The sequence below is a fragment of the Ammodytes marinus genome (assembly GCF_949987685.1).
Source record: "Ammodytes marinus genome assembly, chromosome: 10".
Classification (NCBI taxonomy): domain Eukaryota; kingdom Metazoa; phylum Chordata; class Actinopteri; order Uranoscopiformes; family Ammodytidae; genus Ammodytes; species Ammodytes marinus.
The window spans coordinates 8913966-8986054 of NC_137214.1; the positions used below are offsets into that span (position 1 = coordinate 8913966).

The 72089-nt window shown below is 40.6% G+C and overlaps 2 protein-coding genes across 4 annotated transcripts; both read left to right on the forward strand.

The window, feature by feature from the left end:
- The first annotated feature begins 26915 nt into the window (after positions 1 to 26915).
- On the forward strand, positions 26916 to 29667 carry LOC307257074 (hepatitis A virus cellular receptor 1 homolog). Of its 3 annotated transcripts, XM_080036198.1 has the most exons (7): positions 26916 to 26944; positions 27094 to 27237; positions 27392 to 27730; positions 28031 to 28087; positions 28213 to 28310; positions 28783 to 28876; positions 29034 to 29667. In XM_080036198.1, the coding sequence occupies exons 2-7, from the start codon at positions 27195 to 27197 to the stop codon at positions 29126 to 29128; spliced, it is 726 nt and encodes a 241-aa protein (XP_079892324.1). In that variant the 5' UTR covers positions 26916 to 26944; positions 27094 to 27194; the 3' UTR covers positions 29129 to 29667. The 3 variants fall into 3 exon arrangements, with proteins under 3 accessions (XP_079892324.1, XP_079892323.1, XP_079892325.1); XM_080036197.1 differs by lacking the exon at positions 26916 to 26944 and having other exon boundaries at positions 27016 to 27237; XM_080036199.1 differs by lacking the exon at positions 26916 to 26944 and having other exon boundaries at positions 27016 to 27237; positions 28231 to 28310.
- A 4340-nt stretch (positions 29668 to 34007) lies between these two features.
- Positions 34008 to 39224, forward strand: LOC307256895 (cell adhesion molecule DSCAM-like; the record flags this gene model as incomplete). Its single annotated transcript, XM_080036011.1, has 12 exons — positions 34008 to 34029; positions 34395 to 34733; positions 35021 to 35149; positions 35250 to 35417; positions 35524 to 35594; positions 36046 to 36292; positions 37272 to 37400; positions 37510 to 37674; positions 38065 to 38120; positions 38836 to 38938; positions 39021 to 39051; positions 39167 to 39224. 12 exons carry the CDS (start codon positions 34008 to 34010, stop codon positions 39222 to 39224), a joined length of 1518 nt encoding a protein of 505 aa, XP_079892137.1.
- Between the last annotated feature and the right edge of the window lie 32865 nt (positions 39225 to 72089).

Consider the following 72089-nt stretch of genomic DNA (forward strand, 5'->3'; position numbering starts at 1 on the left):
TAAATGCAACATTAATATGGATAACTGTTTGTCCACATACTCCCAAAGTTTGAGAAAAAAAAACGCCCTCTTTGTTTTTCTCCACCTACACCTTTCCGAAAACATGTGACATCTTAAGGGGGAAAGCCACGCCCCCTCATTGCCAAAACAACTTAGCCCTACCCCCATGGATAACCATCCCCAGACACCCCTGAATCTAACTGGCAGTGAGAATTAAACCGGAAGTAATATTCAGGGCCAGTCAGAGCAGACTGGGCTTTTTGGAAGGCGGGGCTTAACAAACTGAGTGTTTCAGACAGAGGGTGAAAAGAGGAGATTCAGTAATAGCACTGTGCGAAACCATACACCATGAAAACTGTTTCTAGTAGAAACTAGAATAATAATTTTGAACCTGAAAATTAGCATAATATTTTACCTTTAACCTAAGCCAATGGTCACTTCCAAGGTCAAGAGCTTATCATAACTAGATTACGGTTACGTTAGGAAATGACTGGCACATCCACTACGTTGTATTTAGAGCCTACCAGGATGCTATCTGAATTTAGGCTTACGGTAGCAGCTGTAGCAGTCATAAACTGGTTAGGACTTCTTCCATTCTCCTTTTACAAGATCCTTGTATGAGAAAAAGGACCAGCATTTTCAGCGATGTCATGGAGCCAACTTTAACTCAAAGCTAGCTACGGATGATCAAATCTACCAGTGATGTTTGTCATTTCAACTGGCAAATTTCTCTAATTTTTTTTACTGAAATGAAAATTTTATTTTTAAAAAAATGTCTAAGAATTTAATAGAAAGTCTGCCACTGTTCTCTTTGCAAACTGCATATGTGGCAAGCAAGAGGTAAGTAACTTATTTGTTAAGCCTTTTCATAATATGTAAGTGGTTAATTGGAGAGTCCTTATGGTGAATTTATGAGGAAATAAAAAGACATAGCATAATTTAAAGCAAACACCAGTCAGAAAGTGATCTATAACACTTTACAAATACAATTATTAAATATTATGAAGCAATTAGTTTTCAAACCAACTTTTTAAAGCCTTTAAAGACAAATGGCTAACTAAAAAGTGGTAACAAAGGGCTAAACGTGATTTCATCTTACTGTTAGTCACAATAAAGGTGACAGAACAACAGGAATTTTAATCTCTTCTCAATCCCCCTCGGTGCAATTGTGTGGTCTGAAGTGAACTTGAGCATTCCGAGTTGACCATCACTGAGTCCCATCTGGAATTACCCTTTGAGCACAGGCACCAGCTGTGTGAAACGGGGACAAAGTACAGCAGGGGGCTTTCATGTTTTCTTGCCTGCACTCTACTCATTTACCCGAACAATGAAAGTTCACAGAAGGCCATGGACATACATAAGGAGTGATTAATGTGGACCATTAAACCACAATAACCAGCCGGCCTGTGTAAACAGCCCGCCTATGGAGAAGACAGCGCTGACCCTTCACATCCATGTTGCGGCCATCAGGAAGCAAAACTTAATTGTTTTGGAAGACCAGAAAATACAACACGCCGATTATCCCTCATCTATTCCTCTGTCTGGACGCAAGATTAGTGTTTTAATGTTTAACTAATGGAGAGGAGACTCAAGTGCCTTTTGCTGCGCTGCAGAGCCTCAGAGAAATTGCATGTCATTGGTTCGGAAAAAGACCACAGGAAATGTAAAACATGATTTAATGATCATTATTTTGGGTCACAACACAAATCTGGTTAGTCTGGCTGGGTTTGCCTTTTTAATGTGAGTGACTTTAAAATAACGCCTAAGTAACTCCTTTAAATAATTAATTAACTATATAAATATTTCTTTTTCTCACAGTTTATTGCCCAGAGGAGACAGGGTCCTCCATAAAGTTGATTTGGTATTTATATTGGACTGTTTCTCTCCCATAAAACAAGCAATCTCAAATAGTAACCATGTGCTGACAGCATTGTGTGAAACCACTTGAATTCGAACTCTGACTTCTTGAGAGTCTTAGAGGAAGTGTTTCACATCAGTCGTATGAATCTCGCGTAGAGAGGCCACCAGCTCACGGTGGTTTAGAGAAAATATCACAAATATTGTAATGACGTCATGGCGACCAGCCTGTGAGTTTTAAAACACATGCCTGCTGAAACGTGATCTGCAGTTGGTTCTTTCGTCGGGTACAGAAAGTTTTTGAAACAAACTATTTGAAGTACAACAGCAGCCCACTGTGTCTCTGAGTGAGTGTTGTGAACAAATTGAACAAAACTATCCCTATATAAGATGTATCTGGCTACTCTAGCGAGTAATAAATCACTTGCTTCCTTGGGTGTGCCACACTGAATATATAAATATGAATATATCTAGCCATGGTTATAGTTATAGGTCTTACAATTTTTCATAATTTTTCCTTTACAAGAGAGGTGAGTGAAATTTCATTTGTGGTGCATAAAGCCCTGGATTATCAGCAGTCTCACAGTAACTCTAGTCTAGATAGGCAACCCTTTTTATCGGGGCAAGTCTTTGACAGTAAGTAGTTGCAGTTAATCTGCTCACAGTGACGTCTGTGTATAAACAAGGACACTGATGCTAGACAGATAGCTTAAATGTAGTGTTTCAATGCTGTCAACTGACCTTTCTAATTACAGGTATTTTGTCATTTTATCCAGCGAGAGCTTTTCGAATGTCCTACAGACACCGTTGAGTCAGCGGACATCGCCCTCAGCCAAAACCTTGGCCCTGTAATCTGGTTCTTAATTACATTGGGTTGCAGATAATCAATTCCCTGCTGTGTGTAAAATGTTTCTGGCCAATGAAGGGATTCTATTTCAGTTTGTTTTGGCAGCAGCGAAGTTGCTCCACAGGATGCCAGCCCGCCTGTTCGTATGAAAACTGGCCAACAACACATACAGGAATACACATCAGCAGACAAACACTGATGCAAATTAGCATTTTAGCTGGGAGCCATATCTGAGAAATCTGTGATCATAAAGCTCCATGTTTGAGTATGATTTATGCAAAATAATGTCCCTAAAAAGTAATTACATTACTCATGTATCCTTGTTGATACTGTATGCCTTTGTAAATGACCATTTATCAGCTCTCTGCATTTATGGTAAAGTTTATTGAAACATTTCGGTGCGGCGTGATTTATTTAATTCACTCAAATTCTGTTCTTAAAATTGTAATCTATAGGATCACCATCTAGTGTATAATACATAACTCAAATGCTGTTACGGCTGGGCAGGGAGGACACAGGCGCGGAGACAGTACCAGTTTAAGAAGTTTATTTTGAAGGAATCAGCTGGGGGTTAGGGCCGTGATCCGGGGGAAGCTTGCTGACATGGGGCTCCAGGGGGAGAGCAGCGAGGAAAGTCCTGAGCGAGAGCAGGCCAGAGCAGGCAGGCAGAGGGGTACGGGAGGAAGTGCTGGCTGGCGAGGGCTGGAGCTGGTGGCTGGAGTCAGGCTGGGAGAAGTGTGGCAGAGAAAACAAGAGCTAGCATGTGACAAAATGCAGACGGAGCTGCAAACAGGTAAGAAGACTAAGGAGCGATTGACTGTGTGAAACAGAGACTACAATCTGGCAGTGTCTGGAAGGTTGGGCCAGGTTTATGAAGAGCAGTAGATTGGTGATTGATGGCAGCTGTGAATGCTGGTGCCTGACCCCAACACACCTGACTTCAACCCTGCAATTACACCAGACACAGACAAGGGTAAAGGGGAAAAAACAACACAAGCACTGTATCCCAATCCAGAGACCGGGTCCTTGGAAGGACGCGGTCTATGAAGGCTATAGCCTGTGAAGGCCGATTCGAAGGCCGAACGAGCGTTGTTAAACGAGACGGTCTCGGCAGGTCTCCGTTTACGAGAATTTCTGGTTTGCGTAACAAGCCGTTACCTTGCGTGACGACTCGCCGCTCCTGTGCTGCCTAGCAACCCTGATTGCTGCCAACGGAAACAGCTTTGTCAACGGAGAAAAAAAGAAAAAGAAGTTGCCTACCAGACGAAAAGAAAAAAAAGTACAAGAAAAAAAGAAAGGAAGATACAAGTTAAAAAGATGGAGCGACACGTTGCTGTTTTGTTATTTTTTATCTTATTTTATGCCATCTCTGAAAAAAACGCAATGAATCTTGGCATATGTTTGGCCGCGAAGGATCCATCTGTTGCAGTCTTCAAAACCGTGAAACGAAGGCTGCATTTCTCGGCCGCATATGAAGGAGCCTTGAAAATGAAACAAGCCTTTGCGCGCCGCTATGACGCAATCGGTCTTCAAATGCAGCCTTCGTAGACCGCAACCCCTGAATTGAGATTCACCGAAGGGCTTGAGGCCCAGGCAGGATCATGACAAATGCAACTTTAAGTGCATTTTGGAGGTACATTTAGTTATGTATTTCCATTTTATGCTACTTTATACTTATACTTCTATAGATAGATAGGTATATATATACAGTATATATATATATATATATATATATATATATATATATATACACACACAGTATAGATAGATAGATAGATAGATAGATAGATAGATAGATAGATAGATAGATAGATAGATAGATAGATAGATAGATAGATAGATAGATAGATAGATAGATAGATAGATAGAAATATATAAGTAGAGCACCTGTTGCAGAAGACAAAACACATTGAGAAAGAGAAAAAACCCTCATGACTACTTTATAGCTACTTGGGCAAATATTGGACTCTTTACTTTACTGCATGTTTTTGACTACCTTGGTGTCATTTGTGAGTGTAATGTTGACACTTCCATTAGTATTAAGGCTCAGTCGGGCTTGTTTGCTAACCGTGCAGAAGAGATTGCTGTGCATTAAAAAAAAATTGTTTTTGTAACGATTTCTCTGATCAGGAAGTTGGTGTCTCAGCAGTGTACATTCCTCGCAGACAAACCCAGATTTTGGTCTATTTTTTCCCATCCCATGGCTACACTGGAATGCGTTTTTCATGTCTGCAACTTGTAACCCTGGAAACAAATGGCTCCAAGCATACAGTCAAAAACACAAGTTTGCTCATCCTGCATGTTCCCTTGTTGTGGTTGTAATGTCTTACGTCATGATGACTTGATGTGCATATTTACATGTAACGCACCCAGGAGAGCTTCATCTTTGGTGTTTGTCTCCACAGAACTATGAAAGTATGTGCCTCTTGATCTTGGCAATCTGTGCCCAGAATTTTCCAGAGCTGTCTTTTTATCAATCTGTATCTACCTTCTTGTATGGCTGCCATCCGTAGCAAACTTTTATATAAACAGACAACGCCGGCATGGTAGATTAAATTCACGGGTGAAGAATAGATGTTTCGTTTTTTTACAGGAATATTAAAATTCTATTTATGTAGCTTACTGAATCAGAGCATATGGGATACAGGTATAATATATAATTTGATTAGTTTTGAGGAACAATCCCAAAATGGCCCTGTTACTGGACTTGATCAGTTTTCTCTCCGTCGTCATGGAGCTGCATCTGTTGAGAAGTGAGCTCAGTGTTCTTTTATGATTTGCCAAGCCAGTACAGATTTAAGAAAACGCAAACTCAACACGCCGAATCAGAGTGAATGTTGGAAGTGCCTAATAAGCGGACATTGTCATGCTTTTCTTTTCTCTAGGCTGAGGCTTTGATGCTTGGTATAATACATTTTATTTTATCAATTATTAATCTATAATCCAATTTTAGATATGGCATATCTGTAATGTGCCATGTTTATGTTTTATGATACTTCATAACTCCTTCTCCAAATTACACGCAATGTGATTTGAAGCAAACAGGGATTGTTTTACAAATCACGTGGGTGTGTTCATCAGTGAAAAGTTTCTGGGAACACATAACAAAACGTCTGTTGAACTCTTGGCTTTGAGATTGACTTTTCTCAAGAATATTATATGCTCTTGAATCATGATTCCGGGCAGGGCTTTAGCCGTACTCAAAGACAGCTGTGACTATCAGATTCAGCATGCACTGTTGCTAATAAGATGTTGGCGCTTAGGTGGTAACCACCACACAGTATTACTCATGTTGAAGCTATAGGAAGGAGGCACTCAACGCATCTACAACCATGATAAAAAGCTGTATTTCTATTTCTTTAAGATATGTTTAGGTTAGGCAAGGCAATTTTATTTATAGAGCACATTTCAGGCACAGGGCCACTCAAGGTGCTTCACAGGGTTAAAATCAAATAAAGAATACAAATACAAAAAAATGAACAAATTTAAAACATGGATAAAAATACAACATTTAAATAAAAGAATTAAAACATTTTACCAAAAAAAAAATAAAAAAAATTACAGGTTAAAAGGGAAACAAGAACGTTTTGAGACCCGATTTAAAAGAGCTGAGAGTCTCAGCGGACCTCAGACTCTCTGGCAGTCCGTTCCAGACATTGGGCGCATAAACGCTGAATGCCGCCTCTCCCTGTTTAGTCCTAGCTCTGGGGACTTTTAAAAGACCTGTCCCAGACGACCTAAGGGCTCTGGGCGGCTCATAACGTATCAGCAGATCAGTAATGTATTTTGGCCCTAAACCATTTAAGGCTTTGTAGACCATCATCGATATTTTAAAATCAATTCTTTGAGTGACAGGAAGCCAGTGTAAAGACCTAAGAACTGGGGTAATGTGATCTACTTTTTTGGTCCTAGTGAGGACTCGAGCAGCAGCGTTCTGAATTAGCTGAAGCTGTCTGATTGATTTTTTAGGAAGGCCTGCAAAGACACTATTACAGTAGTCAAGTCTACTAAAAATAAATGCATGGACAAGTTTTTCTAAGTCCTGCTGAGATATTAGCCCTTTAATTCTCGATATATTTTTAAGGTGGTAGTAGGCTGACTTAGTAATTGATTTAATGTGTTTTTTGAAATTCAAGTCGGAATCTATCACTACTCCAAGATTTCTAGCTTGGTGTGTGCTTTCTAACATAACAGATTTAAGCTGTGCGCTGACTTTTGATTGTTCATCCCTGGCACCAAAGACAATTACTTCAGTTTTGTCGCTGTTTAATTGAAGAAAGTTTTGGCACATCCAGTCATTGATTTGTTCAATGCATTTACTTAGTGCTTGAATCGGACCATAGTCTCCTGGTGATATGGTTATGTAAATTTGTGTGTCGTCTGCATAATTATGGTAGCATAATTTGTTTTTGTTCATAATCTGAGCTAGCGGTAGCATGTATATGTTAAACAGAAGAGGCCCAAGAATGGAACCTTGGGGGACCCCGCATGTAATATTTGTTCGCTCGGATGTGAAATTGCCTATTGACACATAGTAGTCTCTTTCCTTTAAGTATGATTCAAACCAGTTTAGCACAGTTCCAGAAAGTCCAACCCAGTTTGCAAGTCGATCTAGCAATATGCTGTGGTCAACTGTGTCGAACGCAGCACTGAGATCCAATAAAACTAATACAGAGCTTTTGCCACTGTCTGTGTTTAAGTGGATGTCATTGAAGGTTAGGGGGCAGGGAGGGATCCTAAGCCATTTAATAAATGGAGATTAGATTTGAACCTGCGACCACTGCGTTGAGGCCTGAGCCAATATGATACAAGCTCTACCCACTACACCAAGGAGCATCTTTCTATTTCTGAAAAAATTATTCATTTTTCGATTTTGTACATTATTTACTTTGCAATGTACCTTCATATTAAATATTCTGCATGTACATTGGGATTTGAGAGAAAGATCAGGGTAGGTCAGGGTTACGGAGTGATCACATGAGCAGGTGTATGATGAATTGATGGTGTCATCCTTGACTCTGAAGGCTCAGGGTGCTGATGGATTGAAATTATTATTACAACAGCTATAATATATTGAATGTGTCTAATAATTCACTTTTTCATTAGAATCCCTTTAAATATGTTACATGCCACTTGCCGAGTGATGTACTTTTATTATCAGGGTGAAGTTACACACACAGTCTTTGTTAGTTAGTCAAGTGTTGTAGTTGTGAACCAAATGCCTCTTCAATGTGACGCATTTGTTATTTTTATAGAAAATTGTTAGCAACTCAACATTTTACGGCTATCTAAGGAACAATGCAGGAAGCTGTTTTACATCACCCCATAACAGTTTTCTTACTTGAAAAAACAGGCCGTCACAGACACCCAATCAGTAGTAGAAAAATATTTGAAATTTAAAGAGCAATCGGCTGAAGGTTGCTCTTAAAAATAGAAAGCTTTATAGTTTTTTTGGATGGCTAAGTGCAGTGGGTCATCCAAGACCACCACAGGCTAAGCTTTACTTGGCTTGCAGGCAGTGAAACCTGTCAGAGATCATCCATTATATAGCATTTAATAAACTCTTTGCAGAAAATGAAACTCCAATGTTGAAAAGCAGATCAAGTAAAATTCCTCTGCAAAGACAAAACAACAGCTGTTTTATACTTAAAGAAGAAATATCATGAAAAACTCACTTTTTAAATTTTTGTGAACATGCATTTGGGTATCTGGCACCTACCAGCCCACAAACCCTGACTTAAGACAACACGGTCAGTTGTGGGAATTTTAATGCAGTGACAGAACCAGTGGAGTCATTTGGAGTAGATGCAGGTTATTGTAGTGATATACGTGGTAGAGGAGAAGCTAAATTGGTTCCATGGCTGTGGCGATGCCAGCAGAGCTGATGCGCAAGACCGGAAACATAGTCATCTGTGTTTGGAACAGGCTGACCAATCAAAGTAGACTGAGCTTTCTGTAAGGGGAGGTGCTTAACCCTTTAAATCTAGTGTTGTATCAGATCTTTTAACCAACATTGAAACATTTCATATTTTAAACCTCTGTTATGCTCTGTAGGCCTCAGTGTGCTCATAACACTAGTTTTTGAGTAAAAATAAATAAAACAAAGTTAATGAATTATTTTGACTTTATAAATACTCAGATAAACATGTTTTGCCACTTATGAGAGACTACATTGTATCACTCAGCATGGCTATCATTGAGTGACTCATTTAGGCCATTACAGGTAGACCCACATTATAGCCTGCTGACTGGGTAACGGTGCTCTTTTTAATGAAAAACATGCTAGGGCCAATGTGACCCCTATAGTTTATCCCTGAATACAAGTGCCAGAAAACCCAGCAGTGAGCATTAAACCTAGGAACAACAGGGCCATGATTATGTTCACCACAGGGAAGAGGACTCTCGGTTTAAACCATTTCATATATTACAGTAATTGTAATAACCCCCCATTTATTTCTAATGGGAACACCGTTGGTGTACAACAGTTTAATCAATTACCCAAACGCTGATGAAAAATCAGAAAATAGAGAAAACTCTACAATTGGTAAAATTTGACCTGAGTACATTATGAACATGAAGAGTGCGTTACAGACAGAAGGTGATAACGATGGAAAATAGGTGAATAATTTTTTAATTTTTTATTATAATAAACCATGAAAAACATTTCTAGCAGACCCCACAAAATACAAATTTGTACCTGACAATGAGTATGATATGTCCACTTTAATTTGTCTTTGTTTCCTTGGGTGGCCGCACATAAACATAACAATGACAGTTAATGTTCAAGCTAATGATACCAGGCTGTATACCTAAAACAGACAAATCTCTGGTCAGAAACATTGTCTGAGCTGTGTTATTCTGTCTACAAATACAATTAGCAAACCAAAAAATAAGGAATGTCATCGGAAAACATCAGGATGTGTGTAATGATGACTCTTATTGTCAAAAGTTGTACTACTGCACTTTCCCTCTCCTCATCAAGACTGCTGCTCTCTGATCTTTCTCCACAGGACAAACCTTAGCTGATGTTTTAATGAGTGGCTCCACCCTGATAGTTTCCGGACCATTGGATAGAAGCAGGAACTTGTTCAAGGGCCAGGAAATATAATGCAGTAAAGGAACTAAATAGGCCTATTTAGTTCCTTTACCAAATAAGCTCCTCTTTTCAAAATAAAGTTAAGGGTTGTTCTAAAATGGTTCCTGAATGCTTTGGAAAGTTCCTGTGGTAAAAACTGGCTACTATAGCTGCAAAATGGCACTTCCTCTAGCAGGTTTTTGAAAGGCCTTGTGGGAAAAGATCCATTATCAGCCACAAGTTAAGGGTCTCCATCATTCTCAAATGGATTTAAGGGAATGAATTACCCGTCAAGGATACGCTATACAGCACCACAATTAAAACATGATGTGAAGAGCTAGTCTATCACAATTAAAATGCCAGCCTGGTGCCACACTGATAGGATGTTGTCCTCCACATTGTTTAGATGACGTTTCAGAAGTGATGGAGGGTGCCATTGAGGACACATTATAAAACTGTAGCGTCAGTGGTTGTTTGATAGCTTTGCCATAAAACCTGGACTGGAAAAAAGAAAGATTTTTATTACATTGATGAGCCTGAGGGTCTGTTGTCATTTTTCCTTTAAAATGTTTACAATTACAATAAAGTTCGATGCCAATGAAATGAGATATTTCAGATGGGAGCAACTAGTATTTAATGATCTGTGTTGATTCATAACTGAAGTGCGCACTCACCGCATGCAAAGTGAGCCAGACTTGTAAGCAAGTCAATGGACCCAATTATATCCATTTACTTTTATTGGTTAATCCACGCAGAAGCCAAACAGATTTAAATAATGAAAATATCTCAGTGTCTCAGCTGTGTTGGCTCGACACAGTAGGAAGTGCTTAGTGGAGCAAAATAGAGGAAAACGCATAATAGTCAGATGAAAAACATTAGTGGGAAATTAACTGCTGCATGTTAACTTCTAAAGTCATTCATTGGCACAGTGTGTGAAAGATTGACAAAGAAACTATTTCATATTGGAGATTTTTTTCTGTTGCCATCCATCCGTCTGACAGTCATCACACTGGATGCCTTGCATTAGTTTACTCCTCTCTACCACACACACACACACACACACACACACACACACACACACACACACACACACACACACACACACACACAGACACACACTTTTCCCTTTTTTTTGTGCTTTTCCCTTTTTTAATTACTGTCAGGAAATACTGCAGTCAAGAGTTTTTGTTTGTGTTCTCCCACTTTGCTTCATTTACCCATACTCACACAGCGTTCAGTGGATACCTTCCCAGGCCTTGGTAAATCATCACTCATATTCAGCCATGTTGCGTGCATTGCCTCGACAGCAACAGAGCCACAGATTTGTAACATTACCTTATCAAATTCAGACTATATCTGAAAATGACAGCTTGTCAGCATAAAAAATGTGTCCAACATTTGTCCATAAATAAACATAGGAGCTGCTATTACTGTAATGCACGCGCATGCTCGTCTCATATTACAGCTGGCAAGTGAACTTCATGTGCATTTTTTACAACAACCATCCGTCACTGTGCCAGCTGATCTTAATCAATCAATCAAACTTTTATTTTATTTTATATAGCACAAGTCATAAATCAAAGTGCAATGGCCTAAATGAAAGCCCTGCGTTCCGAATCGCATACTTTCTACTATATAGTCTGTAGAAAAAAGATTTAGGATGTCCCGATTCTTGTGGCCAGATTTAGGATGGTTAGAAGTACCCGGATGTCCTACTTCATCCGGCCAAGATTGTTAGTGTTGAAAACTGCATCCTATTTGGGCGATTCTGACCCACAATCCGGTGTGCACGTGAAGTGACGTCACATCAACGAAGCCTCCATATGAAAACAAACGGGGATGCGACGTATATAAAAGCAAGAGGCAAGATCAAGGTATGCGATTCGGAACGCAGGTCCATCAGGTCAAGTGGTAAGCTTTCCACAGTCTTGGGCCCAAGTGGCTAAACAGGGCCTCAACATAGGTCTTAGATTGGACACCCGGACAGGGTCAGCCCTGTACATCTGGCGGCCTTAAGTAGGATGACATTAGAAAACTTTAATTGATTGAATTAATTTAGTAACTAATTTTGTTTATAAATACGACGGCGTTTAAGGACCGCTGTGAGAGAAAGCAAATAAAATGACATTAGATGCAGGAATGTTTCAATTTACTACAACCTGGAATAGAACAACACATGTCTCCCACATGAAAGTCAGTAGTGCTACCTACCAAGCCATCTAGCCAATAAATCTCTTCTTTGTAAAATACCTAATTTCACAGCTTCTTTTTTCTGAGACAGTTATTAAGTGGTTGAAGTTCCTTAGTATTCCTGATATGGCATGTCCTTAAAATATATTTCCCCTCACATTTTTCTTTTTTTCTTTATTGGATTGTCAATAGTAATGAGAGAGCAGTGTGACCTGCAACGAACAAACCCTCGGCGTTGTCATTATTTATAGGTGCCATAGCCATTCGACCACTTGTGCACCATTGATGTTATTTAAATAAAATGTGGGCTGATAAGAATTGTTTAAGATGAGCACGTAGCATGAAGATTTTGAATGAGGATACCTCAGTTATTTTCTTCTGAAAGACCTGTGACCAAAATTTCTACTGAATGGGAGACTTTGAAGTCGACAAACAAACTTAATCCTTCCTTATGTTGTGCCGTGAAACTGATGAAACACTTATTATATGTGACTGTCACATGCGTTGTGTGATTCATGAGCCTCACTCCACACTGCTGCTGTGCAGTTGGCAGAGTATGAAGCTTTGAAGAACTGAGTGGTACCAAACTTTTCCTTTCAAACGATCAAACACAGAGCATCTATATCATGGACTCTCCCTTTCTATCCCTTCATGGGGAATACGGCTTCCAGCATCGGTAATCTACTAATGAGATCAAACACGGCCTCCTACTCTGTTAATCTCCTACTGAGATCAAATGATGAGTTTATTGTGTATGCAAAGCTTTTTATGCAAAAACAGTTGGGTTTGACTGTGTTTCCATTTGCTTCACACCAGGGGTTTTGTTGTGTACATGGGTTGCCACCACATGAATGGAGACGTCAAAAAATATATTTTATTAATGTTGACGGTGGCTGACAAAGAGGATTTAAAAAGTTTTTCAAAAAGTTTTTCTTTTAAGTCACTAGATCAATCAAACCCAAATGAGTCATATATCCATAATGTAATCATGACCACAGACAAGTGCATATATTAAAATAGAAAGCAGCAAAGGGCCGCTCATCAGAAGACATTTTGGTCAATGGCGGCCATGTTTTTTAAGCTATTTTACTAAACTTGTACGGACATGTGTATCTTAGTCCCCTGAGGCTTCGTGAGAAAGTTTGTGTTAATTAAGTGAAACTTGAGAAAATTGTGCTTAAAAACCTGTTTTTCAATTCATGCTTATTAGCTAAACATATTTCCAGACGGACTTATATGGTCCTAGAGGCTTTTTTGTAGAGTACCCTGAAGTTCACCCGTGTGATAAATTTCAAGTCTTACGGTGTGAGGGGCGTGGCCTCTCAAACTTTTTTCAGCCGGGGCTTAATGACAGCAGCAATTTGTGGAAAATCTAAAAACTGAATACTAGCACACCCCGTGGAGTGGGGACGCACATTCTGTGAATTTTTTGCATTTCGAAGTGTAACGGTGCAGGCTGAATTGAAACTAGAAAAAGGGATATATAATACAATAAAGGTCCAATTTCTACCACGAAGAAAGAGAAAAAAGAGAACAGAGGAGATGAAATGAAATGAATAAGCGTTGCCTCTTTTTCTCCTTTTATCAGGCCTTGTGGTGCCACGTCTGTCAACAACACAAAAGCTTAGGTGAAATAGATATTTTGCACGATCTGATTTTTTTTTTCATCTCAACCTTTCGCTGCAGCCGACCCTGCAGTCCGAAATTTTCTGAGCAGAAACACACCATGTAACCAGAAGACCCGTGTTTATAGTCCCTATTGATGAAACAGTCACAGAACAGACTCAATGCAGCCTCCCAGTACAAACACTGCTCTTTTGAAATCCACAGACCTCAGCCAGAATAAACAGCGATACAATGCAATGGAAGCTCGTACCATATTGTCCCACATTCACAGTCGCCCCCTCGCTGCTCTTATTGGCAGCTGTGTTTATTATGAGAAAGGAGGTGGAAAAAAACATGGCAGCATTCTGACAGATGTAAGGAATTATCATCACAAGATGTGTAAGTCTCCAGGGACTGTGTTCTTGTAAGACATATGAAATTGTTGTGGCGGGAGCAGCCTGCAATTTGTCCAAATCTCTTTTCTTCTAATGACTTGTTACTGTCTAAAGAGTGTATACAGAGAGTGTGGAGTAAACCTGGTCGCAACACATTAGTGGAATAGATCATTGAAATTGGTCTGTGGAGGGACATCTTGTGTAGATCATATGTTGGAAAAAAACACAACACCCATTTATATCATTCAAAGAAACATCTCTCTTTCAAACAGGAAACTCAGTTGTTTGAAATAGTTGCCAGTGTTTGGAGTAGACCTATTTGGTTTGCCTAATTGAAATGCCACAGGCGTCCATGAGAAACTCAGGACACCCCATCAAACCCGTGGCCAAGCGAGCTGCACAGTTGCAGCTACAGCGTTTCCAAGGAGATCTCGGTGTGATTATAAAGAAGTGCCTCCATGGTTTGACCCTGTCTACAGAGTGCAGCACAATGCATCAGGAGAAGAGAGGTCGTTTGCGTAACCTGGGAGTAATTTCACATCCGGCCCCGGGCCTGACAGACTGCACTGCAAAAAACCCATCAAGCAAAAAGGGAGACTGGGGGAAAGAGAGAGGCAGAGAGAGAGAGAGAGAGAGAGGCAGAGAGAGAGAGAGAGAGAGAGAGAGAGAGAAACACTCTCTTCATGCTCAGATGGTTTTGGAGGAAGCCTGACCAGACTAGCCTTTACTCTTGGCCGAAAGTTTTAAATCACTTTGTATTACAACATCTATTTCAGCACTATTTTAAGTCTTGTTCCGAGATACAAAGATGTTTCATCAAATTTTTAAATAGCCATTGCTTGCTATTTTCAATGTAAGCAACAAAAACATAACCATATAAAGTAATTTTTCTAAAAAGTCACATTTATGTATTGAGTTGAGGGGCCACTGCATAAGCAAAGTTTATTATAGCGAATAACACCTGTTGTTGACCACTAGTTGTGGAGCAACGTTTTAATCAGTCGGTCTGCGTTTCATACAGGTGCGTGATAGCATGGAATTTGAGCCATGCTCGTAAATTGTTTGTGATTCCCAGATTCCGTGATCACAAGATAACAAAGCTTGTTTTTACTCATTACTTACAATATTAAGTCAGTTAATGCAGTGAAAAAAGAAGAAGACAGCACATTAGTAAACTTAAATGTAAACTATGTAGGTTTCAAATTTTACAGAACGTTTCGAAAGTAAGAGAAAATACCTTTAACACACGTATTGAGGATAGACTGACACCAGGAGTTTTGCTGCTTTCAAAGGTGAAGGATGAACTTTAAAAATCAAAAAGACAAATGTTGAGATTTCTAGCCGTACTGTCACCACATGTAAATGTTAATTAAATCCTCCTCTGTGGTGGAACCAGTATTTACTGTTGCTGCACACAGTTTTACGATGCAGTTAATCCTTTTAATGGACATTTTGGATTTGTTCATTTAATAGGTTTATACAACTGAACTAACTGAGGGCTGTTTAGACTGCACCTGACCGCTTGTTTTCCTTGCCCTAATACAGTGGTTCCCAAAGTGGGGGACGGGACCTTCAGGAAGGTCGCGAGATGCCTTCCGAAAAACAAATACAAATGTGAAATAATTTAAAATTGCGTATTTAACCCATTATTGTATAAATATACAGAAATATGAAATTCAAATAAAACACAATACACACAGAGTTTTGGATTTCTGATGAGAGGGAATACCCACAGCTATCCAAGGCCACTAACTTGACTGAAAAGACTTTCTCAGCACCGACTTACATCAAAAATAAATACATATTGCTGCTTAACATGAAGGGTCATCTCCAACTGGCCATCTTCAAAATCAAACCCAGAATGGACCTGCTCTGCTCCAATAATGTAGGTGCCTGCAGCACTTTATGCATACAAACACACACACAGACACCTGCTTGTTTATTTAATGTTGTATTCTCAGTGCTGCTTTCTATGCACAGAGATTAATTGCATTCTGGTTAAATTATTTCTTAAATTACTAAAAAATAATGTTATGGCTGTGAGGCTGTTCTACTGTGTTTACATAGGCCTAAACATTTGTGTTGGAGCTTGTATGCAACATGATATGCCACCTCCAGGGTAGGTTAGGACTCACCAGTCTCACAATTATTGTGAGGGTCGCGGGCCGGAAAGTTTGGGAACCCCTGCCCTAATAGACTCCAATTTGAAGACATCTACACCAAATAAAAAGGTTGGTAAAAAATGTTTTGGGAAACTCATAATACTATGAACCTGACATGTATTTCAAACACTTTGCAGAAATCCATACTAAACATGTATTATTTTTGATCTCAGGAATGTCTGCCCTCTCAGGTGAGTTTTTTTTTGGCCTGACGCCCTCTCTCCAGACTCCTATAGTGTCCATCCGTGCAGACAGTATGCTTCCTTCCTGTATTTGTTAAGGTTTCCCATGTGAATCTAATGAACAGGGATCCATGCGTGAAGATGGACGATGCACTCCGTGGACCTGACGGCTTGAGGAAGAAGAATTGTGTGTGAAAAATTCCTGAAATTCCTCCGGTAGGTAAATATGTCCAAGTTTAGATTCCTCCTCTGATCTTGACTCCAACGCAGCAGGAGCATGTGAAACTTCACATACAATTAAACAGTGGCAATGTTTGAATGACATTTTAATTACTGTGTCATGTCAAATACTAATATTTACTTTAAGAAGACTCACTAAAGCATATTTTTTTTTCTTTTTTAGAACGAACCTTGACCTTTTACAACATGTGGTAGTAAATTGTGTCTTGTGGTTTAACAGCCGACAACCATAATGTCGAACGAGTACTTTCACCCTGCTGATTTATCTATCAGGGGCAGGTATTTGCAGTAGCCTTCCATCCATAAGACTTGAATGAGGTTCTAATGAATCCACTCGCCCTTTGTCTATTAACAATGGCTCAATCGGATGCCGATGGCTGGGCGTTACTTCCACCGGACTGCTCTGAAAGATTGAGAACTAGCCCGACAATAAAAGAGAGAATCGCTCTTCTGAGTCATGAATCTATTGATCGGGCTGGTCTATTTTCTGCTTCTGTGTTAGACACTGCTTGATTTAATCCTCACATGTTGAGAAGCAGAGCATTGGATTGGACAAGTCAGACAATGACAAACTTACAGTTTACGCCTTTGACAGACAAATATATATTTTTTTAACCTTTATTTATACAGGTCAATTCCATTAAGACCGGAGACTTTTTTTAAATTGAGACCTGTTACCATTCCCACTTTAACATTCACACACCGATAGCAGGCTAACTATCGGGAGCAATTCAGGGTTCAGTGTCCTGCTCAGGGACACTTCGATATGTGGCAGGGAGACGAGGGATCGAACCACCAACCCAAAACTTTTTTTAAACTTTTGCCGTGTTCGGTCGGCAAAACAGAAGATTATTCTTTCTTACTAATGAAAGATTTGAGTGCCGTCTTTCAAATATTGAGGCCAAAGCCTTCTCAAGCCTTCGCATGCCCAGCACTGTCGTCATTTGGTTACGTCCGCCCCAGACCGCAAAAATTGGATCGAACTATTTGATTGTCCGAATTTTCCGACATAGTTAATGAGCTCCAATGGATCGTGTCCAGACCAACAGGCTGAGCAAATTTTCATTTGTCAGCAGCAGGTCTGGATTTCCAGACTAACACAAGTGTTGTGTACATCAGCAAATGCATCTGACTGAAAGCTAACTGCTATAGCCTGGTTAATTGCATGTGGCCACTATGGACTAAGCAATCTTAAATCTCAAATTTCATTAAAAAAATTCAAATATCCGAATCAGCTTTTTATATGTTAAAGGTCACATATTATGCTAAATGCACTTTTTAAATGTGTTCTAACATATCCATGGGTCCACGGTGTGCCTAGAGACTGCCAACATATTACAAAAAATAACAATCTCTCCTTTTCTCACTCTCCCCCTTTCTGAAACCCCCACCCCTCCCCCCCAATATACTCCAGTCAGAATTCTCCTCGTTTCTGACCTCACAAACTGGAAAGCCAGAAGCTTCCACTGTGCAGCCCACACCCCTATTTCTTATTGGTCCACGGCCCCAACAGACAGAGGGCGAGGCGTATCTGGTTTCGCTTCCGGACAGGTGGCGGGGGCAGCTCAAAGATTGTATATTTACGAGGGGAGCTGCAGCTCTTTTTAAAAAATAGGCCATTGTGAGATTAGCTGAACATCAGCATAGTACAATAAATTATCTGAACGTTTCAGCAAACAATTAAAGAAAAACGTATTAGGGACCATTAAGACCATATAATATGGTGTATAATAGTACCGAAAAGTGTATAATATGGGAGCTTTAACATATGATATTCAAGTGTTATAAATCATACATCTTTGCATAACCTTATTATAAAAATACATTTTAATGGCTGGACTGTGGATATTTAGCTGGACAGAAACCTATAAAACAGAAACTAGAAAGTAACCTTCACTGAAGGGCCTTACATTTGTTAATATTGCATAAGAAGGATATAATGACATATTTTCTCTCTGGATCATTGTACTTGAGTTTTTCATTTTCAAGCACATTTATACTTCCACTCCACTAAACTTCAGAGAGCTGTAATGGCCTCTTTACTCAAGTACAATTATCTGACAGCTATAGTTATTGGCCACTTTAACATATTTAACATATGAATATGTACAAGTACAGCTGTAATGATTAGTCAGTTACTGGATTCACAATAATTCAGAATTTTTACAAAAAATTCCATTAATAAATGGAGACAATTATCAGTGGAGGATTACTCCATACAGATAAGTATCATTAGTTGCAGTCCTGTTCTACTCAAGAATTAAAAATGAACTTCCCCTCAACCAATAACACCTGTAAAATCTGGCATTACTGCATGAGTAATGCTGATATTATGATTTAATATATAGGCTATCTACACAGCCATCTAACTGCACTAAAAACGTGTTTGTTGTGAAATGCACCATGAACATGTACTAGGGATAAAAATGATCTTTCAGCACTGTACATCTGTTTTGGATGTTTATATTTCCATGTCTTGGTGTTTGTTAATAAATACACATTTAAAAATATGCACCACATGCATTACCACAGCGAGGACGCATGTGTGTTTGTGTGAACACTCGCACGCAGATAGAGCCCAAATTTTCTCATGAACCCTGACTCTTGCTGTGTTTAGCGCTGAGGACTCGTGGCCTTGAGTTGATTCACTGTATTGTGGCTCAATCAGGCTCTGTCTGCTCGGACACACCGACAGGAAAAAACACTCTGATAACGCCACAGGGGTTTAACCAACAAGTGGACTTAAACTTCTAACCTGCACTTGCTGAACTTATTTTCCCCCGATGTTGTGAGTTTATTTTTCTCTCCCTATTTTGAGCTTATAGCTGACTTGAATGGGTGGACTTATGCTTTAAAAGAGAAAAAAACAGGGTCTGGAAGTTGTAAGCTCAGCTATCCGAAAACTGTGAAACACTAAACAATCCAAGGTCCCTGCCACTAGGGGACTTTTTTTGCTCAGCATACTCTTTCCCATACTGGTCCCCTGCTCATGTCCTGGCTTGGTCTTTCTCAGAATCTCTCCCCGTCCTGTGTTAGTAGCGCGGGTGGCCAGGCCATGTGAGAAATGAAAAGAGGACTTTATTTCCCAGCGGAGAGAGAGAGAGAGAGAGAGTTGGAGCTGGATCAGCCCTCTCGGGTCAGGAGAACTTCTTCTCTTCTGTACACCCCTAATAATCTTTCCTTTAAGGGCATGTTTATGTTAGCACATTTTTCCCTCTTAGATTGTGCCGAAGGAGACTGAACTCATGAGGATACTGTTGGTTAAGTATCTTCATATCCTGCAGTGCTGTTCTTGCTCACGCTGTGTAGGCATAGCAGAGGCCCCGGTCTGGGCATCCTACCTTTCTCGTGCCCATTTTTAGACCATAATATGCTATGAAGCACACAGCACAGATGGCTGCAAGTGCTAAGTCATTGAATCAGAATGGGACTTATTGTTGGGAAACACTCTTTGTAAATGTATCTTCCATACCGATGCTGCAATGTTGATGAGTAAGAGTATCGGGATGCGTGGCTGCGTCCCAAAGCACTGGGGGCGGGAGGAAAAAAGAGAACAAAACGAACATTGGGAATTTTCCCAGTAATATTATCTTGATTGACTCGACATCCTTCATAAGATGAAAATGTGAAAACTATTCCTTTCATCGTCTAGAGGCAATAGCAGCTGAGTGTCAGGTGTATTTCTATCTGGGACAGATCTCCACATCCTGCCCTGTGCCAACTTCCCCAATCCTGGCTCTCATTCTTACGCCATCTTAACTTCCAGCACATTTCCTCTACTTACTCATGCTTTCTAATCCCTTTTCACAAATGCAGACAGAAATTCTCTCATCACATAATCTTTGTCCCTCTCTCTCCTCTCCTCGCCCTCATCCAGCCATGTGTCTTCCAGGGGTGCTCAGAGGCGTTTCCGCTCCCAACCTCCCCAAGAGCTCTGCTCTCCCTAGTGGGATATTAATAGGAGGGAGGAGGGTGGGGGGACATTGAGACGGCCCTCCCAGGAGGGCAAAGGGTGGGAAGTAAGAAGTGGGGAAAGGGCCGGGGCTCCACAGTTGCCTGGAGCGACAGCCATAAATCAATCATGCATAAAGTCATGCACAAACACACACACAGATGTATTAACATGGATCAGAGGATATTCTTGTAGAGCAATAGGAGAAAAAGATTGACTGAGTACAGATGAATAAACTCTGCTCTATATCCATCTAATCACTATTCGAGAAAAAAAAGTATTTTAATATGTGGACATGATTACTCTTTTCATTCCCTTCACAGATAAAGATAACCCATATGAAACCCAACTTACTTCTGGTATCTTCTTCATGGATTTATAGTGAGATGATTCTGTGGGCTTTAAAGGTGGGTTTATACTTGACACAACAGGTCAGCTGGAGTCAGATCTTAGCTGATTAAATCTTTGAATTATAGTTGAGTTGCATATAACATTGATAGCAGCACTGCAACACTCGGCAGATATGTTGAATGTCTTACACAGCCAGACAATAATATGGTCTGGCAGCACATTCTATCATTCATTTTGATAGAGAGAAGAAACGGGTCTGATTTGACTTGTTTGCATTTCTTCAAACCAATCACAATCCTCTGGGGGTGCTAAGTCCAGGAAGCAGCAACGGTGCCCTTGCAGAATAGTGCCTGAGTGGGAGGGGGGGCGGGGGACTTGTTTTGATGGAACACTTGCATGTGAAGAAATTGAGAAGTGAAATGGCTACTGTAAATAACCCCCAAAACCACACAAAGCTGTTAAAGATGTGTCACCTATGAGATGTTGGGGAAGTGGCGGCGGATTTCTTTTTTTTTTTAGCATATTGCTATCTGGTCCTGCAACACCAGGCTCAGGGAACGCTTCAACTTCCATTCCACTTTATTTTATGTTTTATTTAATATTTATTATATTAATCTTATATGTTTACTTTGTAATATTAGGTCATATGTCTGAGATTCTACTTTATTTCCACTTGAATGATTTTCTTAATACATTTTCTTTAAAGCATTGTTGGCGAGAGCCTTAGAATTAAGAATCTCTTTGCCTTTTGTAATCTTATCTATAAGATAGTGTTGACAAGTGGAAGCAAAAACACTTTGTCATCGGATGAGAGCAGAGGGCAGATAAAACCTGTCAAACCAAAATATTTGTTCAACGTTGGGACCATGGGGTCTTGACCAGGGTATCAAATGTTGAATAAATGAATAAATAAATTGTGACATCTTTCAGCAAAATATTTTTTGTGTGCGACCTGCCATTTTCTATTGTTTTACGTCCAAATATTTTGTTTGGGGAACTTCCTCACATGCATTTCTAAATGTTCTTCACCATAAGCATGCTAATGCTACAATGACCTTCATACATACATATGGGCAAAAGTTCAGAGTATAAAGGAACGCAGCATTCAACTGAAACTGGAGCGCGACTTCGACGTCATCGTTCTCAGCCACTCGCTCTGTTCGCTGATTGGACGTTCCGAAATTTTCCTGAGCTAAAGTTGAGAAATTCACCGCAGCCCCAGACTGACTACTAGCCTGGTCCAACCAGACCATCTTACTTCCTTTGAGAAAATTATGCCTCGTTTCCACCGAGTAGAGCGGGTCGGGTCGGAGCGGCTCAGAGCGGGACAGCTCGCTTTTAAGAATCTCGTGGTGTTTCCACCGCCGATCCTACCCTTACTGGTGGGGCGGGGTTTAGGCTAGACTGCGATAGCCGCCGCCAGAATGTGGGTCAAACTATCGGGCTGTGGAACAACTGTGGTCAAGCCAGCGGTCTCTTGTTTTTGCATTGTCAAACCAGCCGCTTCTTTATTTATTCCCCCCCGTGTTGTTGTGAGCACAGAGACGGCTCGGTGAAACTGATAGAGACAGTGAGCGAACAGCGCTGGCTGCGGCAGCTACGTGACATCGTAGCAGTGGGACACAGTGTAGCCAACTGATTATTTTAATGACAGGGAAAAACACCACACAATAAACAGTGCCGCGCTCACATTTACGCCAAAACACAAGACTCTCTTCACTCTAGCCGAGGTGACTACACAAGGCGGAAATTATTCTTTCGACCAACTGTGGTCAAGCCAGCGGTCTCTCGTTTTTGCTCGGTCAAACCAGCCGCTTCTTTATTTATTCCCCCCGTGTTGTTGTGAGCGTGTATTTACTACTATCTAGGCTATGGCGTAAACACACAGAGAGAGACAGTGAGCGAACAGTGCTGGCTGCGGCAGCTACGTGACTAGCAGTGGGACACAGTGTAACCAACTGATTAATTTATTGACGAGGAAAAACACCACACAATAAATAGTGCTGTGCTCACATTTTCGCCAAAACACAAGACTCTTGCCGGGATGACTACACATGGCGGAAATGATTATTTCGACCAATGAAATGACGGCAGTGTGTAGCTCCGCATTTTCGGCATCCTTTCAGGCGGCTAGTACCCCTACGGAGGAGTACTGAGATTTGGAGCGGCTCAGAGCGGTTAGGTGCGCTTAAACCGTACCCTACCCAACTTTTGGCAAATTAAAAGCCAAACTACCCGGACCAAACCGCTCCGATCCGACCCGCTCTACTCAGTGGAAACGAGGCATTACATTTGAGAGGAAGTAGGTAGGCGGGCGGAGCCAGGCTAACTGACTACTGAAGGGAAAATTAAATTTGAGCGGATGTAGGTAGGTGGGCGAAGCCAGGCTAGTCCCATCCCCTCCAGCATATGGTTTGTGTCTCACCAGGCAAAACATTTACGGAGTGCAGGTCATCTGCTGAACCAAGGAGCTGTTTGACAGCTCAGCATGTTTGATCCAAAGGTAACGACGGTGGCTCCTCTGGTGTCAGCAATAATCGATCTGGAAACAAATCAACACTTGCTCTCTTCTGCGTTCAGTGATGAATCACATTAAGAAAACCTCAAACTGAAAAACAATGAAGACGTGCTGTATTTTTCACATTACTGTACCTGTCATTACTGACTTATTTGTAAGGTCGCTAACTTTTCCTAGGATAAGAACAACAAGCTGCTTTCAGCTATGCTGCCCTATAACCTGGAATGAATTTCCAGCAGATATTAGATCAGCCTAATCTGTCGTTAACTTTAAAACTAAACCGAAGCCCTTAATGTACAACTCAGCTTTTTACAGATTTAAGCAATACTATTGACACAGCTTAAAACAAAGACTGTAGTGTATGGCTCCACAACCTAGCAAAATGTCCTCTGCAGTTACAAACTGAAACTTTTTTTTTCTCTATGCATTGCGACTTTTTTTCTGGCTTTCTCATTTAAAGGCCTACTTCACCGGTTTGAATATGAAGGTGTATTGAATTCTGAGATCCTATGTAGTATAAATGTGCGAGAAAAATTGAAATCGGTTCATCCTAGCCTGAGAAAAGGCAGAAAGAGTGTTTTTTTTAACCCTATATTTCTCTTTCTCGTGACATCACAGAAAGAGAAATATAGGGTTAAAAAGAAACTTACTTTGTAAATATTACTGTGATGTCTTTTACTGTGACATCACAGTAATATTTAAAAGGTAAGTTTTTTTTTAACCCTATATTTCTCTTTCTGTGATGTCACGAGAAAGAGAAATATAGGGTTAAAAAAAACACTCTTTCTGCCTTTTCTCAGGCTAGGATGAACCGATTTTAATTTTTTTTGCACATTTATACTACATAGGATCTCAGAATTCAATACACCTTCATATTCAAACCGGTGAAGTAGGCCTTTAAGTGTTTTATGATAAGCAATTTGAATTGCCTCTATGTATGAAATGCGCTATATTATTTTACTTGCCTTGCCTTATTTTATGTTTCATGTAGAAAAACCCTAAGATGGGCTTTTCTCGGCCTTGCAGCTGACTTCCTCCAGAAGTGGAGCCTCTACCAGACAGCAGCAGTTACCCCCCTCCTTCACAACTTCTAAAAATGACACAGACTCTGACTTCTGTCGTCTCACTTCTCTTTTTTCTGTTTCCTCCGGGTTTATCAGAGATCAGCCAAAGTCAGCCAGCGACAGATTTTTCACTGCTGGCACTTTTGGCTTTGAACCAGGCCAATTTCCCTGCTCTGAAATGCCATTTTTAAACCTTTATCTTTGCCGCTGATTGGTAATGGCTCCAATTCAAACCCAAACAGGAAATCAAAGTAAACAAGAGTCCTCTTAAAAAGTTTTAGCCAGTAAACCAAGGTTTTATAGTGGGGGAGCTGTGGACATTATAGTCCCTGTAGTGCAGGAACATTAATCTTCATGTATTAAATAAATATACTACCATGGAGAGTAAATATAATGCAATAAGTCGTGCTATAACTTCAGTAAACTGCTTTCTATGATATCTACTGTTTGATTTAAAGCTGGTACAAAGAAAGCCATAAAAATAACAAGATTTAGTTCTATATTAGTGAAATTCTCTCACTACATGTATGTCTATTGAAAAGTTGCACTGGCATGTTTGTTGTTAGTTGGGGATAATCTGAGAACAGACACACAGCAAAGAGAAACGACTAAACACAGGACTCCATGGTGGGAGGACAGTGATCGATGGAGGACTGCAGCAGCACTACAGTGGCTCAGAGTTGACAAGTGGAGGTGGGGAAGGCCTCGTCAGGTGTGAGCGGGGGTCAGATTAGGGCCGGAAAAAAAGAATAAATATTTTTTTCTTATGCCGCTTTCCTGGTATATACACAATTACTCTTTTTTCCTATGAGAAATTGCCATGACAATAATGACCTTGAACATATACAAGTGACATGTATTTTTACACCGCCAGACACAGACACTAACATGATCCCTCAGTGGTTACTTTTATCTTACTTTGCAATCAAAAACTTAGTGACTATGACTGAATTGATATTTGGCAGTGAGTTTTTGTCTATTTCCTTTGCAAAAACACAGACGTAAAGGAAGGATGCACTTCCAACCTATTTGACATGTATGCCGTGCATGCAACTTTTCAACACATCAGAAGGACCGTTAGACGCAGCTATAGGGTGTATTGGCATAACTTTTTAATGTCTGTGATATACTTATTCTATCAAAACATGGGTTTGTGAAACTAAAAGATTAAAGGGCTATTAAGGACAAAATGTATTTATTTTTATTCAAATTGTGCTGGAAAAAGAAAGAAACATGTGGTCTTCAGTATCATTAGGGTCTTAAACAAGTAGTTGTTTCCTGTTATTGCATTTAATTATAAATTATAAAACGATTAAAATGTTAAGATAACACAACAATCAACCCGTCATGACAAAAGGTTGTTTCCTCTCATGTTAATTATCTTGTGATCTTGAGAAAACACAGCTACAGCTTACAATGAAATAAAACGGCCTTTTGTTTTCCCAAGCTAACAAGTTAATAAACCAGCTTAATAATATAATAATAATTCGGGGCGACTGTGGCTCAGTTGGTAGAGCGGGTCGGCTGATGATCAAAGGGTTGGAGGTTTGATCCCCGTCCTGCCACCTGTGTCATGGTTGTTGTGTTCTTGGGCAAGACACTCCACCCACCTTGCCTCGTGTGAATGTCGATAGTTACCCTGCTATCGGTGTATGAATGTGTGTGTGAATGGTAACGTGGGAAAGGAAAACAGGTCTCCCTTGCAAAAGAGTCTTCGGTCTCAATGGGATTTACCTGTATAAATAAAGGTTAAGAAATAATGGAATGAATGAAAAAAATAATTTCATGCATGGCTTTTCTCTGCCTCTGTACCAATGGCTAGAGGACATTATTTTAAAACTGGATGAAAAGGGAATTCTGGTGAGTGGAGAATGGTGCGTGTGTTGTTGGAAGTCATGTAAAATGAATTCAAGCCATTTTGTGATGGAAGCTGTTGGGAAAACGCAAGTAAACAGACAGCCTTTAATAAAACTGCTGCACTATGCAATTGGAACAAATCTTGCAACTTTAAAATGAAACTTTAAATTAAAATCATCCGAGGGACCCGTGGAGGCCTTCTTGTCTCTAAATAAGGGCAGCAGAGAGAAATGTCTTGAAAAACAACTCATCACAGGCAAATTACTACAACAACCTCCATGTGTGCGTCCACTATTATTACTGCTACCCAAGTTACCACTTTTACTGCAGAAGGTGAGATGAAAAGTTTAATAATCCCTTTGGAAAACCAATCCAAAAATGTCCGTCCTTGGTTAATAGAGCAAAAAAGTTTCATACATTTAGAGTAACATTACTTTTGCTGATGTTAAGGGGCCACACACGTTGTAAACAGACAGGAAAAGTGGGCTTTCTAACTACTGCTTATGTCAGTATGTGACTCGTGATGTTTCCTGTGTGTGTGTCGTCTTCCACTGGCCTCGTTTCAACTTCCCACACTGAAGAAATGTCAGACCGCGGGTTTGTATTTATATGTATCACAGCAAAATGTTTTCCTTTATCATGTTTACAGGTGAGAGCTGATGTCTGCGTGGACAGTGATAAACTCAGGCAGCAGATAAGACAGATCTTTATCTCACTAATCTCACTGCATACCAAAAGGATTCAAGCCCAAAAGTAGACATGACTAGAATTGACTTTTCCTTCCTGTTTCCAATAAAGGGAACTTAAACACCAGTGCATGATACCATCAGTCCTGAAGTGTGTGTGGAGGGATAAATTCCTCTTATCCTCACCCCATGGTTATACAATAGCCTACACACATGCGTGGTCTAGGTTATTTTCTCCTCTCGGTCCTGACCCAAGGTAAGTCGATATTTTGTGCTTTTTAAAATGTTATTTATAGGCATATTCTGTGCTTCTTTCGTGCTTGTGGGTGTATGAGGGTTTTAGTGTACATGTGCTTGGATGTGCATTCTGAATCATCTAATCTGTTCAAATGTATTGGTGTCCTCCACAGTGTCTTCCAGTACCATCAAGGTCATTGGTCTCTTCGGGCACAATGTCACCTTGCCGTGTGGGTATGACGCCCAAACCCATGGCACCTTGGGTTTCTGTTGGGGTCGAGGGAAGGTGCCGAGGTCCAAATGCTCCGACACAGTCCTCTCCTGGCAGGGAGGGGCTGTGGACTTCAGACAGTCCCCCAGGTACCAGCTGCTGGACAGGGTGGCAGACGGAGATGTGTCCCTCACCATCCTGAACGCTCAGTGGAGTGACGCCGGTGTGTATGGCTGCAGGGTGGAGATCCCTGGCTGGTTCAACGACTATAAGGTCAACACACACCTGGTCATGCAGGAAGGTAATGCTCGTTTTCAATCTTGTTATTAAGAGTTGAGGCAAGACACTGCAGGTGATGGGGTTAAGATTTTAAATCATAGAAGATATCGCCATGAAACTTTTTGGTTCAGAGTATTGAAGAATAAACAAATTTTGAGATGGCCGTTACAGATGGTTGTATAGGAGAAATATACAGATGCAAACAGTATACCAGTATGAAAGAAGCATGTCATGGAAGCAAAAATCTTAAATTTACCAGTTTTGGAAAAAACTGCTTTTTTGCCTGCCATGTCTCACCTTAATGAGTTTTTTTCTTTGCCAGCTCCTGAGGAACAACCCATTACCGAGGACTGGACCCAAACTACTGATTGGACACAAGGTGAGCCAGAAACTGTGAATAAATTAATAAATCATTTAAAAAAAGTGTTCATGTTGATCAAAATATACTCTCTTTTTCCGTTGCAAATCTCAACCAAACATTATTTTATTTGTGTCCTAATTTAGGATTTCAACTCCTCACAGAAATATTGACAACAGCTGCACCTACAGATGTGGAAGTTGGCGACCAAACATTTTACGCATATGGACTCGTGACATCTGAGGTATGGTACGGGTTGTTTCAAAGATGAGGAAATATAATATATTGTTTAGAAGAAAATATTCCCAGCACAAAATCTATATAGAGGATCATACTTATAAAGAACAGTAGGACTCTCGGGGGGCTCAAATCGACATTGTTTTTGTGTCTGATGTCTTGTTTTTTATGACAAACTGATGGAAAATGAACAGCTAATCTAGGGGAGTTGTTGGCTTGCATCTTGATTTACAACCAATGTTTCGGCACATGGACCCCTTCCTCTGGAACATTCTGTTGTGAAAATTGAATCCTTATTGGAAACATTGCATAAAAATTATACGTGTGCTGCTTCTATCTTACTTCTTTTGAAAAATATAGGAACGCAACTTGAGATTTTGTTTATATTCAATACACAGTATATTTATAGAACATATTTGGAACAGTGTTCTAATTATAATTGACCGAGTCCCTCACAATAAGGTTCATTTTCATCGCAGAAAGAATTCAAAGCCTTCCTGGAAGCGGGGAACATCGGTCGGGTGGCAGCTATTTTCTTCTTCACCATAATCATAATCCTCGCCTTTATTTTCCGTAAGTGTGGAATGGATTATAGTTTGTGACTCAAAGAATTCAGATTCATTTTACACATTAAAAAGCAGGGGTCTTTATTGAGGGATTGAAGTCACGGTGTGTGGCCTACTTTTTTACACTGAAAATGAAATATAAACGTAATGTTTCTTCAAACCAGGGGGAGGATTTCTGCGGAGGAAGACGCTTCAACATATCGACACGTCAACTGCCGAGAACATTTATGAAAGCATCCCAAATCACCTCGAATGTTAAATGGTGATGGTCAACATTGCCAGAACAACAGAGTCCACAGACTTCTTGTCATCTGCTGGATCTATCCATCTATATATCTTCAGCTTTAAAGGAAAAACTAATGTGATTAGTAAAAATAAACAGTAGGGGCTGCTTACCATGACCCACTGTCCTCAGACTGCATTTTAAAACAAAGCAAATGTGTGTCAAACGTGAGAAGATGTAAAAAATTCAATAAAATTGAATGAAATTAAAATTCACTAGCTTTTGTTTCATAGCTATGTCTGCTTTTCATGGCAGAGTTGATCTTGCAGCGTTTAAAAGTTCTGACAAGGTTTAGACTTGTGGACATGGTGCCACCTACTGGACCTGATCAAAATAGAGAAGATCCACCCATGAATACAGAGTAGCATCAAACAGTTTGGCAGGGGAAGAGAGCGATTGAGGAGGAGGACAGTGTGGGAGAAATCCATGTGCTTTGAAGGAAGTTGGTATTATATTTGTATATTGAAACAATTTGACGAGTGAAGAGTAAAAATAAATAGTAAGATAAAAACACACTTTGGAGTTTGTTTTTTGTTTCATGAAAATACTCAGGCAGTCACACTACACACTGTGCTCAATCTAACTTTTGGGTAGGCAGAGATTAAATTTTGGGCATGTTTATATCCATGAAAACAATGTATTGAGGTCACAATTTTACACTGAAACACTCTAAATAAAATGTGGTCTTCCAATCTCTTTCCGTTTCACCGTGGTATTTATATAAGGCTTCACTCCATCAGCCATCTGTTAGATTTTGCGCAATTTCTTATATGGATTTGTGAGGCGCAGTAAACAAATAAAAAGGTGAGAAATCATCCCTAAAACACTGAGATAGATGCTCTGAATGAATCTATGAGTTTTGTGTTTATGGCATCTTTATATTTCATGAAGAAAGCAGCTCAAATGTGTCAACTTTGAATGTTTGAAAAAATATACATTTCTGCCCGAGGCAACTCTCTCCTTTAATCAAAAACAAACAGTGTGCGACTTCTGGTATCAAATTGACAGAAACCGAAAGAGCTCTTTTGGGTGCTCCTGTTCGTGTGAGCACATCAAGGTCGCCATCATGTGATATGGAAAGGTTTCATACCTGAAACCACACTGTGTTTAGTGTCGTCTGTAAGGTGACTGATTCAGATTAAAATAATTTTTTCACAGTCACGAGAATTTCCCATTTTATTTATATGTGACCAAAATGCCCCTTTCAATGGTTTTTCAACATTTAACCTGCAGTGTGTAGAATTTGGGGATTTTTTTCATGGCATAATTGGTAGAAAATAATTATAATATCCATAATTACGTTAATTTAGAGCATAATAGCTGATGTTTTTTTTAAATTATAATTTTTTCCCTTAGAAAGGGTCTCTTATATCTCTGTGTTTCTCCATACCATGGACCGAGGCATGGGCGCCGCCATTTTGGAAGCATCATAGTTCGAATGTCATCAGCTCTACACAAGCACAGAATGGCACAGTTGGCCACACTGTGTCCATCAGAACTACCAGTTGGAATCTTCTTGAAGAATTTTTGTTGCTTCTCTGAACGGGAGCCATGGAGACGAACTGTTGTGATGATTTCATATTACACACTGCACCTTTAATATTGGTCCCCGGTGTAACTAGAGACTCCCAAAGTAGAAAATAAAATCCACCTTCTTTCTCCCCCTCCATCCTCTCTGAAAACATGTGTTCAAAAACCACAAACAGATTTCTCCCAATCAGAGACATAAATCAAAATGCAGCTACGCGCATTGTTATCAGGCCTTTCTTTCTTTCATTGTATCCCTTGATAATGGCACGTTCACTGTTGCCTGGAGTGATGTGTTGAAGGTGACCCATCATGTCCTATAGGATTTATTGAAACACATCCTGGGTAAGCAACTACAGACCAATTCCACCAATTTCAATAGAGCTCTGAGTTCAAGCAAGAGAGTATACTGTATGTTGTAGTTTGAACTGAATGAAAATGCAATGTTAATCTTATTGCACACTATTTTTTATTTCCTGTTGCAAAGCTTCCTGGGATACTGCAGTTAGAAATGTATTCTCAAATCTTGAACTGACTCAGTTGACAGAGAATTGATAATGATAATGGTTTTTGAAAAAATAAACTCTCTCTGTCGGGGAAATCACAGCCTTAAGACTTGAATATAATATGATATCATCAGGCAACACCATCAACACATCAGACTTTCTGTTTAAGATATTAACTCAAAATGTGTTTTTGATGTCATTTAAATGCATGTAAGATCATATCTGTTTGTCTTTCGGTAACATTATCACAGCGGTCTGTCTCTCTGCAGAAGAGATATGATTTAATTCACTACATTTAATGTTGTTGTTTTTTCCTTTGATTATCCACAAGTGCTTCATTTGGCAAATGGTTTCCTTCTCGCATTCAGCACGACAACCCAAAATGTAAATGAACCAAGTTGTTAAAAACGTCTTATTTTTTCTCGCCTAAGTTGCTTGCATCAGTTATTTTATTATCAGTGTTTTCATAAGCATGGATAAATTATGAAGTTTTCTTTTTTCAACTATTCTAATTTGAAGTTTTTGTGTGTTTCGACTCCTTGCGGAAGTGTTGACGACCTCCACATTTTTCATAGTAAAGAAGGTGACACAGAATTAGTCAGGCATTATAATTGTTGCAACTCTGGCCTGGTATATATATTTTCAGCTTTAATATTACAGTTTTGAATATATAGTGGCTATATTTTCAATAAAGTGCATATTCGTAGCACATATTTCAAACAATGTACCAATTATAATTGCTCCAGTCACTAAGGATAAGGCTAATTTTATTTGCAGGAATAATCCAAAGCCTTCCTGGGACTGGGTAACCTTGGCTGGATAAACTTCATCTTTATTTTCAGTGTGTGTAGAAAGGATAATAGTTTGGGACTCCATGGCCATTCAGATTGATTTTACAATTTAAAAGTGGAAATTCACTGAACAGTTGAAGTCACAAAGGTGGGCGTCCTTATTTCATCCCATATGAATTGTATTCAGTTCATTTAGCAGATTCAGCGCCAATACAGTGCCCTTTAAGCCGCCTTGGATGGGCAGCATGACATTTCATCAAATCTAATTCCAGTGATTCATGTTTGACTTTTAACCATGTTGACCATACCAGCATGACTAATGGCTAATTCTTGCTTCATTGTGATAACTGCACTCTTGTCCTGACCATAAACTGTAGGCTACTGAACTATTCGAGGCACTGTGTACAAATATTTTAAAAACAAATAACCTGTTGGCACTGATCATTAAAAACTTTGTCACAAAATTGAATCCAGAGTGTTGCTGAATATCAATATTGTGTACCTGCTTCTTTATACTCAGATAATCACCTAATATTGGGGTTTTGTTTTTGACCAGGAACAAGATTTGTGCCAAAGTATTGATCCAACCTGCTGAGAACATTTATGACAGAGTGAAAAAGCTTGAGTGACAGGCAGCATGACAAGAACAACCAAGAGTTATCCGAAAGTGTCTGTCTTTATTTGTGTAGTAAACAGAAAATGCACCAAAATTCTCTAAAGCAGCAGCTCACAGATTAAGAGGAAATGTGTGTCATATGCAGCTCAGAAGATGTAAAAATATCCTGCAGATTAATTAATACAATTTTCTTGTTTTTACTTGTGTTTTGTTTTCTTGTAATGCTTTATTTAATCTCACAGCATGAAAAAAGCTTTTTTTTTAATACTTGAGGACAGAATGCCACCTACTGGACTAAAAACATTATAAAATAATATTACAGTTAACCCTTTAAATACAGTTTAGAGTCACCAATGTCCTTGGTTCATTTACATTGCTGTTGTCATAAATGCTATTGTCATCAATTTCATAATGTGGATCCATGTAAATCACACCACAACACGTTTTATTTATTATTCAAATGGATGGATGACATGTCTGTTATTTGAACATCCCGAAACAAAAGCACTCTGAATTTAACTCTGTATTGTAAGTGGCTTTCTCTCGGTTGTTGTTCCACTTCTGTTTTTTTTACGTATTTCTTTTTTATCATGTAAAGAGTCACTATGAATTCTAAACTTCTTGTTTTGGTTTGTTATTTTCTTCAATTAATTTTTGTAGCAATTTCAGCAAGACTCAGGAAATATACAGTGAGTAAATGGAAGGAAATGCTCTTGATGTGGCTCTGAAAGGAAATTCAAATTCATCTGGAAATCACCAGAATTTGTGTTAAGTCTGCATGTTTCCCCATTGTTGCAGTTGTATGTGTTTCTCCATCAATTGCTGTTTCAATCCTACAAATAGTTACAATGATAACAAAAAGACACAGCTTTTTATTGTATTCTATTGTTAGTTTGTACCAATGAGTTAGTACAAGTTTTGTAGGAATGCCTGAAGAGGAAGTTCTGTGCTGGGTTACTAAACATCCAGCAGACCCAGATGTTTATTCAGCAGTCTATGGGACCTAAGAGTGCATGGACCTTGAGTAAACCAGACTTTCCATTTTCCAGTTATACTTTGGGACATACTGAGTAAACCTGCATGCAAATTGATGAAAAATGAAGATAAGAGATCTAAAACCGTTTTTGTTTGTGCTCTCCCACTGACAATAACAGTTGGCAGAGAAGCTAACTTCAGATGTTTTCAGAGTCTTATCAATATTTTGAATAGTTTCTATTGGTTAAGATCATTTCCAAGTCAGGGAAAAAATTAAGAAAAAAGGAAAACACATTTCAATGCAGATGTTCTGTTAATGCAAAGCTGCTCACCCAATAAATAAGTTGTCCCTATACTCCTACTACAATTATTGAGGCCAAACAACAAGGGTCCGGACAGGGTTTTGATAACCTTGATTCTGTGTCTGTCTAATCATCAAAATGAAACAGTGTGCCTCTTCAAGTATAAGGAACCAAAACCGCATAGAAGGAAACAGCTCCTTTCTACATTCCTCTTCTGGGAGCAGAAGTTGTTTGTGTGAGCATATCAAGGACGGCATCATGTGATTTTGAAATATTTCAAAGCTGGAACCACACTGGGGTTTGGTCTAGAGTGGTTGGCAGGTGAACAGAGTCCTTTGACTGATTCGAAAGACAAGAGAGTAAAATGATTTTTTTTGGCAGAAGATTTTTCTCTTTTTTCTGTAGTCTCCTCTGTTGTCTACTACTAGGTGAGACATTTATGAGAATGATTTGCATTTGTAATTATTTGATAATAATATCTTACCGAATATTCCTTACTGCCAACAGGACTTTCTACCCTTTCAGGCGGTGTGCTTGCAGACAGCATTATAGCCAGAGTGGGAGAAGATGTTAATTTGATTTGTAACTATGATGCTCAGTACTATGGAAAGCTTTCTGCATGCTGGGGCCGAGGTGCCATCCCCAACAGTGGCTGTGCCAACGAGGTGATCAAGTCAGACGGTACATCGGTGACCAGCAGACTGTCGGAGCGCTACCTGTTGATGGGTGATATTGGTAGGGGTGATGTGTCGCTGACCATCAGGCAGGTGGAGGAGGGCGACTCAGGGAAGTACGGCTGCCGTGTGGAGATACCGGGCTGGTTCAATGATCACAAACACCAGCTGACTCTGACGGTAGTGGCAGGTGAGACCCACAAGGATTAAGCTATTATGTATGAAGGGGGAGAAAACAAGTAGTATTTGGGATAACGTTTAAAGTTTGGTTCCTGGAATTCAACAGAGGCTCCCTGTGTAATGAAAAAATGCTTTAGAAATGTTTGCAGTTGAGCAGCTGGAACGAGCACACTATTTGATCAGTGAATGACATCATGATATATTTATTGTAAAACTGTTAGCAATTTGGATTGATGAATTGGCTACTCCAGTCAGCACTATTTAAGCACTATATTGGTGTTTTTATTTTATTATTAGTACGCCCCGATGCCTTGAGGGTGGAGACAAGGGAGGTGAAGGAGAGAACTATCACTGTTCATTGGACTCTGGGTTTTGACGGTGGCAGGCCCATTACAACCTATAGGATTGACCTCAAAAACAAACATGGTAAGCACAAGAAAACTAACACAATAATAGTATTGACAATTTGGACATAAGGTAGCTAATATTGCAATGTGAATCTTTTCTATCCATTCCTGTTGCACAGCATCCTGGGATACTGCATTGAGGACCGAAGTCTTTAATGTTGAACTGACTCAGCTGACTCTGGTGGATTTGCGTCCGGCCAAGAGCTACAACATTCGCATGTTTGCTATCAACAATGTGGGCATGAGCGAGGCCAGCAATATTCTGACATTTACCATGAAAGAAGCAGGTAGAGTCAGTTATTTTTCGACTGTTTTTCAAATGCTAACCAAAGGAACTAAAATAACTATAATTGCATTTTTAATGAATTACCCCTTTAACCCCTCCCCCTGCAGCACCACAGGGTCCTCCCTTGGACATGCAGGTGGTGGCTCTCACTTCTCGTAGCATCAAAGTCTCCTGGAAGGTAAAGACCCAATTTTGAAGCTTTATTCACAATTTTAAAAAGTAGTTTTTTGATATTTGGAAAAATAAATGCTAAAGATACTCTGCATAGTCTACATAGTGGTCGACAGATATGGGTTTTTTAATGGCTAATTTTAATATGCAGTATAAAACCGATATCACGCTGTAGTTTTTTTTTTTGCATTTGAGAAAATACAACAGTTTAATAGTAACAAATGAGAAACAAAATTGATCTTAAATGAACATCCATTAAATACATGTAGACATAGAAAAATATTTGAAAGTTAAAAATGTGAATTGTCTATGCACTTCCCTGGTTTTGGCTCTGTAAAAATTGCAACAATGGACTTTTGGATTTCTGTCCAGCCATCTGTAATTCTTAAAATAGAAAAAATATACAAGGTAAATATCTTGGTTAAAGCATTTGAGAGTGTTTGTTTTCTCTTGACCAGCCTCCAAGGCCAGAGCTCATAAATGGGCTTCTGCGGAGTTACAGCATTAGCTACAGAGAGTACGACCCAACAGGCAGACAGTTCAGAGGCTGGCACCATGTAAGTATGGCCGCCACGTCGGGACCACAGAACGTAATCCTGAGCAACCTGAAGCCTTCTACCCCGTACGGAGTGATTGTACAGGCCAAAACCAATGCAGGAATAGGACCTGCCTCCACTGCACCTCTCTGCTCAACTCTGGATGAGGGTGAGTAGGAAAAGGGGAGAGGATATTCAATTAATTTGATGAATTGTATTATTGCTATGATGCCTGTTTAATATCAAATCATTACAGATTGGGCTTTTTTTTTGTTTCAAGTTCTCACAACGTCAACAGTGTCAACACTAACGTCGACTTACACTGCTGTCACAATGTGGATACAAGACAATACAAGTTTCTCTTCAAGTACAGGTATGTGTTATTCCATCTTGGGAACTGTAAATATAAATACATGTATTATGAATAGAATTATTATCATTATTTTAAAATCTGTTCCCAGTTGAGGCTGTTACTGCCGCCACAGTCTGGGATGACTGGGGTTTCACTACACTACACTCAACTGCAAGCTTCACATCAGGTACTTTGGAAGCCATTCGTGATTTGGTTAAAGTTTTTTTTTTTTTTTTTTTTTGGCATTTTTATGCTTTATTGATAGTGTAGAGACAGAGTTGAAATGGGGCAGAGAGGGGAGTGACATGCAGAGAACGACCGCGGGCTGGAATCGAACTCGGGTCCGCTGCTGGCCGAGCCCCATGAGGGAGACGCCCTACCAACTGAGCTAAGGGCGCCCCCAGGTTAAAGTATTTTTAAGGAAACTTTTATACAGAGGTTAAGAATTTGGGATGATAATGAGGAAGAAGTTTTATAACAAACCATTGTGGTGAGGAAGTAAGAGTTGTTGCACTGAATTGAAATTACTGTAACTTTTTATAGCTTTTTCATTGCACACCTTACATCCAGATTTGCTTTATTTCAACTCTTCCAGCTGTCAATCCAAAGTCTCCTTAATTCTCAAAATGTGCCCAAATCCATGTCAAAGCATCCCATAGGAGTAGAGTTATCCCATAGCAGTAGAGCCATTATTCACAGCTCCACTGACTGCCTGAAGAACGTTCACATTTCACTAAAGTTTTATAGGGAATATGTATTTTATCTATCCTAACTGTCTCTTCGGTGTGTCTCCTAGTGGCCCCTGATCCCCCAGTGGTTCAGGTAAATGAGGTCAAAGACAATACAATTTCCCTTCTATGGACTCCTGGGTTCGAAGGTGACAGCGCCATTACTGGATATTACCTGGAGTATAAAGCAGTTAACGGTATGAGAACATTTCACTGAAGAAATTCAATCATTGACACTGTACCGTAATTCAACTTTGGAAGCTTAACTTAAGTTGTTGATCCTTTTGGCTCTTTTTCCTCACACAGCCTCGTGGGATAACACAAAGACAGTTGTAGACTTTAGCCCCAACCAAACAGACGCCACAATAATAGAGATAAATCCCTCGACGTACAACATCCGCATGTTTGCCAGGAACAGTCAGGGCACCAGTAAAGCTAGTACTGTCCTCACCATCACCACTGGAGAACCAGGTATTGTATTTTCTTGATTCTCACTGTTTTTTCTTCTCATTGTCTCAATGGTATTGTCACATCAGACAGGGCAGGACTTGTGTTTGTATTGCTGAACTCAGCCATAGTGATGCCCTCATTATCAATTAACAAATATATTTTTTTTCTCAGTTTCTGTAGAAGCAAAAGTAGTGGCCCATACTCACCCTCAACAAGGCAGCCCAAAATATAAATGAGCTCAATTCTATTATAGCAAAACCACAGTTCCTCTAACCACAGGAAACACACTTTATGTGGCCCGAAGACTCAGCGCGGTTGCGTTTGTTAGATGCACAGTTTGTTGCACGTTAAGCAGTTTTCTTCCTCTCTCTCTTCCTCTTGGCTACTTTCCTTTGTGATTGTCCCTGACAGGCCATCACAGCGATGATCCCGTTACCACCTTATCTACTGACACTCCTGATGCTCCTGTAAGTATGAAACTAGGGACTTCAAAAAGAAGTAGACAGATCCTTTTTTTAAGTAATGATGCCAATACCACCCAGTGAAACGTCTCTTACCCGTTAAAGTCATGCATTCAATACGTCCCTTGAGTAAAAAAGGACACTGCTAAGTAGTCAATGAAGATAAATGGCACCTGGGACTTTTACAGTTTATTATTAGATAATCGCTCATTAGGCTTCTATCATTATTAGGGCCCTACTGCTTGTGCATCAACATTAAAACAAGATCAACTGCTCCAGTTTGCTTAGATCAAGATTTTTTTTTTACCATATTGTATTGGACTGAAACTAATATTTAAGATCATTATGCATTAATCTGCTGCAAATTAATCAATGGATTAGGCCTCTTTGGTTTTTAAATATTTGGATAATAGTGATAAATGTATCTCAATTAGAGAGCCCAAAATGCCACCTTCATTATCCTCGTTCTGTCACACCAATAGTCAAAGATTGAAAATAGATAACATTAACTAAATGTCACTTAGAAGGTGGAGTCAGTGATTCTGGAGAATACGAAATCCGCTTACATGAGGCTGTGTATCTGCTGTCAGCTTCTTTTGATGTTCTGCACCCCCCCTCCCCCCTCCCATAAATCTGTCAATACAACTGTGATGTTCTCAACACGTCTTTAAATATCTCCGGTAAAGCTTAAGTTGAGTTGTTTTTGAATCCTCTCTGCCAGGCCCAAATCAAGGAGAGTCACAGTGGTCACCTGGCTGCCATTGTGTTGCCAGTGGTGCTGGTGTTGTTGGTTGTTGCCATGGTGACAGTATGGCAACTTAGACGTGAGTATTCCAAACAGTGTGAAGATAAAACGTCCCACACCATGCCTGTCTTTAATTTGATCTGCTCACTCTCTGTTTCTAGGGATGAGACACAAAAATGGAAACCTGAGCATGTGAGTGGTTGCATCATTTTGTAACACATTAATTCAGAGAACAAAGCCACTTTAAAAACCTTTAACCGTGGCTGTCCCTGCTAAAGTGAACAATACCTTTTTTCCTTTGCTGCAGGTGGATGGCCACCGGAGGGTTACGCTACAGAGGAGCTGAGTCCCTACAGGAGCTGTAAACTAACAGACCTTTGAGGTTACTTTGGCCTTAAAAACTCACAAATAAACAACAGTTTTAAGCTTTATGAAATGTGCAAAAAGTGCAGTTCATTGTGTCATTGCGGAAAGTCAATTAATCTGCCAGAACTTCAACTGTGTGTTAAGTTGATCCAAACTAACCAAAGGAACAACCATTTCTACTTTGTAAGCTCTCACTGAAGAAGGTCAAATTACTGCACACACTTACAATATGTGTTGGGTTTATTTACTTTATTTTTCTATTGTTTTATCTTTGTAAAATAAATTCTCTGGAGCAGCAGCTCACAGATTCAGAAGAAATGTGTGTCATGTGCAGAAGATGTAAAAATATCCTGCGGATACCATACTATTTTCTTGTTTTTATTTGTGTTTTGTTTTCTTGTAATGCCACAGCATGAGAAAAACTTATTTTTTTATACTTGAGGACATAATGCCACCTACTGGACTAAATACATTATACAAAAAATATTACAGGAGAAGTTTCCACCTTTAAATACAGTTTACACTCACCAATGTCCTCCTTGGTTCTTTTGAATTGCTGTTGTCATAAATGCTATGCTCTATTTCAAAATATGGAACAAAGTAAATCACACCACAACACATGTATTTTTTTATAATTCAAATTAATGGATGACATTCAAACATCCCCAAACAAAAGCATGCCGAAACAAAGTGTATTGTTTGTGGCTTCCTCTCGTTGTTATTTCACTTCTGTTTTTTATGTGATTTTTTTTATCATGTCACTATGTCACTATCAATTCTGAACTAACTGTTTTGGTTTAAGCACAATCCAGGAAATAAACAGTGGAGGAAAATGCTCTTGATGTGGCTCTGAAAGGAAATTCAAAGTCATCTGAAAATCACCTGAATTTGTGTCAAGTCTGCATGTTTCCCACATTGTTGCAGTTGTATGTGTTTCTCCTTCAATTGCTGTTTCAATCCTATAGTAACAATGATAACAAAAAAACACAGCTTTTTATTTCCAAATATTCTATTGTTAGTTTGTACCACTGAGTTAGTAACAGTTTTGTAGGAGTGATTTACTAGGTGGTACTTGGGTTACTAAACATCCAGCAGACCCAGATGTATATTCAGCAGTCTATGGGACCTAAGAGTGCATGGACCTTGAGTAAACCAGACTTTCCATTTTCCAGTTATACTTTGGGACATACTGAGTAAACCTGCATGCAAACTGATGAAAAATGAAGATAAGAGATCTAAAACCGTCTTTGTTTGTGCTCTCACGCTGACAATAACAGTTGGCAGTAAAGCTAGCTTCAGATGTTTTCAGAATCTTATCATTATTTTGAATAGTTTCTACTGGTTCAGATCATTTCCCAGTCTGCTCGGGGGGAAAAAAGAAAAAAAAAAGGAAAACACATTTCAATGTATTTTCTGTGGATGGAAAGCTGCCAACGCAAGAAAGAAGTTAATGTTGTGATAAAAAATAAAACATGTTGAATCCTTGAATTCCTACTACAATTATTAAGGTCAAACAACAAGGGTCAAGACAGGTTTTTGATAACCTTGATTCTGTGTCCGTCAAATCATCAAAATTGCATAGCCGCATTTGGTTGGTCTACATTCCTCTTCTGAGAGCAGAAGTTATTTGTGCCGTCCTTATATCAAGGACGGCATCATGTGATTTTGAAATATTTCAAAGCTGGAACCACACTGGGGTTTGGTTAAGAGTGGTTGGCAGATGAACAGAGTCCTTTGACTGATTCGAAAGACAAGAGAGTAAAATGTTTTTTTTTGGCAGAAGATATTTCTCTGTTTTCTGCAGTCTCCTCTGTTGTCTACTACTAGGTGAGACATTTATGAGAATGATTTGCATTTGTAATTATTTGATAATAATATCTTACCGAATATTTCTTACTGCAAACAGGACTTTCTACCCTTTCAGTCGGTGTGCTTGCAGACAGCATTAGAACCAGAGTGGGAGAAGATGTTAATATGATTTGTAAATATGATGCTCAGTACTATGGAAAGCTTCCTGCATGCTGGGGCCGAGGTGACATCCCCAACTTTGGCTGTGACAACGAGGTTATCAAGTCAGACGGTACATGGGTGACCAGGAGACGGTCGTATCGCTACCTGTTGATGGGTGATATTGGTAGGGGCGATGTGTCGCTGACCATCAAGCAGGTGAAGGAGAGCGACTCGGGGAAGTACGGCTGCCGTGTGGAGATACCGGGCTGGTTCAATGATTACAAATACCAGCTGACTCTGACGGTAGTGGCAGGTGAGACCCACAAGGATTAAGTTATTATGTATGAAGGGGGAGAAAACAAGTAGCTTTTGTGATAACGTTGAAAGTTTAGCTCCTGGAATTCAACAGAGGCTCCCTGTGTAATGAAAAAATGCTTTAGAAATGTTTGCAGTTGAGCAGCTGTAACGAGCACACTATTTGATCAGTGACTGCCATCAATGATATATTAATTGAAAAACTGTTGGCAATTTGGATTGATGAATTGGCTACTTTAGTCAGCACTATACAAGCGCTACATTAGTGTTTTTATTTTATTATTAGTACGCCCCGATGCCTTGAGGGTGTACACATGGGAGGTGAAGGAGAGAACTATCACTGTTCATTGGACTCTGGGTTTTGACGGTGGCAGGCCTATTACAACCTACAGGATTGACCTCAAAAACATACATGGTAAGCACAAGAAAATTATCACAATAATAGTATTGACAATTTGGACATAAGGTAGCTAATATTCGGGGATATACTATGGAGTATGCAGTGTGAATCTTTTCTATCCATTCCTGTTGCACAGCATCCTGGTATACTGCATTGAGGACCACAGTCTCAAATGTTAAACTGACTCTGACTCTGGTGGATTTGCGTCCGGCCAATAGCTACAACATTCGCATGTTTGCTATCAACAATGTGGGCATGAGCGAGGCCAGCAATATTCTGACATTCACTATGAAAGAAGCAGGTAGATTCAGTAATTTTTTTACTGTTTTTCAAATGATAACCAAAGGAACTAAAATAACTATATTTACATTTTTAATGAATTACCCCTTTAACCCCTCCCCCTGCAGCACCACAGGGTCCTCCCTTGGACATGCAGGTGGTGGCTCTCACTTCTCGTAGCATCAAAGTCTCCTGGAAGGTAAAGACCCAATTTTTAAAGAGGACCTATGATACTTTTCGACTTTTATGATCTATAAACGTTGTTGTAATGATTTATAGTCATGTTTAACCATACTAGAGTATCAAGTAATTAGGTACATGCATTTCGACGTATTCTCTGCTGACCGTCAGGGGTGGCTATGCAGAGCACTAAAAACTATGGCAGCCGGTCGAGCCGAACTTGTTAAAATTTCCGGGTTGTGTCTGTCACGCTGGGGTCGTTTCTGTCATGTTTCCATATATGGTAATGCTGCCGCTCAGGCAAGCTCCGGCTGCATGCACCCACCTTCCTTAAAATTTCCCGCTGCTGGAAGGAAGGCAACCAATCACAACGGAGTGGGGTTTACAGCAGGGGGGGGAGGGGCGGAGAAGCTCAAAGCAGTGTGTAGAGAGAGACTGCTGTGCTCGCTAGGGTAAGAGGAAGAGTGTCCCAACAATCTACATAATTTTTTGTGATGTGATTCGTGTCAGGTTGCTCTATAGCAGTTTTTAACAAGAAATGAAGACCAGAAAAGTAGTATAATAGGATCTCTTTAAGCTTTATTCGCAATTTCAAAAAAAGTAGTTTTTTGATATTTGGAAAAGTAAAGGGCAAGGCTACAGATACACTACATGGTCCACATAGTGGTCGGCAGATATATTTTTTCAATTGCCAATATACAGAATAAAACCAATCTCACGCTGTAGTTATTTTTTTTGCATTTGAGAAAATACAACGGTTTAACAGTAACAAATGAGAAACAAAATTGAACTTAAATGAACATTTATTAAACACATGTAGACACAAACATTTTTGAAAGGTAAAAATGTGAATTGTCTATGCACTCGGCCTTCCCTGGTTTTGGCTCTGTAAAACTTGCAATAATGGACTTTTGGATTTCTGTCCAGCCATCTGTAATTATTAAAATAGAAAAAATATACAAGGTAAATATCTTGGTTAAAGCATTTGAGAGTGTTTGTTTTCTCTTGACCAGCCTCCAAGGCCAGAGCTCATAAATGGGCTTCTGCGGAGTTACAGCATTGACTACAGAGAGTACGACCCAACAGGCAGACAGTTCAGAGGCTGGCACCATGCAAGTATGGCCGCCACGTCGGGACCACAGAACGTAATCCTGAGCAACCTGAAACCTTCTACCCCGTACGAAGTGATTGTACAGGCCACAACCAATGCAGGAATAGGACCTGCCTCCACTGCACCTCTCTGCTCAACTCTGGATGAGGGTGAGTAGGAAAAGGGGAGAGAATATTCTATAAATTTGATGAATTGTATTATTGCTATGATGCCTGTTTAATATCAAACTTTTTTTTCTTTTCAAGTTCTCACAACGTCAACGGTGTCAATACTAACGTCGACTTACACTGCTGTCACAATGTGGATACAAGACAATACAAGTTTCTCTTCTACTACTGGAATGTGTTATTTCATCTTACATACATCTATCAGAGCTTAATATTACATTAATATATCATTGATATACTGTATATATATATTTATTTTTTAACTCTGTTCCCAGTTGAGGGTGTTACTGCGGCCACAATCTGGGATGACTGGGAGTCCACTACACTACTCTCCACTGCAAGTAACACATCAGGTACTTTTTTAGCCTTTCATGATAAGGTTTTAAGATTTAGGTTTTAAGTTTTATAAAGGAAACATTTATACAGAAGTTAAGAATTTGGGATGATAATATAACCTGTATATAACCTAGTTTTCACTGCTCACCTTACATCCAGATTTGCTTTATTGTGAATCTTCCAGCTGTCAATCCAAAGCGTCATTGAATATCAAAATGTGCCCATATCCATGTCATAGCATCCCATCGGAGTAGTCATCCCATAGCAGTAGAGCCATTATTCACAGCTCCACTGACTGTCTGAAGAAAGTTCACATTTCACTAAACTGTATAGGGAATTTGTATTTTATCTATCCTAACTGTTTCTGCTGTATGTCTCCTAGTGGCCCCTGATCCCCCAGTGGTTCAGGTAAATGAGGTCAAAGACAATACAATTTCCCTTCTATGGACTCCTGGGTTCGAAGGTGACAGCGCCATTACTGGATATTACCTGGAGTATAAAGCAGTTAACGGTATGAGAACATTTCACTGGATAAATAAAATCTTTGACACTGTACCGTAATTCAACTTTGAAAACTTAATTTACATTTTTAATCCTTTTGGCTCTTTTTCCTCACACAGCCTCGTGGGATAACACAAAGACAGTTGTAGACTTTAGCCCCAACCAAACAGACGCCACAATAATAGAGATAAATCCCTCGACATACAACATCCGCATGTTTGCCAAGAACAGTCAGGGCACCAGTAAAGCTAGTACTGTCCTCACCATCACCACTGGAGAACCAGGTATTGTATTTTCTTGATTCTCACTGTTTTTTCTTCTCATTGTCTCAATGGTATTGTCACATCAGACAGGGCAGGACTTGTGTTTGTATTGCTGAACTCAGCCATAGTGATGCCTTGGTTCATAATAAATTGACAAATATATCAGTGATTCTTGAGAAGTGGGACAAAACAGGGTGCAATGTTGAAAAAATACAAACCCTATGTTTAGGCAAATTAAATTACATGTATGTTTTCAACATGTACTAAGCTACGCATTGATACAACCTCCCAGCTTTTGTCCTTGTTATCAAAATGGGCTTTTTACCTTGCCATTCTTTACTTTGTGTCAACACCATCAGACACCAAAAACACACATTCATTTTCCCTCAATTTATGCTAGACCCATGAGAAGAATTGCGATCACAAGTATTCACCAAGACTGACAGAGGCCACACAAATATTTTCAAAATGTATATGACTATAGATATTTTATATACATTTTCCTCTATGTTCTTCAGTTGAACTGTGTAATAGAATGTTTACTTTACAATTAACAGCAATCAAGATGTGTTTCACATTTCAAAACACTTTCTCGTGTTAGGTGACTGGTTAAATTTTCACATATGACCAACCATTCCTCAACAACTATGAAATATCAATATGTATTGTTATCATAATAATATAAATCTGACGGAGTTGATACATATCTGACGGAGTTGACAAGTATATCTTATGAATTTGACATATCGGACAGTGGTGACAAAAACCCAGATAACCATCAAATACGTAGAATAATCAATAACAGTGATTTTATAACAGCATAGTATTGGTTGAGCGTTAATTCAAGATTCACATTACAGCGTTTCAATCAGACTAGCTCTAAAAGACTCAGACCAAATCGCCTCATTTTGTATATCATCCTGTACTTTTTTAAGAATCATCCATGACAAAAGAAGATTGTGAGAGTTTCCATAAATACAGTATTAGAAAAACTAAAACCTATTTCTGTATTTAATATTTATTTTAGTTAATTATAATAACTTGAGAACAACCCAAATATAATGCCTTTGCATTGAATGTCAACTCCGTCATTGGCCTGTCACCACCGTCAGACAGGAAATCTGACGGTGTTGACATATTTAACAAAACAAATTAATTAATCTAGTTAGCCATTTGTTTTTTCTGTTGATGATTGGTGCTAGTATTCAGGAATATAAAATTATGGAAACATTTCAAATAACTTCTTCAGAAATTGTAAGTCGGTGTTGACATACAGTATCATGGTTATGACGCATGACTTTCAAGATTTGGAATGTAAAGTATTCTAAAACTACAATACTTATAGCCTGTCTGACTCTAATGTACTCTGCACAGATAGCTTGTGACAATAGGTCCTTCACGGAGACAGCTGCCCCTCATATTGTCTGATTTTATTTAATTTTAATGAAATGTCTGACGGTGGTGACAAAAAGTGTCCCCCCACTTAGAAACCTTATAAAACATGAATGTGTTGTAGAATTTTTTTTTATTGATATGAGAGATTATTTAGTGTTGCTTTTGATGAAAAAAGCTCTTTTTAATCTTAAAGTACATTTTTAATAGGTTTTATTGCATATGAAAGATTGAAACCTTATCTGTGGACACACTGTTTTTGAAGTCATGAGAAAATAACAAGTGTCATAAATTTGACATAATAATAACAATAAAATCAAATTTAAGGGGATAATTGTGCTCCAGACATTCTATTCTTAATCCCTAATAACATCTACAATTTTAAATATTTTTAGTTTTAAAGATAACAGCAGTTACATTTTGTCCCAGCCTTTTTTCCCGGTTCTCAAGAATCACTGATATTTTTTTCTCAGTTTCTGTAAAAACAGAAGTAGTGGCCCTTACTCACCCTCAACAAGGCAGCCCAACATATAAATGAACCCTATTATATACTGTTATACTATTATAGCAAAACCACCGTTCCTCTAACCACAGGAAACACACTCTATGTCGCCCAAGACTCAGTGCGGTTTCTTTTGTTAGATGCACTGTTTTCTGCACGTTAAGCAGTTTTCTTCCTCTCTCTCTTCCTCTTGGCTACTTTCCTTTGTGATTGTGCCTGACAGGTCATTACATCGATGATCCCGTTACCACCTTATCTACTGACACTCCTGATGCTCCTGTAAGTATGAAACTAAGGACTTCAAAAAGAAGTAAACAGATCCTATATTTGAGTAATGATGCTACTACCACACAGTAAAAAGTCTCTTACCAGTTAGAGTGGCTACGAGGAACTTTGGCGGCTGGCGCCCCCTTTGGTCGAAAGCGGTAGTATTTTAACAACATCAGCTGTCGTAAAGCTGTTTTCTAGCGCGTGCTGGCCTGTGCGAGTGTCAAATGATTAGGACGCAATATAGTGCATGTCCGTGCTGAAAGTGTAAGGGCACGGAATCTTTTCGGCTCCGTGAGAGTGGTTATTGACACTGCATCAACTCAATGGCAGTCAGTGCCACACACACCTGATTGCAATGAGTTGATGCAGTGTCACTAACCACTCTCACGGAGCTGAAAGATTCCGTGCTCTCACAGAAAGCGAAAGAACGAGAGACGGCAGTATGGATCACGATGAGGTAATGTTTATGTTGTTGTAAATAATGACTATTTTAGATGAATGGTCATCTGATGATGATGAAGTAAAGTAAACTTTGTTTTAGTACCATTCATTCACTAAGGAGTAAACACTGCAGGACTAGTTTACTCCCGTTAAATTGTTAAATGAAATTGAATCCTCTCTGCCAGGCCCAAATCAAGGAGAGTCACAGTGGTCACCTGGCTGCCATCGTGTTGCCAGTGTTGCTGGTGTTGTTGGTTGTTGCCATGGTGACAGTATGGCAACTTAGACGTGAGTATTCCAAACAGTGTGAAGTTAAAACGTCCCACACCATGGCTGTCTCTAATTTGATCCGCTCACTCTCTGTTTGTAGGGATGAGACACAAAAATGGAAACCTGATAATGTGAGTGATTGCAGCATTTTTTTTTGTAACACATTAATTCAGAGAATGAAGCCACTTTAAAAACAACCGTGGTCGTCCCTGCTAAACTAGCCTATACTTTTTCCTTTGCTGCAGGTGGCTGACCACTGGAGGGTTACGCTTCAGAGGAGCTGAGCCCCTACAAGAGCTGTAAACTAACAAAGCGTTGAGGTTACGTTGGCCTTAAAAACACAAATAAGTTTTAAGCTTTATGAAATGTGCAGTAAGTGCACTTCATTGTGTCATTGAGGAAAGTCAACTAATCTGCGTGTTTAGTTGATACAAACTAACAAAAGGAACACAAATGTCTACTGTGTAAGCTCTCACTGAAGAAGATCAAATCACTGCACAAACTTACAATATTTGTTAGGTTTATTTAGGCTTCTTTATTTGTTATTGTTTTATCTTGCTGTTGTTTACTCTTGATACCCATCAAAACTCAAAAGTCAAAGTCAAAGTTTTGTTTAGTGTCAGTTCTGATATAGGCAAGACATACATCAGAATCGAAATGGCTTTTATCGCTGGTGCAATAGGAACAATAGAAAAAAAAAGTAGAATAAGATAAACATAACTTAAACAATATTTACATTATATAATTTTGAAATACTAAGTAGTGCAAAGGATGTTTTTGTACAATATAAAACAGTATGTATAAAATAGAATAGAAAGTAAAAAGTAGGTAAGTTAAATTGAAATGTGCAATGTGATGAAAAATATTTACATTATGTGCAAGATGCAGTCAACTGGATGTACATTTTAAGGCATTTTGATGTGCAGGCTGAGTATTGAATAGATTATGAGTTCTTGGGGGCAAAAGGTCATTAAATAACTTGTTTCTATCTTTTTGTGACTTTATGTGTAAGAAAAAGATATCACATATTTTATCTATAGTAATAAACAATGGATTTTACAAGAACGGAACAGATTCACGTATTGGTTACCGGCCACAAGTTGGCTGTTTGAATAAAATCCTCCTAGGAACAGTTTAAATAGCCTACAAGTTGAAAGGTGGTTCATGATGCCATTTTTTTAAAAGATATACATCTGGTTAAATAATTAGAAATGCAAGTTAGACTGAAAAATAAAATCCATTTAACCTATTATTTTAATTAAATCACAGCTTAATTGATTAACATCTTCCCAATTAATTGATTCCTTGCGATAATTCATTTTAAAATTGAGGAGATGTTGTTGTCAACCCTTTAATTTCCTTAAATCTTAACTTAACACTAAACCTTTTATTTGAATAAACACCATTACTTCAAAAGGCGTGAGTAGAAAAAACGAAAATAAGAATACATTTGGGACATTCAATCTCCTCAACCCTCACAACCACTGACCACTAGCATCCATCTACAGCCACAAGAGGGCGCCACAGTCCAACCAGTGAGTTGATCTGATGCTCTCTCACACGCTTGCTCAGCTCTCAGCGCCTCATCGACGGAGTCCTTCTCAGGGGGCAGGCACTGCAGCCAGCTGGATTTCCATCCATCTGTCCTGTAAATCTCTTAATTGTCCTCATTAGGGAGATGAGGGAGAGGAGGAGATCTGACACCTCTGTGGAGCTTTGAGGCAGCTGCCTGTGAGGGAGTCTCCTACTAATAGGGGGATCACAGTGGTCTCAGAGGGGACCACAATACAGATCAATGTTTGTATGTGTATAAATGGGTGTTTCAAAAAGGGGCTTCCACTTCCTTTTATCTATATCTCTTAGTAAAGATGGCCTGCAACAAATCTACTGGTTAAAGGTGGAGTCAGCAATTCTGGAAAACGCTTGCTGTCGAAATCACTTTTAGTTAAAAATCAGTGAAAATCTCATAACGATCTGCTAACTGTCCGTACTGTGTGTGCGCTGAAAACAATCCAGTGTGAATACACAGCCTAGGCTCTGTAAACAGACATGTTAACTACAATGGGACTCTTTGTTTCGTTTACATACCAGTTTGTATTAAAGGTGAACTAAGCGATTTATTTACGTTAATAAAAGTGTTAAATCGCTCTTTATTCATACAGTGATCACTTACATAGTGTGCACGTTTCATAAAGCCGATCTCTCAGTCACCCTCTCTCAGTCACCCGCTCTGCATGTAATCGGCAAATAAACTTTTCGGGGATCCCGAAACTGATATCCAATCACAAGAGAGAATGCAACAAACCGGCACCCGTCTCACTGCCGGTGCACACGCAGAGCACAGATGGGTGAATGTTTATGCGCCTACAATGGCGGAGCAGGTAAAAATCCTTCCCAATGTCTGTTTTGATGGTTTTTATCATGTTTTATCACACTTACTTATCTGAGATGATGCTAGATAACTCTCTGTTTGAAGACCGCAGTGCATTAATGTGGTGACGTGGGGACGAGGGAGGGGACTGCTAACTGCAGTCAGTGACAGGAAGTTAGCTAAACTGACCATTCCGCTTACTGAACCTTTAACACAGGTTTTTTGTCAGAGCACAAACATTACAGACAGGAACGGGATCGTCAGGAGATATTCGCTGATTTTGACTAAATTGATTTTGACAAAAATATATCTCCATAATAGGACTCCACCTTTAAGGAAATGTTGTTTCTGCATCCTGACAAATTGACTAATTATCCACAGTGGTGTATATAACACTTGATTGTTGCTTTGCAGTGGTAACCCATCACTAACTCAGGGCTGCTGACGCACAAAGCCACAGTACGCTGTGTGACCGAGGCCTGTAAACACCATTCCACCACATCCCTCCTCTCAGAACTTCCTCTCATCTCTGGACCCCTCACTTCCGCTGTCCTTTCCCTTCTCCCTCTTTTCCTCTGCCTCCTCATTCTGACCTTTGCCTATACACAAACACCAGGGCCTTCCTGTTCACTTCACCTCTCCATCCTTTTCCTCTTTCATCCATCTTCCTCTCTGTGTTCAAGCCCTCGCTGATTACACTGCCTTGGCACTTCCATAAACAGAAGAAAAGAAGCAAGGAAGGTTGTGGGAAGCCCCGGTTCAACGACTTTGATGAGGTCGCTTTGATTGGCCACACTGCCAAAGAAACAATTTACCTCCCAGCCACCTCCTACCCCCACTCTTGTTGGGTCCCCCTTGGACCATTCCTGACAGACCGGTAGTCACAACAACAAGGAAGAGGAGTCTGGGGAACAAATGGAAACAGCTGATCGTGCTGTCCTGCACTCGATTAAAAGTATGTGTCAATTCCCCAACAATTTTGTCACCTCATTCACAGTGAGACCAAACATCCATTAAGGCCAAATCCACAACGCTACCTATGTAAGCCGTGCCGAGTTGTGTCAGCTGTATCTGGTAAAGGTTTCAGCGTGAGCCTGCAGGTGGGAGATTGAGTAGGGGATGGGGGGGAGGTGTACGGTCATAATAATGGCAGTATTAGCAGTGGGGACAAAGTTAGTGCTGTAATAAATCATGCACTATGGTTCTGGCCACATCAAGGCACCAGCATTCAGGAAATGGAGACTCTGAGCCGTACCACACACACACCAAAGGCTATAGTCTTCACAAGAAGGGGCTGGTCTCCAGGCCTTCGCTGCCCCAGAACAGATGCACGGTCCTGGGTCTAAGGAGCTGCCAGATGTTGGCCCCTTCTGGATCGCCTTATGAATCTGGCGAACAGCAGAGGACATGCGACTGTATTGAACAGAGCTGAAATGAAAGGGGCAGGAGGTTGAAATGGAACAAAAGAAAAGGGAGAGAAGGGGGGCACAGTAGTAGTTTGTGAAAGCCTGCAGAGTGCTGGGGTATGGCCTACTTGCTGATGAAAGAAGCACTAATTGAATCAAGTCTTTATCCAAACCCCCTGAAAACTACGGCAGCTCAAAGGGAACTTTCATCTGGTTAGAGCTACAGCATGCCTGTCAGTGGGCAAATGAAAACAAGGCAAAGTAGCAAACTTAAAATCAGATCCATGAGTTTTGTGTAAGCTGGTGGGAAAAATCAGATATGAAGGCTACTGATAACAAACTCCTTGAGAGCCATGGTGACGCAGTGATCTAAAAGCTACCCAAAAAATGTATCCTCATTCGAGATGAGACATGACAGGGCATTTGTGTGTGTGTTGATGTGATCTTATTAGTCAACCTGAGCCAGATGGAAAGCAGTGCACATGTTTGAAGGTCAGACAAAACTGTTTCCATGGAGACATCACCAAGAAGACCAAGTAAACCAAGTACAGCGCTGTGCTGCACTGTCGCTTACCCGGGGGACCTGAATCAGCCAGTTTGTGTGTGTGTGTGTGTGTGTGTGTGTGTGTGTGTGTGTGTGTGTGTGTGTGTGTGTGTGTGTGTATGTGGTTTGCGCATGTGTGTACAGTATAAGAGCATTTGTCTGGCAGTTTCAATTATGACGAGTGCACTGTGCTTGTGTGCATCTACAAAGGCATTAAGATTCATTTTCAGATTATTTCTTACCGCTCCTCAATCCTTTAACCGGGACAAATTATTCTGCAAGTTAAATTAAAAAAAATTGTAGCAACTTTAAAATGTTTTAGAGTTGGTCTGAGAAATACAACTGCATTGTTCTGCTTGAGACAAAACAATAAAATAATTAACCACATGCTTCTATCTTTTTGAACATGCTCATGCTGCAATGTATGTGGGAAAATGTGTGAATGAAAACTTGTAAAATATTTGTCTCTTTGATGCAAATGTAAACTGAACGCATTGTAAAGATTTATCATTTCATCTTACTGTTGAGCGGATCTCGAGCTAACTTGGAAATTTCAACCTTCTTGCAGGTCTAAGTTTCCATAGAAACACTCCACACTTTATATTGATGTAGCGAGTTTATCAAATGCTGAAAAAAAAAAAATGTACTTGGCAGCCAGTCATTAAGGACAGAAATAGCTATACTGACATGCTTGTTGCCTCCCTTTGCACACCCATAATCCTTAATGCTTGCAGATATTTTCCACAAACGTTTGAACATTGAAAACCATATCTTGTACAATTCAAATCACACGTCACCTCTCATTCAGGCGGCATTAAGTGTCAGAGCTTTGAACATTTGAACAGAGGCAGGGGTCTTAATCTGTTTAAATGTGCTTCCTTCTCTGCACTAACACCATTGACTTTTGCTTCTATTTTTTTTTTTTTACACACCTGCCCAGAGGCGAATTCTAGTACGAAGAGGCGTCGAATTGGAAGACCTCCATCGTCCCTGGCAGCTGAACACAGTGGAAGTCTTGGATCTGTTCAGGGGGATTGGACCAGTTGAGCTCTGAGCCGTGGAAGACAAGTGGCTGGCGCTGTTGAATGGGAGAAGGAGTGTGGAAGGATGGAGGGAGAGCGGGGTAAAGTAGAGGGGGAGGGAGGGAGGGAGAGGTAATCACATCAGGGGATTAGTGGCAGTTATTAATGGAGGAAGAGGCTCTTTGCTGACACTCTCTCTCACTCACTCACTCACTCACTCACTCACACACGTGTACATGTACATATCTATCTATCTATCTATCTAATCTATATATCTATCTATCTTTTCCCTTGTCTGTCAAAATCTAATTCAATTATACAGCTGCCTCTCCTCTCCTCGTCCGACCTCTTGCCCCTCTAGCAATGTGTTATGATTTTGGTTTGTAATATTCTCGCTACCTACTTCACGAGGGAGAAAAATGATCTCCTCCTGTGTGCAAATCTTCGTATCTGTACTGTATGTGTGTGTGCATGTGTGTGTTTGCTCAAGCATACCTGCCACCTCTTGAAATATGGCCATTCAATGGTGAACAAACAAGACATTTGTCTAAAGTCTTGCATCACCTCAGGGATGATTCTGTGGAAATGTGCTTTGCCAGGTTATCTTTTGCGGTTATTTTTATTCGCCCTGTGACTCATGCAGGATCCAAACTTCACAGTAAGATTTGTGCCAGAAAAAGAAAAAAAACCTTTTCGACACCTGTCTGTCCATTGTGCCAGTAACACTGTAATGTAATTTGACAAACTGTCTAACCCGTTTCTTCACTCCAATGCCTACACACATGAATTAACAGTGTACACATACACACCTATTGGCTACTCTGGTGGCATGTATGAGGCTGTTAAAGAAGATCATAAGAGAATGGTATCTTATTATCCAGCCCTGCACAAAGCCAAATACACACATGTCCACACGCATAGGCAGATGACAGTCACAACGCTTTCTCAGTGCATGGGGCCCCGGCTAAAGAGGTACATTTGCAGGCTCTTTCATCAGTGGGAATTCGCCTCAGCTTCGGGCAGAGCCACAAAGACACAAGCATCCCACCGTGAGCTGCACACACCGCTGCACCGCAATTTCATCATCTGAATGTACTTTCACAGCAGTGGCAATAAATTCCCCAAACCCTATCAAGTCACACAAAGACGCTGGAGGTGCAGCGGGCAAAAGTTAAGAGGCGAAACAAACAAGTAGATAGACAAAATCCACATGCAAAGCAACAAAAACTGGAGGGAAGGATGGAGAGAGTTTGAGAATCAGCCAGCCATTCCCTTTGGCCAAGCAGAGAGGCACTAACAAAAACACATTTAGGATTGTAGACTTGATATTTTGCCTTTGCTTCCTTTTTCTGGAAACCATACAGTAGATAAAGCAGAGCAATTTAAAGCTGGCGTCAGCGATTCTTGAGAATGCTTGTTGTCAAAATCAGTGAATATCTCCTCACAATCAGATACCTTTACTTACTGTATTTACACCATGTTTCTTTCAGCGCACACACAGTGCGTAAAGGTAGCAGATCGGAGTCATTCACTGATTTTGACAAGAAATAGATTTTGACAACAAGTGTTCTCCAGAATCGCTGACTCCACCTTTAACGTGCGCTTCAAACTTCTTCACAGTGGTCGTATTAGGATGTTGTGACTTAAATAAATTGGCACTTTGTTGCACTTTTTTTTACAAATAAGTAAACAATGCTAAAAGTTCAACAGCCTGCGTGTTACATGGCTGTGTTTTTTAAGTTGGTCCCTATGAACAGAGGGAGCCGAAAGCCCTGAGGGGATACACACGCACGCGCATCTCCTCAGACACACGCCAATCTCTCTGTCTGTCAGCTTGGTGCTCATAATCACATCCTATCCCCTCGTGTTCCCCGTACACACAACCCCACAACCCCCCCTGACTCGCTTCACTGTAGAATGTAGGGAGAGAAATGAGAGATCCCTCCAAACGCTCTCTAAGATTAAGGCTTTGTGTTTTACATGTGTTATCGTTGCTTCCCTTCGTTATATCCCCCTGCTTTTGTCTCAGCCTCCTCCTCTAATTAGAATCTTGTCCCTTTCATTCCTCCGCGCGCCTTTTTCTTACACCTGTGAGAGCTAGCAGGGAGAAGAGCGTGGAGATGGAAGAATAAGGAAATATTCGGGGAGAGGGAAAGATGAAAAGCGCGCCACACGGAGCGGGTGGCGGAGCGTTGTGGAATGCGGCGTCTGAAGGGAAGGATGAAGGCGCTTGTCACGTCTCATCACGCAAATTTACACACACACACACACACACACTCAGAAACACACACACACACTAATGCACACACACACTCAGGCACACACACAACCTGGCTGTGGTGTGCAGCGGAGACGCGCAGTCCCGCTGAGCCGAGCTTTGAAAAAGAAGAAAGTGCAAAGGGAATGAAAAAGAAGAAAGAAGAACAAGCAAAGAAGAAGCCACCGTGTTGGATGTTTCATTTTGACCCATATTTGTCCTGACGCATAAATCAAACAAGGCGTTGAGAAGCCCAGCGCAATCTGTCACGGCAGGGCTGCTAGAGAAAAATATCTAAGCAGATTCACCCGAATGCACACACACAACTGGTGGCATGAACCACAATTAGGAACTGCAAATAATAAGAATAAGATATATACAACGTTAAGGCAAAGTAAGCCTTGATGCCAGAGTTGTATTTTTTTTCTCTTAAGAAATGTGAACAGCTCTAACAAGCATAAAATCATTGCCTCATGCTCTCTTTCGTGCTCCATCCCTCCTCCCATCTCTCTCCTCTTGCCTACAGCCAAGTTCAGCGCTGTCTGTCCCTTGGCCCACAGTGTAGCCTCCTTGGCTGTGTATGTGCGAGGTGAGGGCAAGCTGGCACTGCGCCTCTGTGTGCGGTCAGGCCGTGTTTACATCTGTCTGGCCCTGGAGCCCAGGAGCCTGGAACCTGGAGCTGTGCGCCGGTGCACCCTGGACATCTCCCAGAAGACTGCAGCAGCGCGGACCTGGGGATGGACTCTCACTTCCCTGATGAATGGCCTACAGTCTCGCAGAGCCACGCATGTCCCTTTGCATAACTGACCCCTTTTTCCTACATTGCCCTTACATCGTCTACTGCTTCTGTCGTTTATTGCCTCCAAGTATCACTGTGCATGCTCTTCCCCATATGCCGCAGTATCTTTGCACATGAGAAACTATAAGGAGCTTTGGCCTTGAGAACACTGTTTTTCTCTGATTGAATATCTATATGTTAGTACTTAGGATTTGTGTGTCTGAGATATGTTGAACATGCACTAATCCCGCCAGAAGCAGCAAAGAAGGGAGAGAAGTGAATAGCCCTGGTTGTGGTACATGACAAACAGTGTGATCTGCCTTTTGTTTTTGATAGCTGATGAATATGCATGTGGCCCCAGGAGTGACAGAGTTTGGGGTGGGGTGGGGTGGGATGGGATGGGGGGCTCAGAAGAGCATGTTAAACAATGGAATTACATCTCTGACATGCATCCACCGCAAGGCTGGGATTAAACCCAGCGCATAGAGAGAGAGAAAAAAACAGAGAGAAGGCAGAAGGGAAAAGAAGGATAGAGATGGAGAGTGAAGCGATAAAGAACAGATCCACTGCTTATCTATTGAAGAAATGGAGAGGCCTTGGGGAGAAGAGGGGAGGGAGGTAGTGGTGGCGAAGAGCAGGGAGAGGGAGGGGGGGTCGTCAATCCGATGTATTTAATTTCGTTTGCTGTTAGTGAATCATCAAGGGGATGATCCAACAGCGGATCAAAAGAACGAGCAGGGGGAACGGGGAAAAAAAGCAGATTAATGCAACAGAACAAAGGAGCAGTCTCTCCAAGATGATCGCAACTCCTCTTCCTCCATCATCCACTTGCTTTGCCTTTCCTTTCCTTCCCGCTCTCATCGTTCTATCTTTTTTAGTTTTTCTTCATCGACAACTTTCGTAAATGGGATAGACACAATCAAGACGTGGTAACGCTGACAGTAGTTAAGGATGATGGAGTATTAGGGCCACATTGAGAAAGAAAAAAATGAATTGCAAGGATAAAGTTATTATATTACGAGAAAAAAGTCAGAGCTCAATATAACAACAATTAATTAGTTATATGACGAGAAAAATTGTCATAATATTACGAAAAATTATTGTAATTTTACTAAAATACATTTGTAGTTTAAGGCTGTATTACTTTCAAGAAGAAAGGTAATATTTTCCCATGCATTAAGATGAGGAACGTGGAGAATATTGTGAAGGTATAGCCTACTTTTTTCACTTTTTTGAGAAAATTATTAATCTTTTGGCATATCAGCACCACGTTATCATAAATTGCTGTTGACTGTATGTGCTCTCGCCATCATGTTGCTCAATAAGGCCTTAATACTGTTGTAGTTGAGCATGCAGAACCGACTTGAAGATGTGAAACCTCCTGAAAACTACAAAATGTTCTTGAATGACAAAATCTGGCAGCTTCTGTTTGATCTTGATGTGTTTCATCTGTGTCCGGTCATGTATTGTGAGCAGCTTCCCACGGGGCTGCATGCAGACCACTTGTTTAGTCTGAGCTGATCTTGCTGGGCGAGACTTAGAGCCTCCAAGCGGCGGATGTCCAGTCAGCATGTCCATTTTTATTTTGAATCCCTGAGTCTGCTCAGACAATGTTCATGTTTAAAGTAAAGCCATAATCCGGACTGCTGTATCCTGGTATAGCCATAGCATAGTTCCCCTCGAGTGGCGCTGGTCTGTAGCGATGTCTGAAGTGTTTTCATGTAGTATTGTTGTTGGCCCAGAACTGCTCCTTTTGCCCTTTTTGCTGGTATGAGGAGAGCATTGTGGGCCATACCTCAGAGGTTTCAGCTCTGACTGCTCTCACTGACGGATCGGAATCGCAACACTGTGTGTACGTGTGTATGTGCAGTGTGTGTGTGTGCAGGAAAGGTGTGAGGGGTGGCTTGCCAGGTCAGGCTTGAATGGTGCTCCAAAAGACAAACGGGCAGCCGAGAGGGTTTGACCGTGTCCAGTTAAAACAAATATAAGAGGCCTCACTGATGTTGTTATAATCAAATTTTACATTTCATTGCCCCCCCCCCCCACACACACAACCTCTCCACCATCTCTTCCAATGCTCTCTTTTTTCCTCTCACTTTCCCTCCCTCTCTCTGTCACCTATTCTGTCACTCGGCCCAAAACCGCTGCAACTCCCACACAGTTCACTGTAAAGCCTCCTCGTACCTGCCTGTCTTCTCCAGATGGCAGATTGAGACTTGTGCACATGCGTGTATGACTGTTACAGTGTGTGTGTGTGTGTGTGTGTGTGTGTGTGTGTGTGTGTGTGTGTGTGTGTGTGTGTGTGTGTGTGTGTGTGTGTGTGTGTGGATGAGCTATTAAGTCTGGTTTTATTCCATGCTAGAGTCCCATCCCCTGACTTCCCCTCCCTGTGTTAAATTAGAATTAACTGAAGTCTGAAAAGTCAAGCGGTGTCCAGCCAAGCTCACGGATGGTTGATGGTCAATATTGACCCACGGCTCTATGTCTCTCAGTGGAAACCAAGGGATGAACCCCAAGCCCCCACCCCAACCCGCCATGTCACCTTGACTCGCTCACACACAGAAAGGGCCAAGTCGCCGGCAGAGGCTTGACCTAACCACTGACCCTGGTCTGGGTATTTTCTCATCCTCCTGCTGGTCAAGAACAGGCTTGGAGAGGGTGCGTTTACATTCTCAGTTCTGCGAGCCAGCAGCGAGTGATGGATTGGAGTGAGATATTGTCACTGATGCTTAAGTTTGAAGGTGCATCGTTAACTGTTCTTTGCCAAACGACTGCAACAAAGCCAATTCCTCATGCTTGCGTGTCTGTGAAGAGACAGAGATAAAAAAAAAATTCAGTGTGCTTGCACTGATGTATCAGTGTGACGCTGTGTACTTGCCTTTGTGTGTTTGTCAGCACAAACACCTAACATTGAAGGAGACAGCCTGCCTCCTGACAGTTATTTGCTAGTTTTGGTCTCTCTGTGCTCTGTCTAACTTTCTGTCTCTCCTCCCTCCCCGAATTACCCCTGGAGGACTGAGCGAGGCTAAACACAACCGCTGAGAAAAAGACTTGCGACACACCACTTGTTATTGTGAGAAGCTTCCCTTCTCTGTCTCCCCCTCCCCCCCCCCCCCGTTTATCTGTGGCTCATAGTGTGATTCCCTATTTGTCAGCCATCTGGGTTCTATAGAGACTGCGTGTATGGTTTTTATGCATTTGCCGCACAAAGCAGAGTATGCATTGAGCAGCGTCATTACATCCCTGTGACACGCAAGACACACAAGGTTTAAATCCAGGGACGAGTTTGTCACAGCTGGGTCAGCTGCTCTGTCAGTGCAGTACAGAGAAAATTATACCGTTGCAAGAACGAAAGCGCCGGTCCTCAGATGGCTCGAGAAGGGGCGACCACACATGTGAGCGAAGGGGTTTGACATTACATGAAATCATCAAGTTCCATCAATTATCTGGCTCATTGGCTGAGGAGAAATTTCACCAGCTTGAGCATTGACGTTTTAGAGTGAACTGATACTAAGTGATGTATTCATGACACCCCATCTCCTGAAAATGAACTGCCTTTGGGATAGAGAATTCCCGGATTGCCTGATAATGAAGAACCCAATTACTCTCGGACAAGTCGTCATATATAGAAAGATGGAGAGATCGAACACCTGAGGTTGCTGCAGCCAAGCATATGCCAGGCATGCCTGTGTACACACATACACCATAATCACAGATGTCATTGGTTTTCATCAAAGCACCTAATTTTCCCTGTTCACATCTTATAACCCCGCCCCCCATCTCTCACTGAGCACCTGCACTCAATATGAGCCCCCTTGCCCTCCCCACCACATCACACACACACACACACACACACACACACACACACACACACACACACACACACACACACACACACACACACACACACACACACACACACACACACACACACACACACACACACACACACACACACACACACACACACACACACACACACACACACACACACACACACACACACACACACACACACACACACACACACACACACACACACACACACACACACACACACAGTTTGCAGGACCTGCTCATGTGTTCCTAAGCGGCCCTCAGCCTCCTTGCCACTCTGTGTCATGTGTCCACCAACAGGCAGGACACATGTGCTACCCCTTCTACGCCCACCCTTTCATTCAACCTGGAGTTTCATTACAACAGGATATCCTGAACATTTTACATTTCCTTCAGTTGCTAAGCAGATGTGCCTGACTGGCACAAAGCAAACTAGAGGGAGAGAGAGAAAGCGGGAAATGCTCTAAGTCAACCAATGAAAATAATAGCCAGCTACCAGTTCACCTCCATGCACTTCCTCTTTTCTCTTCATGTCAACTTGCATGCCTGTTCACTTCCGCTCTGCCTCATCCCCAAGGTGACGGATGGCTTGGGCCACCGTAGCTCATGCCTAAAGGCTACAGGGCGAATATGCCTGCAATCCTTAGAGGTTCATGGCCAGAGGCACCCCTCCCCATCGATTCTGACCAAACCTCAACGGCATGTTTCTTTAATAAGTTCTGTCCAGATTGGTTAGCACAAGTTACTCTCCATCTCGGTAAAAGTTGTCCCCAAAGCTGAGGAACAACGAGAAGCACTTTTGCGATAAACGCTAAAGCGACCTTTTAGCGTTAATGTAACATCTGGTGAAGTTTTTCCTTGACATACTATGGAATGGAATTTAGATTTTTGTTTTAATTTTGTAAAAAAAAAGTATCCGTCTTTAATTCTGAGAAAGCACACCAATATGCACACAATCCCATCCTATTTAGACTCTACTTAAAATATCATTTGTTTACACCCCCCTACCAAAAAGTCCCAATGTGCTGGAATGCGCAGGGAAAAGCACTCTGAAGCCCCAGTGTGTTTGCAACCCTATAAATAAAGGTGGCGGTGGGGAGTGTGGTTGACCATAATTACACAGGCCCTGTTAAAGCCAAGGCGCGCTCTAGGTCTGTCTGTCTGCTGGTCCCCTTACCAGTCATGGCCACTCCCATCCAAATACAAACACACACATGCACAGCGAGCACAAGCACACACATTCACACAAATGCAGAAACCCTTGCAGAAGGGATGTGGGTCAAAAGTTTTGTTTTTCTACATCTGTCTGGAATTTTAAAACATTGTGACTGCTGACAGTCTATTACATAATTTAAGCATTTAAACAAACAACATTTCTTTTGTCTTCTTTTCTGGTCTTTGCTGATACAACGTCTAAAACCACTCCTTATTTGTATGCCATACTCTTATTTGCTTTTTTAATTTGTGTGTCCGAGATTGATTAGGGAATATTAAGGTATTGATTTAAGTTATAAACTGTTGGTTGTAGAAATTGAGTTATTAGGACTTGGATGGGCATGTTGGCGCAGCTGCTCAATGACTGTCGAGTTTCCAAAACCTTGTAATTGAACTACATTTCCCCCCTGATGCTAAAGCCGCACTCTGTCAGACCTGATTAGAGTGACAAGACTCTGTTTTCAGTCCTTTTCACTATGTGTATTTCCATCTCTGTGGTGCGCATGTTCACATGCTAAATCTCCATCTGGCCGCTGTGAAACCAAGTTCACAGCATTGGAGTCGAGATGTAAACACACATTCACACAGTGTTTTCTTTCTCTCTAAGCTGCAGAGACAGACATTTACCAAACTGTGCTGTATGTCGCATATCTGTACCAGCCAAGAGTGGTTAAATGGTGTGTGTGTGTGTGTGTGTGTGTGTGTGTGTGTGTGTGTGTGTGTGTGTGTGTGTGTGTGTGTGTGTGTGTGTGTGTGTGTGTGTGTGTGTGTGTGTGTGTGTGTGTGTGTGTGTGTGTGTGTGTGTGTGTGTGTGTGTGTGTGAACGTGCACCTGAATGTGAGTGAATGTGTGGAAGTGCACACCGGCAGGAACATGGCGTACATCAGCCAAGATTTTCTTTCTTACACATGGAACGGAGCTGTTTTAAGCAGCAAGAATAGCGCTGCAATTTCTATACGCTCAGCCGCATGGTACAATTTGTTCCAAAGCACTTGCCTTGCTGTACAAATCACAGCAAGGCAGCCAACTATAGCTAGCTCAGTCTATTACCAACAGGCCAACTGCCAAGAGAAGAAACACATCCAACAGTTTTAATACCTTGTTTTCACACAAGCAATGTTTCACTCCCGCTCATAAAAGCCAAATGACAATAACAATAGCGTGTACAAGAAAACCAGGCTTTTTTTTTGTGTAAACCAAAGACTTCTTAAAGCTGGTGTTATTGCAGCAGGCCAATGGTCCCTGTTCCCCAACTCTCTTCATCCTCTTGCGGTTTGGCACAGGAAGCATGTGGTCTGGGCAGGGTACGTCTGGATAGATAGGGCATGGTCAGGAATAGAGGTTTTAATGTTGTCTGTCGCCACTGTACGATCTTAATACAAAGCTTGGTCCAGTTTTGCTATTGTGTGAAAAATTATATTCCTGGTCACAAGTTTCTTTTAGCTTTAAGATTCTTGCACGGTGAACATATTTAAGGTTGGATAATTTCCACGACAGTTGGCAAGGATGTAAATTGCTGAAAAGCATTGGGTTAGTTTGAGGACTTAACCCGCAATCTCACTGGTCCACTTATCTCAGAGGTACTCCGAAGCACAACGACAGTAATGTGTTTTAATGTACCTCTACATGATAAAAGTTGACCGGCTGCTGCTACACGTGCAACACTTCAGTATTCATCCAGCACATTTCAAATTCTTCCTATGCACCACTGGGCCTCGGGCATTTAATCTAAGCATTAAACATTCAGAAGAAACAAATGAAAGGCTCTCTTAAAAGCTCTAACCAATAGGCTTTTACAAGCCTACGAGGGTGCATTCGAATAAAATCCGAGGCTGAAGTGGTCTAGACAGCAGGAAATCCAACTTTGAAAGAATACAACAACTGAAGTTAAATGTTTTCCCCTTTGGTGGTGGTGAATGCATTGTAGTGTACCATATATATACTAATTTGGTTTATTGTCTGCAGAAATTGAATTGGTGCCACAGAGATGCAATATTCAGATCTTAAGGGGGCTGGTAGAGAGGGGCTGGTCGGCCATAAAGACAGATGATTGAAGGATGGAGAGTTTGTGGAGCCTCTGATGAACAGTAATGTATCATCACATACTTTAACTGTCTTCAACACTTATGATCAACCCCAGTTATCCCAAACTGGGGAAATGACATATTTCACCAGGGAAAAGTGGAAAAATATGAATTTCTTCGCTTGTGACGTTTTAGAATGGCATTAGTGTTGGACAGCAAATCAATATTATCCAGAGGTGTCACATCGTCTGTCTTGAGTGCTGGTGTCTGTCTGTCTTGTTTCCGCCTGGTGTCCTCTAGGTGTCACTAGAGATGTTTATGGACCAGACAAAGCTGACTTATCTTGAGTGTGTTCAGAGTGTGCGTCCACGTGTGAAAAGTAAAGCTGCAGCTTCTCCTGTGCACTGACAGCCTCAATCCAGTTGCCGTGGTGATATTCTCTCCCAGGTGCATCAGCCACACACACACATACACACACACACACACACACACACACAAAAACACACAAACGTGTCTCTTTGGAGTCAGATACACTTCCTTGAATGCCTCGACACCCACAGTTGGCTGTTTGTGCCCTTCCCTCCAGTAACTTAGACAACCGTCATTAACACCAGTGTCCCTGTGCTACGCTGATGTTATCTCCTCTGTGTCACTCTATCCCCACGTTGTACACAGTGCACCCCGCTTTTCTGCAGGTGTCCAAGCCATCCCATTCCGCCCCCCCTTACCACACCCACCCACCCACCGCGTACCCGCTAATGAGAGTGAAAATGAGAACAATGGGGAGAAGAGTGCGGGTCCCGCCAGCTCATCTGGGCTCCGTTGATCTTGTTAATTGCGTCCGTGGACGCGCTCAGCTCCCTTTGAAGTGTGTCTGAAGAGCCCGCTTCAGAGACCGGCAATTACCGCACATCATGTAATTGCTGCAAGACAGGCAGCCATATGAGAGAACTCATGTTACTGTATGTGTGCGTCAGGGTGCACAAGTAGCCTACATGTTGTGTGTGTGTGTGTGTGTGTGTGTGTGTGTGTGTGTGTGTGTGTGTGTGTGTGTGTGTGTGTGTGTGTGCGTCTGAGTGAGTGAGAGAGAGAGAAAATAAGAAAGACTCTAATGATAGTGATGCCTTCCAAGGTGTTGTAACAGTATGTCAAGTAACATCCTGTCAAACCCCAACTCCATCAGAACAAAATCATAAAAGCTTTGATGCAACAAACTGCTGCATTTTGTGAAATGATTACTAACCACTTTGTTGAAATCAATTTGCGTGGATCAAAAGAAAAATTCTTCCCATTTAGAATTCAATTAATCTGTTTATTCTCACAAATTGTCACTGCTGTGGTTTCGAGCGGAGACATCCATGGCCGGTTTACATCCTCCACTCCTGCTTATAAATGTTTCGAGGTCACTGGAGCTTTGTGATTTTTTGTGGCGAGAGTCTTGTTTTGTCTCTTGAAAGGCCACGTAAAGTCCCTTTTTCTAGGTTGCATTCCTCGCTTTAGTGACAGGAAAAAATACAAAGTTTGATGCAGTTTCCTTTTTCGCCATGTCAGCCGTGTTTTAAGGTGGAGGCTACCTGCTTACAGCAGTGTGTAGATGTTTTACAGGGCATCACTTGGCAAGGAGGAAGTGCTAAACGATCATAATAATAATCATAAGACGAGCATAGTAGTTGCGATCAAGATCTCAGCCCTAAAAGCAGAGTGACTGTGGGTATATGAGCCATCAACTGTAAACAGCCATATTATTAAGAAGCTGCTAGGAGTATTGTGCATGAACCACGGGAAAATCACTGTCATCACATACTTTCTGTTCCGTGTGCAGTTGCACTTATCTGGAATTTATAACACTTGTCCGTAGAGATAGTCATTCTAACCACATCTCATTAGGTAAGACGGCTGAATCAGTGGCCAATGCATCTGCAAGAAGACAAGTTTTCACAGTATAAGAAAAGATAGCCAGAAATACAAATTAATATTTAATTTAAACATAAATGATCAAAATACATCGTTCTATCTAACTATCTATCTATCTATCTATCTATCTATCTAACTATCTATCTATCTATCTATCTATCTATCTATCTATCTATCTATCTATCTATCTATCTATCTATCTATCTATCTATCTCTTGAACCACTGACACAATACACTTTGCAGTAATGTATTTCAGAAGTAAAAGAGCCCAGTGTTCTGTACAAAAGAACCAGCTGATATACGCTTCCAACCTGCTCTGAGCTGCAAAGCCTCTCACTCGTCCCCCTTTGCCATGAATCAGATAATGTAACAGTAGTGTGCTGCTGCGCTTTGTGAGAAATACAGATACAGCGAGGCAACCCTGTGCTCCCACTCCCACGGCTGAATACAATTGAAAATGGTACAGATGAAATGTACCACTCGGGGCTAACTACAGCTGTAAGATAAATACTGTGCGACACACTGCTGTGGAGGCAGACTAGGATTTGTCTTTGCGAGATATACCATGAGTGCTATCAAACACAAAGCTGCATGTCTCTGTGTGTGCCATCATATACAGGCATAATATTATGTTTGTAACTAACAGAGGAACTGACAGATGATTAAAGGCATACCCAGTCATTGTAATCAAGAACACTTTTGACCAAAATCAGCGAATATCTACTCACCATCCGTTAACTGTCCTCGGTGTGCGCGCGCTGAATAAAAGTCGGTATGCTTCGTCCTCTGGGGACCATGGAGATTTGTACAAAATTTCAACTCAATCTGTCGAACAGTTGTTGATATTCTTCAGCATGGACCAAAGTGGTGGACTGATCGACTGACATTATGGGACACTGCCATACCTAGCATGGCTAAAAGGTCTCTTTCATCCAGCAATTTCTCCCAGTCTACAAACAGACACTGACTGTGAGAAACATCAGCTCTAAATAAGGAAAGAAGATGGTGAATCAATTATCAGTAATCTGAACACCTTGGTGTCATAATTACTTATTAAATCTCTCTCTCTCACACACACACACACACACACACACACACACACACACACACACACACACACACACACACACACACACACACACACACACACACACACACACACACACACACACACACACACACACACACACACACACACACACACACACACACACACACACACACACACACACACACACACACACACACACACACACACACACAGCCTTTAAAAGAGGTTTGAGAAGCTTTTTCATTCTTTGAAACTCGAAAAGGTTCTTCTGTACAAGATCACAGTTGTGTCTTAAAAACCTTATGCAGCTCATTTTCTTAAACAGAGTCCAGACAATCAGTATATTTCATTCAGGATATCAGTTTTTTTTCAAGTGAATCAAAGTTCATTGTATGTCACATGGACTTCAGAGAAGCACTCTTGCCAGACAGCCCTGCTGAGGCAAAAGCCAAAAAAAGTCTGTTCTTATATTATGTTCACATTACAGACAGTTTGCATACATGTTCCACCCTGAGCTGTGGTATCATAATACATTTACTAGTCTGTAAAACAGGCCAACAGACGGCTGGAAAGACCAGGATGAGGTTAATTGCTCCATTAACACGACAGGCCCTCCTGAGGTATTCTGTAAGGATACAAAAACACACAAGTTTTAGGCATCACATACAATTTACTTTAGATAAGTTAACTATTTTTAATTGCATCACCCTGCATTATTTCGCAAGAAGATGGACCGGCATTAAGTAATGTAAACACACAATTGCACCGCACACACAAACACACCTAGTAAGAGGGCAAGGAAAAAAAGAATTGCACTGTGGCAGCTTGCCGAAGGGCATTCGGCCAAGAGAGTGGGAGAGAGAGAGAGAGAGAGAGAGAGAGAGAGAGAGAGAGACACACACACACTCACACACACAGACAGAGAGAGAGAGAGAACAAGGAGGAAGAGAGAGAGGGAAAGAGAGCAGGAAAGTCCTTACATAGCCCACAGGAAGAGCTGTGTCAGGGCAGGAAGCTCCTTTTTTGGGCACTGAGGTTTCCTGGCTGGCTAGAAGACTGACATTTCCTCTACTGGTTGGCTTCTGGAGAGGGGATCACATGAAGGCTTGAGGGAGTCTGCAGAGGTGGTGGTGGTGGGCCGCCGGTCGGGCTGGGCTGGGCCCGTTCTCTGGTTTCAGCTCCAGCGGTCCCTCCCTCCCTCTGTCTCTGCTTCGCTCTGTGAACAGCCTGCAGCTCGCGGCTCATTGCTGTAGCAGACACTTCACAGGCCAGCATTCATTCTCTGCACTAATGACATACGATATACCGCTGTGCAGTCTGTAATATAACATGTTGCTCTATTTGCATAGTGATGCATTTACTGTATAGATCATAAGGGAGAAAAGGGGAGGGGGTACATATAGCTATGGCAGTTTGCATTCACTATGAATTGCATTTGTATTCAACATTTTGTCCGTTTTGGCCAATTAAGACATTTTAGCAACAGTGGCAGCATGGCTCCAGGGTTGTCAGCCTGTTGATCCACCAATTTGGTCCAGACTGAAATATCTCAGCAACCATTTCAGAATGGCCTTGGAAACCTTTAAAACATTCATTGTTCCAGAGGACGAACACAAGCCTTCTTCCATTACGAATACGATTCGGATCAGTTTTAGCTGCACTATGTGTTTATTGCTAACTAGCAAATGTTAGCATATAAGCGAAGCTAAACTAAAACAATGATGATGGTAAACATTAGTATTTTATTATAAGGGACATAAACATTTAGCTCAAAGCATTGCCATCCCTAAGCAAAGCCTCACAGCGCTGCTAGCGTGGCTGTTGAATCTGAATCTTACAAAATATTGGAATAAATTCAAATCAAAATTATTTAAATTCCAACTGAAATGAAATCACATCTTTGCATACATTTCAGCCTACAGCCTGCTGCACATTAGCTTTCTTGCTAAAGTCGCCTCCTTTTACATTAGATAGCTAGTTAGCTGGTGACCTACAGCACATAAAATAGCAAGTAAACTTACCTTCAAATATCACTTTGGTCCTGTTAAGATGATGAGGTGGTTCTCTCTCTTATTTCGATTTCCCAACTTAAATTCTGCTTCTTTGGTGGTCACCCAATGTAAGTTGGATTATACACGGTTTCTTTTTCAGATGGTTCAGTTCATGTTCACGAAGGTAAACAGCAAATGGAACATAAGTTGTAAACAAAAGTCATGCACGGAAATGCTCCTCAATTATTGGTCAGACGGTTAAGGCGAGTAAAAAGAGAGACACCATAGAGCATCGGCAGGTTATTTTCATGCTGGTCTTAATCTGGAGCGCATATTGTAACAGCCAATATGCATCGATAAAATGTATTGCCACAAGATATGGCTAAAGGCTCCTTAAAGTTTTAACCGTGTGGTTAACATTTTGCTTGGTTTTCTAAAGGTTTTACTGCTAATGGACTCGACTAGTCTAAATTAAAACTTTTGTTTAAAAGTTGGGGAAATCACAGGATTCTGTGGATCAATCACGATTAATTTTACCATTTGAAATATGCCGGAAAAATTCGAATTTTCTCTGCATATTGTTGTATGAACGGAAATATAAATGACAGAAGGTGGATATGTACATTTAAAATTAGTATGTTTATTAAAGGTCACATATTATGCTAAATGCACTTTTTAAATGTATTCCAACATATCCATGGGTCCACGGTGTGCCTAGAGACTGCCAAAATATTAAAAAAAATAACAATCTCTCCTTTTCTCACTCTCTCCCTTTCTGAAATCCCCACCCCTCCCCCCAATATACTCCGTTCAGAATTCTCACGGTTTATGACGTCATAAACTGCACAGCCACATCCCCATATTTTCTTTATATGTCCATGCTTCCCCCCCACATTAGTAACCAGAAACGTCCACCGTGCAGTAGTCTATGATAACCCCACCCCACCCCCCATTTCTTATTGGTCCACGGCCCCGAGATCCTCTGGAAAATTTTCCGAGCGACAGCCATGTTGCTTTCCCCGCTAAGCGACAAGATGCCCATAGTACAGCCTGAATGTTACATACACCAACACAGAATGCTTTTGCTCATACTCCACTAATTTATCTTAACCACAGCAGTCTATTAATGCCTTGTTTTTAATAACACAACGGATAAGAAGCTACTTGTGCTTTTTTTTAAACGGTGAAACTAAAATAATTGTTTTTATTGGTATTTTTGACTGCCTGGTGTATAGCTATTAGCTTTGGGACAAGCAACCAGCTTTTGCTCATAACACACTGTTTATATTCCCCACAGCAGTCTGACAAAGTCTCGTTTTTAGCAAGACAAAGCATAGGAAGGTAATAGAGTCGAAGTCTAGCTTTGAAGCTAATTTTTTCACTGATTTTCGTGATATATTTAGCCGTTAGCTTCCGAGCTAGCTTCGGGAAAAGCATTGATATTTTGCCCATAACAAGCTCTTTATATTCTCCACAGCAGTCTGAAAATGCCTCGTTTTTATCCAGACACAGCATAGGAAGGCAATAGAGTTTAAGTTTAACTTTGAAGCTAATTTTTTCACTGATTTTCGTGATATTTTTAGCCGTTAGCTTCCGTGCTAACATTCAATACAGGCACTGTGGACAGGCTACTACTACAGGCTATGGACCCGTCACTTCCAGAGAGGGGCGGGGGCAGCTCAAAGATTGTATATTTACGAGGGGAGCTGCAGCTCGGTTTAAAAAATAGGCCATCGTGAGATTGGCTGAACATCAGGGTATAGAGGCATACTACAATAAATGATCTGTACGTTTTTTTCAGCAAACAACTAAAGAAAAACGTATTAGGGACCTCTAAGACCATATAATATTGACAGAAAAGTGTATAATATGTGAGCTTTAATTGAAAATCAAAATGATGGTTTTAATACTGAAAATAAATTTAAATCAAACTAAAATATATAGGCCTACCTACCAAACCATAATTTAATTGGTCTCTTTACTATGTCTTTGGGCAAATATAGGATATGTGTGTGTGTGTGTGTGTGTGTGTGTGTGTGTGTGTGTGTGTGTGTGTGTGTGTGTGTGTGTGTGTGTGTGTTTGTGTGTTTGTGTGTTTGTACGCGCGACCACGTCCTAGGTGACTGTTCATGTGTGCCAGGAAGCCGACGTTATGTTGATGTCTGATCATCACATCTGTTTGCCCTCTTTCTCACTCCTCTGCCTTTTCTGAAGCTGTGGAAATGGGTGCCAAAAACTCAAACCCAGTAATTTTCCATCAATGAAGGAAACCTTGCTGTGGACTCATGCTTTATTGCTTATTGATCAGCCATCTGGGCATTTTTGTTGATAATGAACTTAAACGGCTCCCAGACAGACACGCAAACAGGTAGACCGACGGACAGACAGAGAGACAGACAGACAGATGTTTCCTGGTAAACAGCAAGTCCTCTTTTTACATAAAATATAATAGTAAAGTCCTGCACATGCTCTCTCTCTCTTTTTCTCTGACACACACACACACACAAGCAGCAGACATGAAAATGAAGAGACGATGAACAGTAGACAGGCAGCAGGGAGTGAAATGCAGTCCAAGGCACAAACAATCACACAGAAACCCAACGACACACAACCATTTTTACCAAGGTAAAAAATAAAGTCCAATGACATGTCAACATACACTAGTGAAACAACATCACGCTAAGTCCAAACCAACAATAAATATGTTCTCTATTTACAAATTAATAACTGATTATCAGTAATCAATATACAACCATATCACGTAGTGAAGCCTCACTGTAATTAACCAGGAAAGAGGACAATTCAACCATCACTTCTAAACTACATATAAAATAGCTGGCCACTTCTTAACAGCAGATTAACATCACCAAGGCAGACACAGATATGTTAAAACAATATGAACTTCACAGCAAGAGCCTGCACACACACAAACACACATTCAAACACACATGCACAAACAAACACACACACACACACACACACACACACACACACACACACACACACACACACACACACACACCATACTGCAGTGGTTGTTGACATACTCGCACTCAGCTAGATACAACGGTTACATCCATAAGCCATGAGAAAATTATTTTTAAAAGAGTTCAAGTTTTGATCTTGAAAAAGGACCACTAAAAAATATGCTACATCGTTTTCAAACTAAATAGAGGTGCAGGCAAGTTTTTCAGATGTAATATAAGTTTTGATTACATTTATTGAAACTTTGGAAAATTCTGCAATTCTTTTATAATAATTATTAATTTTTATTTAAATAACTTCTTTATGTTTTGATATTTGACGTTTAATTTTTGAGGTAGCTTACAGCTTTTATGCTAGCTTTTAAATTATGTATGCTAGCCCACCCAAGGACAACTTTTCTCTTTACTTAGGCCTATGATACTATTTTACAAAAAAACATCGTTTATTTAGGATAATTGCCCAGAGTATCTGCTCCAAAGAATAAGTATTATTTCTTACCTGCACTCAGGGGGCAGCACGTCTTCAGCAGATGGTCCCACAATAACTTCCTACAGGTACTTCCACGGGTTGTCATCTTGTCGTGTGTCGAGCAGACGCCATGACAGATGGACACTCTGCTGCGTTTACAGTGCTAAATGAAAGTGGGAAACTTGAAACTCTATACTGTGGTTTGGTGGTGTCTTGCTACACGAAATTGTGTTAGGTTATGTAGAAAAAAAGATTCTCTGAATTACAGTCACATGAATTTGTTGTATAGAAAGTAATTATTTTGTCAGTAGGCCTACCTATGTTTCTTGAAGGCAGTTGTTACCTTTGAGGAATCTTCTTCTTTGTTATGCTGTCACTCATTATTCCATGCCCCACTCAGTTATTGAAACGCTGTAAATGCAGTACAGCAGTCTGAAACTTAAACTGCGAAAAAAAGACATCAAATATCAAAATATAAATAAAGGAGAACATTTTAGATAACTTATTCAAAAGAAATACAGAATTTATTCAAAAGTGTATTAACATGTTTTTTTTCTCCTACACTTCTGTTTAGTTTGAATATGCCTTTTTGTGTTGTTCAAAGTCCATGATCAAAACTGAAC

Bases quoted from the DNA above. Each gene is read 5' to 3' on its own strand.
- LOC307257074 (XM_080036198.1), top strand. From the start codon at position 27,195: ATGCGTGGTCTAGGTTATTTTCTCCTCTCGGTCCTGACCCAAG. The intron at 28,311-28,782 runs GTATGGTACGGG...TTTTCATCGCAG, and splicing joins ATGGACTCGTGACATCTGAG to AAAGAATTCAAAGCCTTCCT. The intron at 28,877-29,033 runs GTAAGTGTGGAA...TCTTCAAACCAG, and splicing joins AATCCTCGCCTTTATTTTCC to GGGGAGGATTTCTGCGGAGG.